At 40.8% G+C, this 71,294-nt stretch overlaps 5 protein-coding genes and 1 non-coding gene across 6 annotated transcripts; 4 read left to right on the top strand and 2 right to left on the bottom strand.

Annotated features, from left to right (window-relative positions):
• Positions 1-32,682: 32,682 nt before the first annotated feature.
• acp7 (acid phosphatase 7, tartrate resistant (putative)) lies at positions 32,683-48,949 on the bottom strand. The gene is made up of 14 exons (XM_030785428.1): positions 48,893-48,949; positions 47,444-47,583; positions 45,940-46,140; positions 45,154-45,336; positions 44,858-44,883; positions 43,147-43,244; positions 38,406-38,468; positions 37,221-37,335; positions 36,988-37,101; positions 35,863-35,929; positions 35,348-35,415; positions 35,179-35,250; positions 34,133-34,270; positions 32,683-33,344 (listed from the first exon to the last, which is right to left on the bottom strand). The coding sequence occupies exons 2-14, from the start codon at positions 47,544-47,546 to the stop codon at positions 33,279-33,281; spliced, it is 1,314 nt and encodes a 437-aa protein (XP_030641288.1). The 5' UTR covers positions 47,547-47,583; positions 48,893-48,949; the 3' UTR covers positions 32,683-33,278.
• Positions 33,527-33,608, top strand: trnal-aag (transfer RNA leucine (anticodon AAG)). The gene has a single exon. It is a non-coding gene; the product is annotated as a tRNA-Leu (tRNA).
• A 427-nt stretch (positions 48,950-49,376) lies between the features above and the next one.
• Positions 49,377-51,417, top strand: LOC115823173 (KATNB1-like protein 1). Its single transcript, XM_030787204.1, has 8 exons — positions 49,377-49,460; positions 49,736-49,773; positions 50,011-50,284; positions 50,564-50,679; positions 50,764-50,814; positions 50,893-50,982; positions 51,080-51,187; positions 51,297-51,417. Exons 1-8 carry the CDS (start codon positions 49,377-49,379, stop codon positions 51,415-51,417), a joined length of 882 nt encoding a protein of 293 aa, XP_030643064.1.
• A 1,442-nt stretch (positions 51,418-52,859) lies between these two features.
• Positions 52,860-56,049, top strand: emc7a (ER membrane protein complex subunit 7a). The gene is made up of 5 exons (XM_030781022.1): positions 52,860-53,171; positions 53,352-53,471; positions 53,890-54,028; positions 54,297-54,377; positions 55,414-56,049. Exons 1-5 carry the CDS (start codon positions 52,906-52,908, stop codon positions 55,561-55,563), a joined length of 756 nt encoding a protein of 251 aa, XP_030636882.1. The 5' UTR covers positions 52,860-52,905; the 3' UTR covers positions 55,564-56,049.
• A 1,227-nt stretch (positions 56,050-57,276) lies between these two features.
• On the top strand, positions 57,277-60,688 carry LOC115818030 (fibrinogen-like protein 1-like protein). The gene is made up of 3 exons (XM_030781256.1): positions 57,277-57,466; positions 57,952-58,110; positions 59,173-60,688. Exons 2-3 carry the CDS (start codon positions 57,969-57,971, stop codon positions 59,865-59,867), a joined length of 837 nt encoding a protein of 278 aa, XP_030637116.1. The 5' UTR covers positions 57,277-57,466; positions 57,952-57,968; the 3' UTR covers positions 59,868-60,688.
• Positions 60,689-61,846: 1,158 nt separating this feature from the next.
• chrm5a (cholinergic receptor, muscarinic 5a) lies at positions 61,847-63,445 on the bottom strand. Its single transcript, XM_030781244.1, has one exon. The coding sequence runs from the start codon at positions 63,443-63,445 to the stop codon at positions 61,847-61,849; it is 1,599 nt and encodes a 532-aa protein (XP_030637104.1).
• Between the last annotated feature and the right edge of the window lie 7,849 nt (positions 63,446-71,294).

The following is a 71,294-nucleotide window of genomic DNA, read 5'->3' as shown; positions in this document are numbered from 1 at the left end:
GCTCTGTAGAGTATTAAGTCTTCATCAGAGGTTCTCTTTGTATTTACTTAAACAGTGCATTGGTTTTAAGATAAGATAAGATAAGATAACACTTTAATTAATGCCCAGTTGGGGAAATTTGGGTTTTAACAGCAGCGGAAAGGAGGAAAGACAGGTGAAGAAGTATAGATAAAAAATACAAGATAAAAATACAATACAATAAATATAATATACTATAGTGTAAAAAAAAAATCAATCAATCATCAATCATGGTGAATGGGGAATAAATGCATTTTATTTTGAAACAGCAATTATGGGATGACTCAGTTCCATTGTCTGCTTTGGCACTAAAGCACTGTTAACAATTTCAATATAGCATTGCATTAATATCATACATGTTTTGTATCTTCAGAGTGTTCCAGACCATGTTTGGTAAAGTTAGACTTGTTTTGGTATAGCTCTGTAGCCAGATCCAAACCTCCATTACAAGAGTTTGCAAAGAGTTCTGGAGGTTGAACAGGTCCAGAGAGCCAGTAAACACGTCTCTGTGCTCTCCTGCCAATCTTCACACAGGGCTTGGATGGATCAGGGACTTTATGCATCCACTGTGAGTCTCGAAAACAGATGACATACCTCGTTTCGTCAGTCTCCTGGCTGTTATCAGCATTTGGGTTCAGCACAAATGCTTTTCAAGACCACGAACGCAGACGTTTTCCAACGTTTACAAGATTATAAGTACAAGTTCGCTGTCCTCAGAGTTGAGTCGCTCTTCACCATATTCTAGGAATCCATATGTCGTCCTCAGTCACAGGACAGTGAAGCTATGTCTGCACTGCCAAATCTCTCTGGACCTACAGAATGACAATTGCATATGGCACTCCAGCAGAACATTTTCCACTGGCCTTTGGGGGTGGGGGGGTGGGGGGGGGGGTTGAGGAGGGGGTTGTTGGAGATGCAATTTGAAATGGATGGATAGGGAGGTATAGCTAGAGATGTTTTGTGGGACTTGACCCATGTGATTCTTGTGAAACATTACCCGCATAGCTCATCATCTGGGCAAGCTCCATAGACAACCGACTTCCTTCTGCAGGATCACTTATTGTTCTAGAAGCTTCTGAGCCTTGTTTTTTTCTTTTTATTTATTTATTTATTTATTTGATCCATCAACCACACTAGATCAGAACCGCAAGAGAACCAAAACACTCCAGAGCTTGCTTTTTGGGTGAATCTTTTTCGTCGTTGGAGTGCGTTTGGAGAAAATTCTCTCTCCGTTTATTAAGCATTTCAAAAAAGAAAACCATGCACATGAATCACAGACAGCACATCTCAAAACACGGCGTTGTCTGTGTCTGTGAAATATGACTTGTAACGCACAGCAGCATGTATGATTTACGCAAACCGCAAGTTTTAAAACAATATGACGGAATCGCGTCCCATCGTTTTCGGATAGTTGGCCGACCTTGAAAAACTGAGCCCTCAAAACTGCAAAAGCAGATGCTAATTTCTATGGTCCTGCTGTGTTTGATTTTCTTGCGTAAATAAACACACAGGGGTGTATTGGCTCCTGTTTCCAACTTAGAATACTTTTTTCAAGCATCAGCAAGAGAGAGACAGAGAGAGAGAGACAGAGAGAGAGAGAGAGAGAGAGAGAGGGGCAGACAAGAGGTCATTGCTAATCATAATTTAGGCATCCACATGAGTAATATTCAAAACAGTATCTATTATATGCAACAGTAAAAATATAAAAACAGGCTCCAGCAGTGAGAACCTATGGTCAATTGAGATGATTGGTGTGTTTCATTCAGAGACCTGAAATGCAGTTGGGATTTAATAACATTTGGGCAGAATTGAAGAAACCATAAGACACGCGATAGCTCCAGCAGTACACTGCCCTTATTGTGAAGGCCCGAAATGTGATCATCAGCTTTTATTTTGGTTGACGTAAACTTAAAAAAAATCCTCTCCAAACTGCTGTGGATACAACTGCAGGTAAACTGAAGTTCGTCTCATTACAAGGGCCCTTCACTATGCCAGTGTAAGTCTTTAGACCATTTTCAAATTGGTCTCAGTAGTTATGTTTCTCATTGTCCTGCCACAGTAGAAAGTCTCAACAGCTGTGTGTGTGTATGCGTGTGTGTGTGTGTGTGTGTGTGTGTGTGTGTGTGTGTGTGGCGAAGAAGAATGAGTACTTTATTGGTCACACACACACACTGTGTGCGTGTGTATTTGTGCGTGCATGTGCGTGTATGTGCGTGTGCGCGCGAGTCTGTCTGTGTGTGTGTGTGTGTGTGTGTGTGTGTGTGTGTGCGCTAAGTCCTCTCTCTGCAGACGTCTGGCTCTCATTCATTTTTCCATCCCTAGCTTCCCATAAAAAAACGGGGACTGGATAAAATGAAATTGTATTTGGAATGGATCATTGTTTAGTTGAGACATTCTCCAACAGACAGCAAAGGGTTTTTTTTTTTTTATTTAATGGAAATATTGAGCATAGAAATAATATTTCATTTCTGAGAAGTAAGGTTGTGTTTCATATTATAACAGTTGAAGCTCTGTTCGAAATGTACATTGCATAGTTCTGTCTGATCCTGTTAGCAATGTTCTTTAAAGGTAGGCTTGTATGGTGGCCTGTTGAGCCACAAATAAAACTGAGACAGAGAGAGGATATGAATGGATTCACTTGGTATCTGGTGTGATAACCTCAAAGAATGAAAGGCAAGAAATACATTACCACTATCCAACAAACACCCCCCCCCCCTCCCCACCCCCACCTCAAAATACACACGCATGCACACACACATGCAGGTATACAGTGTGCAAGGAACTGAGTGCACTGTTGGTACGCACTCAAAACAAATGTGCCCACCAGCAAATGATAGTATGTTCAACGTACTGTATGTATCCATTCAGAAAACAGATGTGAAATACCAAACAAACCCAGAAACATAGGAATGTGATCATATACACAAACATGCTTAATGATGTCCTGATTGTCATGTATTCAGATAGTGTCATGAACATCAGGTCAGTATGCCACAAGACAACCTTTACAACATTCAGCTGTCTCATATAGCGTGACACACAATCATTACCTTTAGTGTCAGGGGTCACAGGCTTCCTGAACAACGTTAGGGTTAGGTACCTTGCTCTAGGCACATCAGTAGTAACTGTTTTGAATCCACAACACTCAAGTTAGCAAGCTGCTTCCCTGACTACCAGACGGTTACCAATATAAAAACCTCACCAGCTGCTTATTAGGACCATTAAAAACTCTCTAAATAGATCCGACCACCTGATTCAAACAGCACCCCATAGCTATGAACAAGACTCAGGCTTCCATGGGGAAAGCCCATTAGACTTCAAGGTCAGTTTCTAATCCTCTCAACTATTCTAAGTCAGTACACGACTGCCAAAAAACAAAAAAAAAAAACACTAGCTGCATTATATAGATATATTAAAGAAAAATTTACACTTGTATCGGCATAAGACTTTAGACTGTAATCAGTGTATTGACAGAAATAAGAACCGACCGGTGGGAACATCGCGAATGTTTTCTCATTCTGCTTGTGTTCGTACTTTAGGCCAGTGTGCATCTCTTAGCTTCTGATTCCTGTATCTAGTGTTCTCCTTCAAGGTATTGTTTTCTTTGGCTTAAGAGGCTTTTAACTGTAATACTGCTCCACTTTTCGTTGCATAATGGTCTTTGATACGTTCCCATGCATCTTAAGGAGGAAGCCGCATAAAACCTGGCTCATGCGGATTTTGAATGAAAAAAAAAAGTCAGGTTAAATCTATTATGTAATAATCAGATTTCCTGCAAACATTTGAGTTCTGTCCCAAGATCCATCACCAAAAGATTGGAGATGGACGAGAACGCATCTTTAGCTCAGAGCTCTGGCGGGAACACTGTAATTCTTTAGGATTATTTGCTTTAATGTATTTTCAATGGACCGTTAAATGGCTGAGCGGTTACCTTTTGGACATCGAGAAAGAAGGCGATCAGTTTCTTTCACGCAGACAGACGACATTCTTTCCAAAAATACTCTGTCTTTATAAGGGCGTCAGGAAGTTTATATTTCGTCTTTCACGCAGCGATGAAGGAATAATCTAGCTTTTATCCATGGTCTTTGACCAAAAAAAAAAAAAAAATTGATTCTTGGAGAATGTGAGTAAGATGGAACCTTTTTCATGAACAGTTGGCAGATTTTGTTTAAGACTGCGTATGACTTTTATTTGACATTTGCTGAGGAGTTATACCTGTTTTCTGGTCTCCATATGTTAGGGGCTTGTACAGGTCTGTCAGAATTCTGAATACATAACTAAATATTCATATTTAAATTAAAATGACTGAAATTGTTGTAACACTTTTTTTTTCATGCAATCCAAAATGCTGGTACTTTGCCAGTTGTTGGAAAGGAACTGACTTTGTCAGTGCTAAACTACGGGTACTGATAATGTGTCCAAGTGTCCTTTTTGTTTATGTGTTTTTGTTTGTTGACATGGTAACGCTTGAGGCCTGTTTACCCCGGGAGGCGAAAGATTAGTCAGATATGGCTTCAAAATTTTTACCGGAGACACCACTGCATGACCTCTCAGGTAAGTTACGTCTAAGATTACATGGTAAAACTATTATGTCTTCACTACTTACTCCCTGTCCTGGTCTAGCCAGTATACCAGTCATAACTTCTTTTTATTTTTGTGTTTCATCAAAAAGACCACTGTCAATAACAATGTGAAACAAACACTCTCAGAGTTATATTGATTTACTGTGCCTTCATCAATGTCTCTCGACGGGGAATTTCGGAATAAATGATTTTCAAAATGTCAGTGGCATGGGTTGAATATAAGGCAAACAAATAAAGACAATGAATATATTTTGTGTATTGACAGAAATAAGAACCGACCGGTGGGAACATCGCTAATGTTTTCTCATTCTGCTTGTGTTCGTACTTTAGGCCAGTGTGCATCTCTTAGCTTCTGATTCCTGTATCTAGTGTTCTCCTTCAAGGTATTGTTTTCTTTGGCTTAAGAGGCAATGAATATATTTTGTCTATTGTCTTGTCACATATTGGAATCTGTTGCTGTTCTCATTGGTTCTCACAGGTTTTAGGTGTTCTGAGGCATTATCTTTTATAATTGGTCTTTAATTGGTCAGCCTGCCAAAATGACATACTCACCAACTTACTCGCTGGATTTCAAAATGTGAACAATGAAAAACACTGGGGGAATATGAGTGTACCAGAATAATATTTCAGAAAGACTGAACTTGACAGTTTCATGAGGAGGAAGTAAGCACTGCGGTCTTCCCAAATATGTAAAAGTTTTCAAATATGAAAAAGCCATTTACAACTTCTTTTTTTTTAAAATGAGAATATTTCTCTTCTGATGTTTAAAATATTACCATATTTACCTCGGGAGGTACAAGCAGCATGTGCCCTCTGGCTTATTAATGTAGTCACGCCAACACACCAACCTGTTTTTGACTGCCTCATAGAAACTGCTGGAAAAACACAGAGGCCAAACCATTCAAAGGCTCTGTGACTGAGCGTGTTTGTAAGCTTTGTGGTTTTTTGTTTTTTTCTGATTGTTTTTTTTTTTTCCTGAGTGACTCAGCACTGATACTGTTCGTTACAATGCCCTGCACATCAGATTTCTGGCCAATAAAAACATCAGCCAGCACCTAATAAAATAATACAGCGCTTTAGGCTACAGATTCTCACCATTCCACTTTCTGCTGAGAGCACTGATTGGAAAAAGATGAGATCATAATAAACACCCACACAGGAAAAATACTAATGGTATTTTTGTATTTTTTCCTACATCCTTAGAATTTACTTGCTACCTTGGTATAGAATTAATTTTATTTAGTGGTAATAATACCTAAATGGCATTTTATAAGCAATTATATCCCCTAACAGAAGGCACATAATGACTAGGAGTTTAAGCAGTCATTCTATTGAATCAATTTATACTATTTATTTATACTATTTATGCCAAATGCTGATAGTTTGATATTTTAACATTGTAGCAGGAAATGATGCGAACAGCAGTTAATAGCCACATGCTTTGTGTCAAGTGAGTAAAGGTTCTATTTTAGGTAAGTGTTTTATTTGTCCCAAATTAGTCATGTGTTTCTGTAGAGTTTCCTAGCTCCATTGCTGCAACCCCCCCCCCCCCCCCCCCCCCCCCCCCCCCACCCAAAAAAACATACAAAAACATACAAACAAACAAACAAACAAACAAAAATTAAAAAGGTGGGGTTTCCTCGGTATATCTGGTGCCGCAAGGTTTCTTACTTCAGGTGGCTCATGGGCACCTGCCTCATGCTTGCCAACAATCAGTATTACTCATGAACACAGACATCCAGGCTGGAGTCAAGGCAGGTTAGACGGACCACCTGAACTTCTGCCCCAGGACCATACCTCTCCAATCTAGGAACATGTGATATTGGAATCTGGTTCACGTACCTCTCAGTGACAGAAGGCCTCGTACCAGCTAGAACATTCCATTTTCTCTGAACATTTCATCAAAGAGCAAGTTTATGGCTCCGCAAGCAATGAGTATAGCCAGTCAAATTCAGATACATTCCAACTACAAAGACTCTCTCTCTCTTTGTCTAAATATCTATCGTTCGGTCCTTGCAGGTGGATTAGTTTGTCGAGAATGCCGTCACCTTGTTTAACTTCATCCAGAGCTAGGTTTGTTTGCTTGTTTGTTGCTGTCCCTGTCCCTCTGCTCTACATTGAGAGCTACTTTATTCTGAGTGGTGTGGCTCTCAAAGACAATGACATGAACCCACAAACATCCAGCCAGGCTTAAAATGAAAACTGTAAATCATTATATGGAAAGGGATTTGGCTTCTCTTGAATGTGGTCAGAGATGACCTACACAGAAGAAAAAGAAAAAAAGAAAAAGAAAAAGAAGAAGAGGAAGAAGAAGAGGAAGACGAAGAGGAGGAGGAGGATGAAGACAATAACAGCTGCAAGGCAGACCAAACATACCTCATACCTCTGAGAGAACGACTTAGAAAAAAAAAAGAATTAAAAATGGCAAAAACAGTTGTTGAAGGGCTAAGATACCAAAGGAAATCTGTTGGTGAGGTGACAGCGTAGAGGCCCGGTGATAAAGCAATAGGGCCTGTAACCAGAGGTTTGTGAGTCTGAATCGTGTGCTTTGGAACTCGCCACCTATCTGACCTTGAGCAAACTACATAACCCCGAGGTTGTTCCCGTGTGACCTTGAGCAAAAAGTCATACTTGTAAGGTTCTGTGGATAAGTGTGTGTGTGCAATCACGGAAACTTAAAGTACATCAGTTAAATAAATACATGCAATAATATAGCTGGACTGTTGACACCATTAAAAGTTATACATATTGTGTTATGAACAAAAGAAAGAAAGAAAGAAAGAAGGGAAGAAAAAAAGAAAGAAGTGAAGGAAGAAACAAACAAACAAACAAAGGAACAAAAAAAAACCATACACAGGAAATTCATAAATAATTTCCTAAGTGCAGCTAAACTCAAATATTAAAAAAAAACGACTAAGATAGAAAGGCTTTGAGTGACACATGATTTAAAAATTCTTTAGCATGAAGCTGAACCCTTTTTATTGCTTAGCAACAAAATCAACACCTCTGTCGCTGTCCGCTCAATCTTTTCCATACTCCTCCAGTATTAATATTAGAATATTAGTTATATACCACTTAGTTACCAGTTTCAAAATATTTTTCAGCATGTCAAACATTAGATAGAGAAATATACCTCTCCATTATTTGAAAGTCTTAAACTTGTCAAAACCTGCAGCCTAAGACAATATTTTGAATTCCACCTCTGGTCAATAATGGTGTCATATTCCAGTCATAAAAATACTTTAGCTGTCTCAGGAGTGTGCATATCACTCAGTACTCCTCATGAAATTCCTCTGCATTCTGAGGAAGCCTTTAGAAACATTATAAACCTATGCCCACTGCAAACTGCTAGAGTGCTGTTCAGAACGGTAACTGTGAAATATAATATTACTGAGTTTGTATTTATGTCTTTAAAATATGTTTACTATTGTTACGGTTCGCAGTGAAATTTATGAGTGTGAGATGCCGTGAGCAGGTTTATATAGAGTAGATTTAATTGTTTTAGTTGAGTGCACCGCTGGTGAAATCGTTAAAGGCATTGTTTGCACTGATGATAGGTTGAGTAAACATTATGGAATGCACTGACTAACTGAGGAGATGCAGGACACAGTCCGTTAGCCTTTGATACTTGAGTATACTGCCACCCAAAGGTATGTCGAGACAATAAACTTAACATACGCATACAGGTAATATGAGAAAAGCCCCCCAGCCCACACCATAGCTACCATAGCTGTAGAAGTCTCCCAATCAACAGATGGACAACAGATCCAGTTTAACAGATCCAGTTAAACATGTCCTGCTCCCTTAATCTGAGATTTAAATGTTCTTGTTCAAACAAGAACATCAAAAACACATAAGGTAAAATCTAAAACTCCCGGCATGTTAAATATTTGGATTACAAAAGGCGAGAATCGTTTTCATGGGTTATCATGGGTGACATTCAATCACTGACGAAGCCGCACTCCATTCATATTATGCTATTATGCATTTATCCACTGTTCCATTCATGTCTTTATGATCGCACGGGAAACATCTCTAAATCACGCTCAGATATCCCATACTGTTTGTGTCTGAAAACACTTCATGTCCATATGCTTTGGATGTACCGTGTGTGAGGATTCCTTTCCTTTATTTTTTTTTTTGGTCTCGCATGAGGATTTTGTGTACTATCAGGTATGACTGAGCAGACATTTCCAGTCAGAGGGAGCCTGCGGTTGCCCGCAGTTATGAGAGCAGCAGATGAGCCATCGAATGTAAACAAAGCCTTCAGTCTAAATTCAGACCTCTGTGGTTAAAGCAGAGACTGAGATTCAGGCTGTACACTTTATTAACCAACCCCACTGATGACACATCTCCCAAAAAACAGAGAAATGTCAGACGTTATTTATTTATTTATTTATTTATTTATTTATTTGGGGTTTTTTTTTTGAGAACTTCTGTTCTTTTTCGTCCCTCCTACCTCTCATTCTTGACAGATGAGTCTGACTCCGCTACCATGAGGGAAACTATAAGGAATGTTGGCAGAACGTTTAGAACACTCAGTCTCACTCACATTCATTCATGAAAAAGAAAAGACTGGAAAAACGTAGCATGACATTTACATACATGCAGTCGTGTCGTCTTACGGTGGTGGTTCTAACCTAGCTAAACATGAAGTTACGTTTAAACATGTTATAACATGAACTAAGTTAAGAAGCTATGGTACCTTTATATTAAAAAAAAAAACATTAATGAGGGCTTTATGAATGCATTACCACTTTATGTAACTTTTCCAACATTTGATGTTCTTCATCATCATCATCATCATCATCATCGTCATCATCATCATCGTAATCATCATCACGGGTACTTAGAGTCTGATTTTTTTTTTAAGAGTACGTTTCAGTATTGCCTTTGACGTAAAGGATCATTTTTTACATATACACTGCAGGTTTCTGATTCTCTGTTACCACTAGAAGTAGCGGATCTGTGATCAACGAGCTTCTGTGGGTGGATACTGTTTATATTGTTTCGGCTGTTTGTATATCATCCACTACATTGTTGCTCGGAGACAATACTGCAATAGTAGCGCGATTTCCTCTCACTGATGTCAGTACCATAAGATGTCAGAGATACCGTAGTCGTAAGCAGCCGCGTAAATTACTGTCCTCGGCAGTTAATTGCGCAATTTGAGATTGACGTTCAACAGCGTTCTAAGGGCTGTTACAGTTATTGTGCCCTCAGGAAGTATTCATACCTGTGCTCTCAGGAAGGATTCATACCCATTCATCTTTTCCTGATTAAGGAAAAATACTGAATTTGGATAAAGGGTCTGAATACTTATGTAAACGGTGTATGTCATTTATTAGGATTTTTAATAAATTTGCAACAAATAAATAAATAAATAAATAAATAAATATGTGGCCTTACTTTGTCGTTATGGGATATTTTGTGTTGATTGATGGCAAAAAAAAAAAATGCCATTTTGAATCCATGAATCTATTTCAAAGTAGGTTGATAACACAAAAGTGTGCAAAAAGCGATGTGGCCTGAATACTTTGACAAAGTGTCAACACGTTTGAAAATTGATTTAAAGCTACCCAATACATAGATGTTTTTCTGTTCTCGTGATATACCCGCTATGCTTTGAAAATATCACATGGTAAATGTCACGCTTATCTACAAGGTGCAATTCCTTGTACTCTTTTCTTACTCCTTACGAAGGAGACAGGAAATCAGATGAGCAGCAGCTGTAGAAGTTATCCATATGGTATGAATGCCGTGAATGAATCTAGAATTTCCCGAATCATACCTTTCGTGCTCCTCAACTGTCAGATCTGGAATGCTTAACATGTATTAGAGATACATGTTCAGAACTATATTTGACAAAATATTGGCCTTTAAATGCTTCCTGCAGCACAATAAATGTATCCAACATCATAATCTGAGCACACAAATTCAGTTTACCACCACTATGTTAAAATGCGGTCATCAGAGCCAGGAGCAGTGTTGTTCAGTAAAGTACAAGTTTGTAAAGTACAAGTCTAAGTACTTTAGTACAAGTCCGTGTACTATGAGATCACATCAGGGAAACATAAGGAAAAGTGCAATCTCGGAATCTTTTTGGATGTAACTGCTTGTGAGAGTTTGTAATTTTTTGTTTTCATGAAGGTGGTGTTGAGAGTAGTTAGTCTTTAGCTGGGAATCCTCTGAAAAAGAAAAAGAAAAGCTGAGAAAGAAAAAGTCTTTACTTTCAGAAAATATGTCCCTCCCTTAACAAATCCATTTGTTTATTAATTTTTCTTTCATTTTTGCTACATTGTATTACTTGAGGAATTTAAACATGAACCATCATAAAGCTATCGATACTTGATATATAACACATGAATGGTTTTATTGCGTGTAAGGGATAATGTATAGTCTGCTGGTCATTATCGAAAAATAAATCCTGACAGGACGAACAGGACAGGTGTTGTATCATCCTGAAGGGATTTATTTCACTCATTATATTTCATTTTAATGATTTTACCTCATTAAACGTCCCGCAATATTTCATTTTAATGATATTATCGACGTTTTGTGGCTTCCGCTGAGAAAAATAGTCCCTCTAGCAAATAAAGCTGTAAAGCTGCAGATCTTGTGCAGCGACATGTTAAGCTACCTGCACACTAGCCAGTTTGTTGCAGATTAATAAGCTAAGTATTCTGTTTACTGATATTAAATTGAATGTTTCCATTAATGGTGCAGTTTGAGAGAATCAATGGCACATTGGAAGAAGAAGTTGATGTCCCATTGATGTTGCCAAACCGTTACTGTAAGGGGCGCTATTGTCAGATACAAATGACCATGAATTTCCATTACGATGAACAGAGTGAACAGACTATTTGCGGATGTAAATAAGAAGCACAAAACCCGTTGCCAATGGTAGCAGTCATTAATTTTTTTCAGCGATCGTTATCAAGAAATATCGGACCTCCAGACGTTAGGATGGCTCATCAAATTCAGTGGAACTTTCTGCAGCATTCTGAGGAACCGTATAATAATGACATTTGTGTCACAGTTTTATCATGTATAGTATTGGTCAGATGGATGCAATATAAATTTACAGTAAATCACTACATCTCTATGTCTCTTTCTCTGTCTCTGTCTCTTTCTCTCTCTCTCTCTCTCTCTCTCTCTCTCTATCTCCACACGTTGCCTCTTCAATAGCATTGTTAGAGAATGATATAAGATTTGGGAGGATATTTCCATGGAACAAAATTTTTAGAAAATTTTTCACTCTGAAATTCACCCTTACCAGACATTTGTAAATCTCTAAGTGGATTCCTGCTGAACGACTTCTCTTTAACAAAAAAGAAAAAGAAAAAAAAAGTAAACGTTGACTGACCAAAGAGGTGTTGTGAAACACAGGCCAGTTTTGTACTCCATGATTCAGTTCCTATTGCCTAACATTTTCCAGAGGTTATCACCCAAGACGTTATCAACAAAGAGCAAAAATGATGCCTTAACACTTACTCATGCCTATAAACCTTAACAAAAGGTCTGGAAGTTTTCTCAGTCAGTGCAGCAAATCTGATCGAACATGTTCTTTTTTTTTTTAATGTAACCTTTAAATGACTTCTACAGCTCGTGAATAAGAACAATAATAATGTGTTCAAATGTAGCACTCCCTGTCTCAATAAGTCCTACCTGATGACGGATGGAAATTCTCTTTCATTTGCAGAGAAATCAAATCAATCACAGGATTAGGGGAGATTACAGTTTTTTGAAAAGTGTTCTGATGGAGTTTAAGTCAGGCGTTTAAGGGCAATTTCAGTGCCGTAATTCAAGCTGATATTTTGACCTTCCATAAAAGAAACGAGGCCAGTGAACAGATGTAGCGCATCTTTGGACCAAGAGTGACATGTACAAGCATTCATGCATGCTCTACTGTTTCACAAACTAGACCTAATTCGACCTATTCAAAGCTCTGATCAGATGTTCATGCCGATGATGAAGTAATGGATGAATGCTGTTACAGCTTCCTTATGCAGTACCAGCATGTCTGAGTTCACGTGTAATCTTGAGATTACAGTCACCTTTGTTGATAGATTGTCTTGCTCTAAGTGTCAATTTGTGGGCAGTTTATAGCGCTAGACCAGATATCTTATGTAAAAAATACGTTCCATGGGTAAGCAATTTGCACGAACATAAACTAGGAAGAGACACAAACTGCACATTAAAAGGTAAAACACAGTTCCCACGGAAACCATTTCCTGAAGCCACCACAACAGATTTTTGGCACTGAACGGACACAATCTGGTTCACCTCCCTGCAGGCGGAAAACAAAACCTTTAATTTGATAAGACACATGTGTTTTGATGGCATTCAAAAAATTTGACATGCTTCAAATCGCCTTTTGTGTAGACGAGTATTACATTTGATGAAGACCCAAAAAAAAAAAAAAGGATTTTCAATGGAGAATAACCATTAACAGACTTATTCAGTCCAGTACTTGCCGTCAACTGGTTTCCAATACGCTCTCAATAACTTTCCAATTACGTCTACAGAGGGACTTTGAGTCCTGAGACAAAAATCTAATCATTGCGACATTTTTCTTAAGTCATGTTGGCCTAAAATATAAAAGTATTTTTCTTTTTGTTCATTGACATGTCCTGTGTGTCAGCTCTTGGTTGCTGTTCAAACATGAAGTGTTTACAGAGAGCAGCTGGCTAACACCATTTTATTATACTCTAAAGGGATTTATATCCGGAAAATGCACTGAGCATTTCTGAGTGAGGTAACAACAGAAAGACAGCTTGCCATTAAACATTGCTGACATATTCAGAAAAACTCTGATTATTGTTGATTTTAAATTTATGCTCTCTGTTATTACCCCAATCAATCATCAGAATATTACTTTAATCACGTAATTAGTTTGAATCTTGTAATTACAGCATAAACTTTGTTATCATTGCACGTAATTACATGGTAATTACAAAAAAGCTAGTTCTATAGACATGTTAATCGTAAACTCTTGATAATAAAAGTGATGCAGCATGGAACATTCGTACATTCCGGCTCTTATGACATCACTCTGAATATTGGTTCAAGATTGTCACAACATGAGTAACAATCTTTAACACTGATACTAATCATTTATATGAACACATGAAGATATCAATTAGTTCATCAGATGTTCTATTTCTTCAGTCGTATGAAATGAAACCGCACCACTGATTTGTGCACCTGGCATTTCAAAAGAAACACAAGGTAACACGTGTCTGGAAAGCATAAGGAAATAATTGGGTTCCATTGTAATCAAATATGTATTTCAACTCACTGGCCGCATTGAACATTATTGGTGCTTTTTTTTTGCTAATTTGATGAATCAAATTCATTGTGTTTCATTTTAAATGTAGACAACTGGACAGAAGTTGAAAGTGTCGAGGCTTGCTTAAGCACAGCTGCTGAGAGGCATAGAATTCACCCAAGCAAACACAATATACAGGTCTGTGCTAAGAGAGGATTATCACTCGCCTCTGGGGAAAAAAACCCCACAATTTTGCTTTGTTGCTCAAAAACTAAAATAAATAATTTAACTGAAATTTATTAAAGTATTACTACCCACAGGGATGATTTTTAGGGACACTGGTATGGCCTGCAACTTAACCTCTGCAACTGTGCTGGAATTGGCTCGAGCTGCTTGGAAAAAGGATTTGTGGTATACATAATGCATTTGGTCTCCAGCATTAAACTGTCTATATAACCGAGAAACGACTGGGAATACTTGGGCACATAGCAATCACCATGGCAACCTCTGTCGATTTCATGCTATCAGGGGCAGCTGACCCTTCACAAAGTTGAGTAGCCTGCTACTGCTGTAGCTTATTTTGTCTAAGTTTAAGCAGATGACTGCTAGTGACGTGAGCACTTCTGAAAAAACACAGCTAACATTTTCCAAATGGAAAAACACATTTCTCACACTAATTTAAAACACTCGTTAAGTTCCCCAAATATAGCGGTCGACGTTTTGGTAATCAGCAAGATCTTAAGTCAGCTCTGCAGAATGATATCTTCTCTTATTCTTGCGTCATGACAAACAGCCTTTGGTTCCAGAAGGATTTCATCAGCCTCCTCTTTTCTAGTGAATCCTCTTACAAATGTCTGTTGTCAGGAGCCAAGTCATTAGTGTGCAATCAGTTTCGCAAAATAATATTTTAATTAAGACCATCCTCGCCTTTTCCCCCGAGAAGACAATGCGATGTCTTGGATCATGTTTATTTCCTTACCTTTGTGTTCATGCCACGGTTAATCAAAACCGTGAGCTGTGTCTAATGCGGCATTACGCTAAGGAGAGGAAGTTAGGAGTGATCTCTTTATTTCGGTATCTGGGGAGAAGACAGCTGTAAGAAAGCAACTGTCTGCTACTCTTGCTAAATGACACATTGTTGTAAACACTTCTCGCACACAAATGCCAGAAGCCCGCACGCAGAAAAGCAAAACACTTAATCCCCGTACCACTCCCAGAAATCTCAAACCCCGGGCTCATGACTCTGGATTAAACCCCTCTGTTAGGCAAACAACGTAAGATTGTTAATGAACCAAGGGACAGAATCCAGCTTGTCCCCCAATGGTAAAGGGACATGCAGTGAAGGAGGCTGGAGGTATTTGTGGCATTCTTAGTGGAATAGTGTTGACAAATCCCCAGCTCATGGTTCAAACCCAAATCTTTCCCAGTCTGGCCTGTTATGTAATTGATGACTTCCCCTTTGCTGAATGCTACTTCATCTGAGGGAAGCGGAGGACTACACCAGAAGTGAAGATGCCTATGACCATATAAGGAGAAGAGTCAGCGTCGAGTTCTTCCTGATTCCACAGACGGTATGTAATGCAGGACAATTCCACGGCTTTCCACAGATTATGATTTCAAAAAACAATTATGGAAATTTTGTGGCTTAAATTGCGTCTTTGTGGAGAATATGTCTGATATGTAAAGTATTCAGACAGACAGCATTTACTTTGTGCTCAATTTGATGAGAAATGACACTGTTATAGGTCTGATTTCTGTTTCGTGTTACGTTACTTCAAAATCCAGGATTTTTGTCAAAGTTGGTTGCAGGTATTTTTAATAGAACATTTCTATCATACATGATTCACAGCTCACATATTGTTGAGAGAATCATACCAGTTGGTATTTGCTTTCATATTATTTTATATTTATTATTTATAGTATCAGGTCCTAGTGTTGATCTTTTGACAGTAACGAATGGATTGATGAATATTTCTCACATATTTAGTTCTGCATATTTTCACTTTCTTTCTCGTTTTGGATATCGTTAATAAGATTCCGGACGGGAATTAAACCTCATTTTCCTAGAGGAAAATTTTCCAGTCAGTCTGACCTCACTGGCTTTGAAGGATGATCTACCATTAGGGTGTTGGGTGCATTAGATATAATTGTCTACTATGTCATCAACTGGCATGAGCTAATCTAAGTTTCAAGTGAATCACACAGAAGACAAAGGATTAAAATGAAAAGTAATGTCTGATTCTCTTTTATTTTTTTTTTAAATTAAAAACAGACAAAAACAGCATTATACTAGATTCAAATTTCTAGTTTCAAGTATCAACCTTATTGTCATTATACTTTACATTGTAACAAAAACCATATCCACTGATCCCAGTGCAACACAACACAAAAACAGCACAAATATTATACAATGATAATAATAATGCAGCACTGGAAACTATTCACAATACACGAGGCGTCTACGTGAGGTGTTTATAAATACGTGTAGACATGTATGTTTTATATAGTAGTGTTTATCATAAACACTAATGGCTATAGTTAGTCCCACTGAATGTCGAAATGTTTGCAGCATTGCTGCAGACTGCAGAGAGACAGTGGCCTGCGAGATGCCGTCGCTAATGTTTTGAAATACAGGCTTTCTCCCACGGCCTTGCACATACACAGACCCACTTTGAGACGATTCTGTGCTGGACACTGAAGACCACACAGCTGATAAACACAACTTTTGTTTATCAACTTTACCTCCCGTTACCAAGGAAACGTTGCAACACAGCATTTTTGAATCCTTAATCACACATAACTTTTCTTCAAAGAGACAGTTTGTCTAATATACAACTTCGTGATGAGCGCTGTTCTGGTCGGGGTGTGCGGCGGGGCGCGTCCAGTCTAAGAGAAATCCCCTAATTTTTCGGGGGGTTTCTGGTCATAAACTGATGTCTATTTCTAGAACAGTAGTGTGAAATATGACTGATGAAAATATAGCTGTTTGTCCATCAGACAAGGTATTGACGAGTTAAGTCAAAAAAGGAAATTATTATAAAAGAAGACAGTGTGTGATGCTAATGCTCTAATGAGGATGTGAAGCATCTTTTTTTGAGTTTAACTTTATTCTTCACTGCAAAGCACTAATATTCTGTTGCTGTATTTAAACATGCAGCGGGGGGGGGGGGGGGGGGGGGGGGCAACTTTTCGTGTCTCTGTTTTATTTTATTTTTGCTTATTTTTTTTCATGAACTTCATCATTCAAACAATGCGTTTTCAGCTCAGCCCACAGGGGACGAAGAAGATTATTGATTCAATAGGGAAGAATGTGTGTCCTGACTGGTCCTCTGATCCAGTTCAGTTGGCTCTGTGTTGGCTCTGTGTTGTCTGGTACATGTTGGAGTGGAAGTGGGAGTTTAAGATTCGCGTCTCCTCCTCTGAGGACGACATGACTCACTGACTCAGCAGCTGGGTTCTGTCAACCCCTATTTCTCCCACACCTCCTCTCACACACTCCTGATGACATCACAACATCCCCTTTTCCCTTTTATAGACAACTTCACCGAGACGGAAGGTGAGAGAGGAAAAAAAAAAACGTTCTTTCAGCGGTACATCGATATCGTTAGTGCTGCTGCCTGCTGTTTTTTTTTTTTTTTTTCCTTTTTTTCTTTAACATGCTTCACGTAAAAGGAGCTTGTTGGGTGGTGGGAGAAAAGCAATAAAATATAAGAATTGCTTGTTTTCCTCTGTCTGTGAGAGTTTTCAGAGAATCAGAAGAGTTCATCTTAGGTAAACAAACCACATCGTGCTTTTCAAGATAGGACAATGTAGCACATTCAGCTTGTCCAGAGATTTACAGTCTCCTCTGAGAAGACCAGGCATCGGTGTTTACCTTCGGTTAGCTTAGCCGTTGTATATCATGCTTTGGGTAGTTGGTGGCCACCATGGTTCCTTGGAAATGGACCTTAAAAGCAAACAGGCTATTGACAAAGAGTCAGACTGGTGTGAGGGAGATTCAGGAACATTTTCTGAGACACCGCCCTGATACAAAAGCAACTGTGGTATTTTCGTTTCTTTTTGTGAAATATTTTGAGAGACACACAGGAAACAAACAGGAGGAGATTAATAAGAAAATAACAGGATTATGTCAGAACACCACCCTCTCCCATATTGTCTCCAAATGAGAATCTTTGAGTGTAACCTCATTTTGTTTTTTCCTTCTGTCAGTAAATAATCTAAACACACTAGCCTAGACTTTGCGGACTTGGATATCCAAGCACATTTTTTTTCGAATCAGAACATTTTCAGAGCCCTACCCTTTCCTACGCTGCCTGTAAACGAGAAACCTCCCGGTCTGAATTCGCTTTTGTTTTTCTTTTTCTTCTCAGACAACAATCTAAACACACTCTGTGTACGTGATCATCCAAGCACTTTTTTTTTTTTTTTTTTAGTGGGCGAAAATTACACAGTCAGTTGAATTTACTCTTGCACAGGATTCAGGCTTACTCATCTGATGCATTGTCAAAGATTCCTAAAACCTGGATACATAAACTTTGAAATGTGACCCAACGCTTTGCTTTCAGAGCAGTTAACATAGACAGCCTACCACTGGGTCATTGTAAGAGTTAACAGTGAGGTTACGACCTCTGTGCACTTTGCCATTGCTGGCAGTTAATGGACTATCTTCTGACATCACAGGCTGAAAAGCAAAACCAGATGCCTAAACAGAAACCATTATTGCACTGGTCTTATTTCACCATTTTCTGTCTAATAAACTATTATAACAAATAGCATAGGTATTTGCACCAGTAAGTTATGATAGTATGTAAGTTATGTAAATATAAAACTATCTGTCTGTCTGTCTATAGATAGATACATACACACATATGTACACACAAAAATAAAAATCTATCTAGATACATCTATCTCTCTATCTAGAAATCCATACAGACATATAATAGATTATATAGAATAGATAGATGGACAGGTATAGATATCAATGTATAGTTAAGATTAACATATTCACTTATGGGCGCACGGTGGCGCAGTGGGTACCATCGCCACCTTACAGTAAGAAGGTCCTGGGTTTGATTCCCTGCGTGGGTCCCCTCTGGGAGCTCCGGTTTCCTCCCAAAGACAAGCAGGTCAGGCAATAGCAGATTACTAAATTGCCCCATGAGTGTGTTTGTCTGTGTGTCTGCCCTGCGATGGGCTGTCCACCTGTCTCCCTGCCTTTCACCCAAATGAATCTTTGCATGTAGTGAATTTTTCTTTTTTTTTTTTTTTCCATTACCAAGGAAGTGAATACCAAGTACGTTCTTATATCTGGTCCAAATGCAATTTGTCTCCATAAACTCTTTTGTATAACCTTTGGTTCCATGCCCCGTCTCTTACGTAACACTTCAACTACCTAATTAGTGCTAAAGGCTATTCACCCACTTAAGCCAATCCGTTGCTAACATTATCCTGTCCTTGTATGCCAGCATTATTACCACACTATTTTTTATTCTTTTATCTCAAAACAAAGACGGCCAAAAATATGTTAAGGAGTGTGTTTGCTAACATGTGGTCTCAAACACGGCCGAGAACTGCATGGCAACGACCCGCTGCAGCCTGCTTTATCCCCGCTAAGAACTTTGGCTGAAACCACCGTCGCTCAGGCAAACCGCAAACCACAGTAAAACATAAAATAAAATAAAATAAAATTGTCAAAGAAGGGGCGTGCTCTGGCAAATGCCAAATATTTAACCGTTGCCATCGAAGATTTAATCCAATTTGGTTCAATTGGACTTTTAACGAATACACGTCACACTCTCCTAGCAAATCTGCTAGTTCAGTTCTTCATAGGTCAAGACAACAGTAATATCACTTCATCTGGCGAACGCATCTCTGTGGTTGATTGTTTCAAGAGACATTTTTTTTTTTTTACTGCAAAGCCTATTATGTGTAACATCTGCTGAACATAAAGTCAGGGGTAGGGAATACTCTGTTGTTCAGCAGCGCAGAGAGACTTGGTGTAATTTTTATTAAGATTCGAGGGACCAGCAGCTTCTCCTGTGGATTTAATAAGATTCGGCCCCTCCCTGAATCACTGCTTGTCTTGTTTTGGCACCATTCCAGCATGACACCATAAAACTGAACGTAGGCCAAACATGCTTCATCATGCTGTAGCTGAAGATGCAGGGTTGGATGAGAAAAGCGAGGACAGATGTATTACCGGTAAAAACAGAACCCATGGGGGAAGGATTTTGGTATAGACTAGACTCACTGGGAGGGCGTTGTCTCACGTTTGACTGTGACCACAAAGCTCTATACAGCTTTACATAGGAGCGCACCCCTTTCAGGCCATGTGTTTCGCGACTAGTGTGTGTGTGTGTGTATGTGTGTGTTTATGTGTTTGCATGTGTTTGTGTGTGTTTGTATGTGTGTGTGTGTGTGTGTGTCTTAGGGCAATTTTTTTTTGCTTTGTCAATCAGATAAGGAGATCATTTCCAATTTAAGTGGTTTAGGTCCAAGATAAAGGCAGTGAATCTACTAAGAGTGCAGAGTGAGAATGTGCTTATTGCTAAGGGCAGAACACAATAAACCGCAGCCCTTCAAAAGGCAAGTGCAGGGCTTGGAGGAAGAGCATCGTGTTTGCATATCGTTGCGCATTTCTGCATGTATTTAGCCAGAAGAAATGATCTATTTGCCCTTCTGAATCGCTATTTTAATCTGTAGTTTATAATACACTCTCACTCTGCGATGAAGTGTTTCCATTCCATTCACATTTGTGTGATCATCCTGGCCATTCTGAAGGCGCTTCTCTCACCGTTTTTTTGAAAACGGATCATTTTCACCACAGAACACAAAATTATTTTGTTTGGATTGTACGCACATGTCAGAAGCGACGCTTCTGTGAAAGATGATTTCTCCTAAAAAAAAAAAAAAAAAGAACAGCAAATACCTTATTGAAGGAACACATATCTCCAAGTTAAGACTCGGGTTACTGACCTTAACCTCTAAGACACATTCCAGACTATGCTACGAGTATTTGTTCCTCACCATTCCTCACCATGATGGCAATTTTAGTCCATTTGTTTAATTACTTCATACCTTCAAATTGACTTGGAGCGCACTCCCTTGACCTAAAAAATGGAGAGAAACCAGTATACTCTCCAGCACTGACTTTATTTCTTTCAACTCTTCTGGTGCGAGAGTGAGAGAAAATTCTCGATTTCACGTCCACCCTTTTGACCGAGACATGTGCTTCTCTCTCCCACGGCTGACCCTCATGGACGGGGTCCAACCTGGCAGTTCTTCAGATGGCCGCCAGAAGTCCATAGGGGAAGGGCGGAATGGGACCTCCAAAAACATATTAACTCATCTCACTCTTTTGGACTGCGTGACTTTTGCTTGGCCTGTGTACAGCCATTCAAACGGGCACAGAGTTCAGTGTGTCTGTCTCCGCTCAAAGCGAGGTTTTTCTCAAACGCCAATAGATGAAATACAGTGTGAGGGAGGACGAAAAGAAAACACACAGATGAACATTACCAATGACTAGACTTCCAAAATCCAAGTGAGAAGGGGTCTTAGAAGCTTTTTGAGTTCTAACATGCTTCTTTCATGTGACATTGGGGTACTTGATATGTTCCAGCATTGTCTCTGTTAAAAGTCTCTGATCTGTTCCTCTGAATTAGGTCGGTCACGTGGTTTGCGTGCAGTTTTGTTATGCTAAAGACGTGCATGTGTTAGTTTCGAGATCAATTCGGGCTTGACTTTGTAGAGAATAAACGTGTATGGATTCTGATCGGTCTTCTGCGTAAACCGCATTCCGCAATCAGCGATAGGAACGCGTATTAATCACCAAATGCACAGCTGTTGCTCAAACGTGCATGTTACCGCTCTGAGGACAGTTCTGGCCAAAGGGTGGAAAGACTTATTTTTTTTTGGCAGGAAGGTTGAAATCAGGGACAAATTAAGAAATAGCTTAAGGTTACGCTCATGTTTCGGTCTGTGCTACCTCAGAAGAACTTTCATCCCATAATATTTTAATGCTTAAAAGATCTTAAGAATCTTAAGACCCGTTTGACTTTAAACGCGGTCATCAATAAACTCCCAATCATTTCAATGTGAAAAGCGATGCAAATAAGCAAGCAGGCAAGCAAGCAAGGACCCCTAACTTGGAAACATACTGTGTGAGCTGATTAAGTACTGAGAATACATCTAACACTAGAAGGGGAAAAGGTCAATCCAAACAAGGGCCTTCACTGTTCTCATATGTGGCTAACGTCCCTCACTGAAAGGGCCAGCTAAGCAAAGTATATTCCCTGGAATACAAAATCTGCTGTATCAGTCATTTGAGTTGCTTCAAATATTTGTTCCCTTAAGAATACAGCGGAAAGTTGTAAATTTCTAACAGAAGGGATGCTGTTTTGCCAAGACATTTTTATCACTCTTTCCCATTTTCATCCTCTCTCTCTCTCACTCTCTCTCTCTCTCTCTCTCGGTAGTCTTATTGTTGTTGGCTAAACTTCTGTTTATTCCCAAAGTCACAGAAAAGATTATTAGTGCATACTGAAGATTAGTCTCGCTTTTGTTATATTCACTGCTGTCTTTTGCTGTTTTGCCAACCTGAAAAAAGACAAGCTGTCTCTGCAGAGGCTAACGGTCACCATCAGCACTTCCTGGAGGTCGCGGCTATTTGTATGTACCGTGTGTATCGCTGTTTGAAAGGACTTCTTTGAGTGTATCTGGCATCCGCTTAAACAGCCTACTTAACTCTGCACTTGTCCTACTCTTCACGTCCACATTCGCTCATAGATGAAGAGTAATTTGCTGTGTCTGCTTTGTTTTGCAATGTTGGGAGGCGTGAGACTGTGAGAAAAGTCAGGGCTTTACATCCGCTCTGTCTCTCCTCGTAAAGCTACAACGGTATCCTTGAGAATCTCAGCTCGACAAACTCTTATCACAACACCCCATGTTTCAGTCCGGACTGACACCGATGATTCGCATTTGACTCTAAATGAATGTCATTTAGCCCAGAAAATTACGTCCAGTAGGTCAGTCGTAAATAAGATGTCAAGCTAAGTAAGATGTCAAGCCAATCCTGCTGGCCCGAGAAACCTTCAGAAGTTTTGTTATTTTTAATCAGCGATGGGCAATGTTTCTACTCAGTTCATACTCAATAAAATTCACTTAAGATTTACTGCGGTGAGATTCCTCAACTGTTTTAGGTGGCATTGTCCAAGTTATTATGCAATATCAGGCCCTCTGCATCTTTTGCTTTATGATATAGATAAATATTACTGTCATAGGTCGTCTTGTTGTTGTTGCTAGAAAACCAAAGCTCACCTTCAGCACAGGGACAATTTTTTACATGTTGGGTCATTTTGGAGTAAAAGCATGGCAAGACAATTTTTAAAACATTTTTAGGATTTCTTTCTGACAGTTTCCTCAAAGCTTTTATATATCTTTTGTCTGCACACAGCATAAATCTAATACTTTGGTCATGCGGTCCGGTGATAAGTGACAAAATAACATGTCTTTATAAGAATGCCCTAAATATTATTCTCAAAGGGATCACTGTCAGACATTAATGAGTCTACCAGAGACAAAAAAGAGCCCTCTTATTCACATTTGTGGCGTATTTATATATTAAACCCAGGGTCGTACCTGTTTCCTGGAATGTTCTTTGGTTTTCATAGAAAGCATTAAATGAGTTGTGTAAGAAAATGTGGGCCGGATTGACTAGGAACAACTCAGAGGACCTAGCCCCATTAGAGGCAATAAAAGGCACAGCTATTATTTGTTGTCAGCCAAAGCCATTTGTTTCTGTATCAGTCTCTGAGGACGTGCAATGAAATCTAAAGAAGCGCAGACAAACAGAGTGATTTAAGGCTGTGGGTACTGGACAAATAAACGGTTCCCTTTGAGGATCAGGTCTCGGCTGCAGAGCAAAAAAAATAAATGAAAAAAAAAAAAAAAGAAGTCTGAGAGAAGTTATTTCAATAACAACAACAAAAATGAAAGAACAAAACTAAACACAAAACAAAACATTTTTAGAGCTATACTACGTTTTTGTTTTGTTTTTTTCATAGATTTAACTTTTTGTTTAACTTTTTCAGGTAGCCTATACACTGTTGCCAGTATTTAGTCTGCCAACTCAAATTCCTGCAAATTCTGTCCACTGTCTTAAGTTATTTAAAAATCTTTATAATTATTTAATGTTTTTAATAGTAAAACTATTTCTCTTTTTGTTGTAGTAGACATACTTTTAATGTATGTAATACTGGGTAATAAACACAATTTGACCCTTAAACAAAAATACTGCAGTTTAAACAACAGGTAATTCGTTACGGTGAGCACGTGAACTCATTTGACCAAATGCACTGTTGTAAATAATAAGATACAACATCAACAGTTTAGGCAGTAACATTCTGCTATACCCACCTCAAACCCCAAAATGGATGTTTTTGTGCTGGGCCAGAGTCCTTAGCAAAAAAAAAAAAAAAAAAAAGAAAGAACGAAAAAAAAGAAAAGAAAAAAAATAGAAACATGTCTGAGACAGTTTTTCCCCTGAGCTTACGTAAGCGGAGACTAGTCACAACAACTCTAGCCTCTCCAGCACGTTGGCATGTGAGGATACAGCCACTCAGATGACAGCTGTCAGCATAAAGAGGCATCAGGTACCCTAACTCCAAGAAGAAGCGTTTAAATCATTAGCTGCTATTCTGGTGAGGACACGGACTGACACTTTTCCTTAGGAGCTTTTTGGTCTCCATCTGCTTATTTTTGTTTAGCGGTGTGCTACAACACCGAGGGTCGCTCAGGCAGACGGTTCGTTGTTTAATTTCCCTTGGAAAAGAAACAAACCACAAATGTCAAACATGTGCTTCTTTTATCGCAGGAAAGACGAAGATTGTTTTGAAGGACCCCTGAATGCGGTTACGTAACTAGCATTTATCAGTGCAGAAGCAGGATTAGGGCTTAATAAATGGGTACTTGTTTTGTCTCATGCAAGCATATAATTGCCGGATCATAACGCCAGGTCTTGTTTTTGGTCGTGACTTCTCGCGAGTGCTCCGAACTGATGTATTTATTTTCAGTGATAGTTTGTTCATTTTGGCAAATAAAAGAGAAAAGGAAAATCTGGTTATGGCGGCCATATGACAGTTATGAAGGCAGATATTTTATTTAGAGGATTGGATTTGCGTTGTGTCTGACATTCTTATAATATTCTCGATGCAAAAAAAAAAAAAAAAGTGAGGCGCAGGTGTTCAGCTGTCTCTGTTCGCGTGCACACCATGAAGAAAATATTTTAGCCAGGCCAAAAAAAAAAAAAAAAACCCAACGACCCCAGGACTAGCGACTAGTCATTCGTGTCATCGTCTCTTGGCATACGCTGATGAATTAACCATATGAGTTATTAGACATTTTTGAAATTCATTTCTGATTGGCGCGAGTGATTTTAGCGGACTGAAAAACAGAAGGGATCCAGGTACACTTGAAACCCATACTTCGCATTCTTCTACTGCAGCTTCAGACGTCTCTTCATAAAGAGACCTTTGTGTAAACAATCTGTTAAAACTGCAGACGGACAAAGCTACCATTGGCTAGGCTTCTAAAAAAAAAAAATCATCTCCCACGAGGAGTGGTAGCAAAGACAGACTGATAATGTTCTGCATATTCTATACCATTCTCTGCCCTGTAATGTATTATGGTTTATAAGAGCCTTTGTGACTCAACGGTGTTACGCATATCAGTTGTACAATGATAATAATGGCATGCAAATTAAATCACACCCCTCTTTTGTCTTGAACGGAAGAACAAAAAGGTGACATACTTCTGTAGTATGACATCACAGTCCTGGTTGCTATGTGAACGACTTCACTGGAACTCGTCACCGTTCCGTTATCACGATGAACTGTGGAGCAGACTGACACGTTTCAAAGTAGGCTTATCTACAAAGCGTGTCGAGGCCTCAGACGGTGCACAGGAACACCTGTGTTAAGTAGTCGGCTCACGTCTCATTCGCCACAGTCATTTGAGGTCTTAGGGAAATACCTCTGTTAACATCTATATATATATATTCAGTGGGTTTTAGAGTGACAGGCTAATATACTAGATTAATTACCACTGGGGAGTAGAGGGGAGGGTGTTTGGTGATCTGTTTGACATTCAGCGAAAACTGAGGCTTTAGGGACTTATCTTTGGGGTTAACACTGTGAGATGAATATTATACCCCGGGAGCGCAGAGGATCAACTTGTCTATGGCCCATACGAGGTGTTGAAAGGCAAAGTGTCCAAGGCTGGTTAGGTGCTTCTGTGATTGTATGTAATAGTCATTAGAGCTAAGATTCAGTCATAACAAGTCTCATGATGAAGAGGTAAAGTCCTTAATGCACTGAGACCTGGGATATACCAGAGGGCTGCTGGATTTACCTTCTACATTCCCATACTACCTGTGAGGACTGAGGACTTAATCCAGGTTCAATGCCTTTGCAGATGCTATCCCTAACTGGACCCCCCCCCCCACCCCCTCCAAAAGCTCCTGCTTTGCCCCTGTTAGTCACAGAAGAAAAGTCATGGAGCTACAAACCCACAATTATCAGTAAGCCTCCCTTATATTGTGGTTCTAATCACCCCTTGAATCTCATTTCAAGACTTAGATGAATAAGGTGCATTGGTACTGAGCTTATTGCAGAATGTGTCTCAGTCAGCATTGGTAAAAAAAAAAAAAAGCAGGCAGTAAGGAAAACACACAGGTTTAAACCCCACTATACTGTTACTGTATACTCTGTTAAGAGCACCTCACCTGTCCCAAAACCCAAGTAAATGGGGAATGTATACCCACGTTCAATGCAGGTAGGCATCTCCCCTATCACAGTTTGGTGCACTAAGCAGGAAATCAGTTCTGCGACTGTAACATTTGGTTTCACGTATCAACGGCCTCTTTGTTTTCGGTGCGCGCTGGCTTCGGATTCCAAAAGTCAGTCCCGATACCTTGGGTATCCAGAGCATGGGAGCACGTTGTTTCCAACGGACTGTGACGGGAATGCCGCAAGGATGCCAGGCACTGAAGAATCAGGTCATATTGAAACACGGGACAAGTCGGGCATTGTTCGGCATTTTTCTTGTCCCGAGTTCTGTGAAGGCATTTGTCAGCGGTGCCAAAACGAAGAGAGGGCCAAGCATCTTACAAAGAACTGGTTGCGCAGACTTTGAAATGGAACAGGAACCTGTGACCTTCTGTTTGGATTAGCAAATGAGTCCCTGGCGTTACTTAACGAACGCACATTGTTGGCACTCTGCTGGAGAACATCACATACTATATCACAAAGAACCTTGGATGAAGATCAGGCCCAGAGGTCTGACCTGTTGAATAATTTGATTCATTCCCTGGCAAACTACCCTTGTGGTGTACAGACTGAGAGAGAATAACAGCGATTTGATAACGGAACATTTTTCTCTCACCCCACGCGATCCAATCACGGAATCATGCACTGAATCTGAGCTCACGGAGTAATCCGAGGACACAGTTTCTCTTAAAAAAAAAAAAAGATTAAATGCAGGTGTGTGTTTTTACCCTTGAAAAAAGTTTCATTGATTCAGCAAATCTTTCCTGAAATTTGGTGTGTGAGTCATTACCGAAGCTCACTGATTGGGTTAACTGTGGGGGGAGCTGGGATGCAGACTGAAGATCTACCCTTAGCTCAATTACCTGTGGCTAATGATAATGGGGCATTACTAATAGTTCATGTGCAGAAGCTGGTTTGTCCATTGATTGTCTTACTGGTCCATGACTGACCTCAGGATAGAATTACATGACTACTGCACCTCACAGACCCGTCCCTCTTTCCTCCTGAGATGTTACCTAATTATCTGAGCTATGTCATTCTAGCACGAACGTGCGGTATCAACGAGAAATTCCATTCCTCGGTCAATTTTATAGGTGTATGGAATGATCTATAGTATTGTATGACCACTCACAGGCAAGGGTACTAATGTCTCCATACAGAGATATTTGACCTGAAGCGTTTAGTGTAGATGAGGAGCTGGGAGGCTGAACGTACAATACGTTTTGAAGGTTAATATCTTGCAATTGAAACAGAAAAAGAAACCGTGAACAACAGATCTGTATAGTATTTGATGTATAGTCAAACAAATGAACACGAAACATAAAACAGCACAACAAATAAAAGAACAAATAAACAAACAAATCCAGAAAAATACATCAATAATGTTAATGTTACATGTAACCGAGAGACAAATGATAAAAAAAAAAAAAAGTAGACAGTGAAGAATTATAAAGATGAAGGATGTTCAAACTTGTTTTGTAAAGGCTGAAATAAGAGAAACAGTCAAATAACAGTTTTTTGACAGTAGCTCTGTGTTAGAATTTGTGCTGTAATCTAATCTAAAAGCGAGTCAGAGAGTGAGGACCACACAGTCCTACGAAGCACCAGGATCTCCTCAGCACCACAGTTTTGTTATTTCGACCCTGACAGCATATGTACCACCGAAACATGCCCCCCCCCTCCCCCCCAAAATAATACATGCTTTCCATTAAAATCCCCCAAACCCTTGTGAGAGCAAAATGTGTTTTTACTTTTTTTTTTCTTTTTTCTTTCTTTCTGGTTTTTTTTTTTTAATTTCCATACATCTTGTGAAAGTTTCAAAAGCGTAGCACTATCACGGGGCTTTGTTTTTTTCATGAGGCGAACGATTCACCAACGGCGTCGAGCAGTTTGAAAGCCTGCGTGCTGCGGGTCCTCCCGTTGACACCACATTCCTGGGTACCGTATGGCAGAGAGATGGTTATGAAGCACAAACCCTTGACAGGAATGCAGAGATACTCACAGCACAGCAGCGAGGGTTCTTTGTAGTGGGATGGAGGAAATTTTACTGCAGAACAGTGGCGGTGTGGTGAGGAGAAACACGCTGGCTTTTTGGACCAGATCAAACTGCCACAAATCGTGTGAGCCATGCAGTGCTTTGTTTTGAGCATGACTTTGAGCAGGGTCTTCTCAGAAGCAAGCACTCCCTTTCATCGCACAAAGGGGGGAAAAAAATACCACCCAGTGTTTTCTCTCTCCCATGAGAGTGTTTTGGCAGGAGGAACACTTGAGATTAAGAATTACAAAAACAGCTTGGAGGTCCACCACAACTCTTCTCAGCAAGACAGCTCCTTAATGTTCTCTTCAGTGCTTTGCTTTCTGATTGGCTGAGACATCTGCTTGTGGTTTTGATTGGTTGGGATATGTTCTCCACGTGTGCGAGTTTGACTTGGACCAGGCCAAAACCTGTGAGCTCCTCTCTCCATCACAACCTCTACACTTATGATGCTCACCCTAAAATTTACTGATAGATTGGAGTGAAACATGAAACGTGAGAAATTAAAAGTGACTGAACATGACATAAGGTTGACATATTGATCAGTTGGTTTACTAAACCCCTCTGAATCATGTCTCTAATCCGTAAATATGCCCTTTTAGATTGGTATCCTCAGTCTTTCCTCTGAGAGACAGTAGGCAACAGAAGCATTTCTGGCTCTGTTTTCCCATCCATCTCAAGGCCTTTGCAGGCTGTACCTTAGGCAGAGCAGCTCCATTATCATTAGAAGTCTTTGCATTTTAACCAAAATCAGCCACTGGGAGTGTTAGAAATACGTTACAAAGGGGAGTGGAATGTACACTGTAAATGCATGCCAGTGCTAAATGAACTCTGAGTTAGTTTATGTATTATGTGTCCTCACCACAGGAAGACCCTATAGCATATGGTCTGACATTTGATTTAAGTTTCTCTGAGTGAATGTAACACTACTGAATTTACTGTGCTCACTGAGGACACTACCCCCAGCCCCCCCCCCCCGGTATTTCTTGAGCTTTTAAATGATATACAACTCACGCACTGAGGATTTTAGACATCCCCATAGAGGATAAGCTAGTATTTGTCTTTGTGAGGGTAATACGTTTGTAAGTGTCACTGTAACTCAAAGAACATGAGGGGGAATGAGATGAAGCATCCCAGGATAATCTTGTGTTACTAAAGAGTCTGAAAATCAAAGCATATCAAACATTCCCTTCGTAAGTTGCTATTAGAGTCAACAACATTTTTCACAAAAGGATTTGGTCAGCCTACGTAGGTTTGTATTAGCTGTTTGGCAATAGAAAGACATTTTCCATATTTCAAGACTTAGGGTAAATATTCCTACATTAACGGAGTATGGTTTCTGTCCGAGTAAGTGTTGAGAAGAAAAACATGTCGAAAAGGAACAGGACTTTTCTTCGGAATGAGAGCAGTATATCCTAACCCATTCCAAAACATTTCATATGTTTGTTCTCATGAGGGTCTGGTAGACCTTATGCATGATGTCAAGTAATAAGTTAAACCTGAAAAGCTTGTTTTGAAGACCTAAGAAACAGAACCTAAGGAATGCTTTGGGAAACACTTAAATGGACGCTCAGTAGGACCAACAGAGTGATTGATTCTCAGAAGCACGTCACAGATCAAATAACACTACGGCAGTTAACTTTCAGTTCAGTGCTTTTTTTTTTATGTTTGGAATGTGTCAGATGAATTCCACCCTGAGAAGATGAGACTAATCAAACAACAGAGTGACCTCTCTTCACTTCCTGAGCAAAAAAAAAAAAAAAAAAAAAGAAAGAAAAAAGACCAGTCTGCCAGTGCTGAGACCAGTGTAGTTTTGCTTAACCTTTGAGGGCACTGGTCTTAGCAAACACAGGCACAGACTATCAAAACAGCCCATCCCAACCTCCACCACTATACCAGGGTGAGTCTTAACTTTTGTTTAAAAAAAATAATAAAAAGGGTACACCTCACCCCAATTCACCCTTCTCGGAATGTAGGCGAAGACAACTATTTTTGAAAACAGTCTGTTTTGCTTTTGTCTGAAGGCTGAAGTTTGTTTTCAGATCCTTGATGTTAGTCACCTCTTGGTTAGAGCAGAAAGTGAGGAAGATGATCTCTAAGAAATGTCAGGAAAAGGACAGCCCAGTATGTCTGAGCCTGAGAAGATCTTACCAGATGGGTTTTGACGGTGATTTGATATCACTAACTTTTTCACAGTTGAAGGAGGGTATTGAAATTGTACATTTTTCATAGGTTATTAGTTCATATCTGCTGAACATAAATGACGAATTCACATATTCTTGTGAAGGGAATCATAAGTAATTGAGTTAGTCCACCCAGCCTTTGCAACAGCACTTTTAAATTACAAGCTGAAATAGGTTCCAGTTCTGTCAATGTAACAGGAAAGTCAGCCACCTTTAACTGTAGTCATTTGTCATTGTTAAGGAGACTGATTACTGATCGCTCTGTGAAATACTCCGTTCATGCGCACCACTGGATAAATCCAGCCGTGACATGGCTGTGACTCGTTGTTTCCAGTTGAATGAAAAATAGCTTCATATCACTGTTCTCTCGCTACTGTCCCCAATCATATCTCCTTTTTCGTACCGTAGGTGCAACAACTGTTCTTGATTTAGAGTTAAATACGTTAGACAAGCTATGAACAAATTGTTAATTATATATATATATATATGTATAGAAGTTCTGAACTTTCTGCTGCATGTTCAAAGGCAGTGGTTTAAGTTACCACTTTGCCTCAACATTTAAGAAAAACTGTTAAGCCAAAAGATATTATGTTCATTTCTGTATTGCTCAATAGGCTGAGATCTGAATTTTCAAAACAGAGTCAAATGTTTGGAACAGTATTTCATATTCAGTTTTGTAAGGAATCCATTTTCCTTTTGAAAACCATTCTTCTAAACAGGAAAACCCCAAGACTACTGTGTACCCACAGTGGGAACACTCTACATTTCAGGCCATTCCATTAAAGCATGTTAAAACATGTTATTTTGTTTCCAGTCATTCATTTCCCGGATTAGTCCCAAAACGTTTCATCAAACAGTTTCACAAGAAGTGAAAAACAAAGTGAGAGAGAGAGAGAGAGAAAAACCTGTAAGATATTAATCATTATATGGCATTTTTCAGTGCATGACTTCTTTGAATTTTATTTCTGTACTTGGCTTCATTACTTTGGTGTTTACTGTGTGTGAACTTTATGTTTTGACTTCAGGAGTGCACCCGATACATTCCACACCACCCAAAATTGACATTTAAGTATTCCACTAGTGGGTTTAGGTCTGAAATGCTATATGCTATAACCCCAACGTCCAAATACGTTGATATATTTAATGAATGTTACTAAAGCACCAGAAATTTCCAAACCCATGCTGCAAACTCCTGTCAGCTGGTATTTTCTTGCAGTATATTAACTGGGAAATGAAAACAGCCCTACAGCCGGATTCATGCCCCTGGTTTTTGTCTGTGTTGTCCTCTCTGACAGCATGCGGTCATTAGGCGGTAGTACCACATCAACGTGACTTCAGGTCGACATCCGAACCTTCTGTGAGCTGCCTCTTCTGACTGCATTCTCTGCTGCATATCTGCTTCAACCACAACTATGGTCCTTGTTACATAACGCTCATCTGGGATAACCTGAACTCATGCCCGTCTCTGTGACTAGTTTTGTTTTTTGGGGTTTTTTCCCCCCCCAAATACCAGATATGTCCAAGGCCTATTCATCATATTGGCAGAATTATGCAGATCTGATTGGTGATCATCACAGAGAAAAATGAGAAAAGCAGACTCAGACAAAGAAAACTTTCTTTTTTAACAGACTACAACTATGTACAACTCCACAAAATGAAGAGATCTTTTATTTTTTCTGATAAAAATCTCGCAGTGTACCTGTAGTGTTTGTTAGAAATGAGCTGATTCTGATCAAACAAACATTTATTGACGCTCACAGTCAAACACGAAGTCAAATCTGTTTAACAAGGAATGTTCCAGAACAGCATATTTAGAAATAATTTGATTTCAAATTTTGTTTTCCAGTTGGCACTTGTGGAGTTTATCCTAGCTCAGACATATTTTTAAAAAGAGACAAAAAAAAATGGAAACAAAGAGTTCTTTTCTCTATGTTTTCAAAACGAATATTTACATTCAGTGTATTCTCCTCATTAAAAAAAAAAAAACCCAAAAAACCAACATTTTCATCAGATATAATTGAGGGTTTGATCTCATTGCGATCCATGAAAGATTTAATCTTACAGCAAACTCCTCTCTGTTGAACTGATGGGACAGAATATCAGGCTGGCCTAATTTCCTACAGGGAAATAAACACACTAAATCTGTCTAGCCAGGATTCGGAAATCTGAATACCCATCTCCACTCCCAATACGAAACACATGTATTCTTGTAAGGCTTTCAAAGAAAAAGAGAAAGACCGTTCAACTTCTGCATATTTTGGATTGGACTCTGTCGAGAGAAGGCTAAAGTGCAGATCAGCGTTGGTTAAGGTTTCAAAGTGCAGTTCCTGAGAAAACGTGTTTGACTATGACGTGACACGCACCCGTTCAATTCCAGGCCTCAGGGCCGTGTCGTTCCTTTACCAGCATGATGCTGTCAATCACCTTACCATACTGCAAGGATAAAGACAGCGATTTTCGTTAGACGGTGACCTATATTACTATTACAATGGTGATGTGAATTGGACTTGGTATTGCAAGGGGGAATTACTATTAGGCTTATAATTAGAATGGTGACTTCATATTAGACTTGGAATGGTGTCTTCATATGAGACTTAACAGTCACACGCTAGCACGGTAGCGTGGCCGAGCGGTCTAAGGCGCTGGATTAAGGCTCCAGTCTCTTCGGGGGCGTGGGTTCGAATCCCACCGCTGCCAATATGAGTTTTTGGGGCAGCCCGTGGCCTAAGGGTTAGAGAAGCGTGCCTGTGGTCGGTCTGTTCCCCAGGACCAGCAGGAAAAACATCCCTGGCTGAAGTGCCCTGGGGCAAGGCACAGGTGTGCGCCCAGTGATTGTGTGTCTGCTCACTACTGTGTAAGGATGGGTCGAATTCACTGCTCACAGTTTGTGTGTGCGATCACGGAGATTTAATCTTTTTGAGCTTTGATTTATTAATTAGAATGGTGACTTTCGTAACAGACTTAATATTAGTATGGTGACTTAGTAACAGATTCAGTGGAACCTGCAGGAGTCAGTAAGACACAGATGTATCTACAAAACAATGATTTGATTGCAGCCAGTGGTCACAGGATACTTCAATTAATACTAATCATCTATCAAGTCCAATGGTCATCCAAAGCATTAATAAAAATCTGATACCATTGACTAATGGCCTTTAAATGCAAAAGACGCAACTATTACTTTGTTGATGTGAATATTTCAAGGTGAGAAGGGGTCTTACCTGGTCATCAGACACCTGTTCCAGGTACAGGTGTGTGGAGTTTATCACCTGCATGCGTGTGTAACCGTAGTCGGTGCTCCTGAAGGCGCTCCACTCCCGCGGCTTTGGGATGAATCCGTCGTGCTTCTCCCGACACCCCTGCCAAGACATAAAAAAAAAAAAAGAAGAGAAAAGAGACCAAAAAAAAAAAAAAAAAGATAAATCCATGACCAACTTGACTTGGATCCAGGGGAAAATTTCAGTAATTATATCTGTTCCCTGATCTCTCATTTAAAACTGAGCGTTCGGGTCTCAATGGAGTCACAGCTCATTAAGGACCTCCGCTTTGTCATTCAGAGATTATGTTTCCGGCCTCTCCTACATAATCCCAGCGTGAATTACTCAGGTTTTGCTGAGTCTTTTGTCTTCGACGGCGCTGGGCATATTCTGTAGCCAACTGTGACATCCACAACAACATCTGTCCACACATGAATCACTTCTCACAGCTGCCTGACAGCGATGTTATGAAACCTTGTTAAAAAAATCAAAACTTGCGTCAAGCCGCCACATTGCCGCGCGTAAGACCTGCCGCTTTTCACTACGCCATTTTTTTTTTTTTGCGTTTGTTTACGTGTTTATAACGAGAAACGACAGCTGTGCGCGCGGTAACACGGGCACCCGTTGCCGCAAACGTGTTATGGGCTAACCATTCTGAGCATGCTCAGAAAATTAGAATTACGGGAAGTGACTGGATAAATTTTGATAATGCTGACAGTCATCAAGTCCTTCCACAATGTGGTAAACCTGTAAGGCCTTTGTATAGCAGTAAGGAGCAAGATGTAAGTGCCAGTATAAATATAGTACTAGGACAGCACGGACGCCTGAAAAGCTCATTAAAAAGAGCATACATGATTGTATTGGCAGGTAGCGATGGTCTGGCTGGCTGAGAATGTCGATTGAAAAAAAAAAAGAGCTAAAACATGATTGTATTGGCAGTTAAGGACAGTCAGACAGCTTGGCTGCTAACGTCAGGAACGTCAGTGAGACGGGTTCTACGTGATACGTACAGCGGATCCTGTGATGATGTGGACCGGAGCTTTCGGGTTCACGTACGGTTCCTCTGTGCTCCCATTAAAGACCTGTACAAAACAACAGTGCCTGTTACTATCTCCCGCTGGCCATCTAGCTTAGGTTATGATACCAGTTGTACTGGGTTTGGTTATGACCACAGCTGACCTTAAAACCGTACACAGGCCACAGTCTCTCATAAGTATGCTCGTGAGCCCAGAGCTCCAGGTCCACACCTACAAAAGAACAATACACACTGAAATATGATCATTCAAATGCATGTGTGTGGGTGTGTGTGTGTGTCTGTGTCTGTGTGTGGGTGCGCGTGTGTCTGTAATGACATTATATATTCACATATATTATAAATAATCATATTTAAATCATATGGCATTTGCAGCTAGTTTATACTCGCCATGGCAACACCAACATCCTATTGTTCTGTATGTTGTTCCACCATGAAGCATGACTGTTGAATGTGGGAGTTATGTATGTCTCAACCTGTGTCTTAAGTGGGTATAAAAATGTCAGAAGAAATCCTAGCCCTTTACGGTTTTGGGTTTGCTTGTTTTTTTTTTTGGTATTTGCAACCGCGTTCATGGAGAGTTCCTCTGTTTTGTGATAATCTCTCTCTGTGTGTCTGTCAGTAGGCAGTGTAGGGTTTTGTGGTCAAAATGAGTCCGTACCGTAACGGTAGAACAGATCCTCCAGACCAGGGGCTACTGGTGTGGTGTCATTGCGTCCAAGTCTGACCTGAAGCACAAGACACAAACACAACAACCATTAGTCCTCCAAAACAAAGCCATGACTCAGATTACCACATTCTTACCGCTGTGTGTAACCGCCTTCAACAGAGAGCGGCATGTAATATGCACGTGAAGTGCAATTTACTGCGGCCGGAGCAAGTTCCAGACGATACAAGATGTGTTTTAGCTTCAGGAGGAGCAGGTCACATACTAAAGCTATTAACGCGTCCACCGATACAACCCAGTGCAAATCTTCCTAATGGGCTGCTTTTATGTAATACAGGAAGGCCTCCTGAGAAAGCCAGCCACGAACGTTTCCTCCTTACTGAGTTACATCAGGATACTGAAGAGTTTTAAGATGCAAACAGGATGACAGAGTACTCGCTCCCACACCCCGTAGAAGTCCAAACAGCTAGTCGGGTTTCAAATAAATTAAAATTACGGTAGTGTATTACCCAAGCTTTTCAGCTTTTATAAATCTCATGGAGTGCAGTGTGACATTTCGTCCAATAAACCTGGGACAGATGCAAACACACGTCACAGGCCCTGAGCGGTAAACTGAATGCCCCCGGTTTTGGTCTGTCTCCATCTCCGAGGCCGTTACTCTGTCGCGGCTTGACAGATGTACACACAAAGGCCTGAACTTCAGCCCAGAGCTTATCTAAGTAACCTGAATGTGCTCGACGCAGTGAGTCTCCAGGCCTCCGACAGGACTGGGTGAAGCTTTAAAGAGGGCACAAACCCAAGGACATACCAGACGACATATAAAATAAACCATATCTGTTGCAGGCCTTCGTACGTCACCTCATTTGTATATAGTCACATTCCTCGAACGCAGTCACTGAACTTGCTTTGCATTTTCACACCTTTTTCCACTGCTGTTTGTTTCTGGTGCTCTGTTTGGATCTCAGCTATGTTGTGTCACTTCCCTTAGCCCTGGTCTACACCCTTGGCCATGTGACAAGATACACATCCATCCATCCATCCATTCATCCATCCATCCACCCATCCCTCACTCCACCCATTCACCCACATAAAATACCCCAGACTGGGACAGTGACGTACGTAGCTCTCGAATTTCGTACAGTCGTCTTTGTCGTCGTTGGAGCAGTACATGGGTCTGTGCGCCATGGTGATAATCCAGGGTCTGACGGCTCTGTTTTCTGGTCTGTTAGCTTCCTGAGAGCATAAGAGGGACAACAAATAAACAAACAAACAAACAACAAACGCTTCACGGTGAAATAACATATACGGGTAAATACTGCGGTGTGAAACGGTGAGGCGAGTAACCGTTGTACCTCCAGGTCGTTCTTAAGCCAGCTGTACTGTTTAAAGAGCAGCTCCAGACCATACCCGAGGTAGAAGTAGACTTCAGTGGAGAAAGAAATAATGTGAGCAGGTCCCACATTCCAGCTATGGGCAGAACACATAAAAACAGACTTAAACGGCCTTAAGACATGAAAAAGGAAGCAAGCTTGAACCAACTTGCACAAACAAAAACGAATGTTCTGATGGAGACTGGCAGTCTTTGGTTTTATTTCTTTTTTTTTTTTTTCCACCTTTAAACTCTTCCAAAGCAGAGCTGAACAAGTCAGCGTGTGACGGCTCAGCCATTTAATAAAAAAAATCCAAATATCTTCCCAGTCCCCGCAGACACAAACTACTAATCAGTGTTATGACTCATGGTTTTTCTAAGTTCGTGCACAAGATGTTCTTTACCTACCTAGCAGCACAACACTCAAGCACACAGGACCATACTGGACCGTGCAAGAGAGAGGCCTACCTAAACTGATTTACTGTTTACCACTACATCTTCAGCTTCACAATGGACATAATCACCGTAGGTTTTAGAAGAGAGGAGGAAGTGTTCCTGAGGCAGGTTGGGACTGATGGAAGTGTCAGTTGAAGGGATGGGAAAGAGTGAAGATTCTCTCCATTTAAGATCTCTCTGTAGCGTTTTCATGAGGATCTCACGCCAGGAGTTCTTCCAAAAATATTTTATGAATGAATGTTTTAATCTTTAATCTTTAAGTAAAGATGCCAAATGGGGTGGGGTGGTGGGAGGGGGGGGGGCTGTTAAATCAACAACGCAGGACAATTTCTCGTCTTTGTTTCTCTCTCTCTTTTTTTTATGCTCCCTTAGAACAAAGCCTTCACACACCAGCTGGTCCCAGGCCATGCCTCTGTTATGAGTATATGGGTTTGTTATGTTTGATTCTTGTAGATTATAATACCACAGTGATGTTCCACGGCGATGAGCAGAGCAGAGGAAGTTACAGATTAACCCTCCCCTGATACTCCCTTTAACACGACCATTTGTTTCTGAAGTCTGCTTAATTTCACTTGGAGAGGCAGGTCCACTCTTGCGTAACTATACCGGTTGGCGGTTTTTGTGTCGCCACGGCAACTGCATTTGGCCAGACGACGGACCGACAGAGCGAAGGGCGAAACAAAAAATGAAAGGCGACGGGGTGGTTTCCTACCTGTACCACAGGCTCTCCGTGTCTCCTGGCATGCTAAATCGGTTCCTGTAGTGGGAGAAGTTGCTGAAACGACAGACAGACAGAGAGGAAAAGATCAATCTGGAGATAAGGGTAGGCCGGATTTACAAGACACGATAACAGTACCTTGGTTTATATAATACAATCTGTGCGTGCGTCAGACCTGAATCAATTGGATAAATATTTAAACCGTTTAAAATGACTGGGCCCAATCCCAGCTGTGCACCCACGCGGTTCCTTTACCTTGTGTCATCTTCAACTGCAAAATACCAATAGGATTGAGTGTATTGGAGCGATACTCTACAAACACCATCTGAGGGTATTTATCATCAGAATCTTTATTCAAACCAAAAATTCATCCTGTTAATTAGGAGAGCGAGTCCACAAGGAAATGGGAGCACCGATGCGCGTTGGGACAGAACCCAACACGCTTTCATAAACTTGTTTGACCCCAGCGCAACGCTTTCAGCGAGTACTCATTCATTCTTGTGTTCTAGCCTGCACCGCTGCACAAAACTCTTCAGAACGCAAGACAAAATTTATTAGTCTATATCTGATAAACTGCTATTTTTTTAAAAAAAAAAATATTACAACAGCCAACGCGTTCACAATTCAGCGGCCACCGTTCCAGTGTTTTTATGGAACTTTTTTAAACCAGGTGTCTCGGTAAAAAAAAAAAAAAAAAAAAAAGGGATGTTTCTCGCTGTTCCCGGAGTCAGTCAGAGGCGAGTTCCTGGCCTGTTCAAACGGAGGTCACAAAGTTCCTCCATAATATTTTAATTGGACAAAATGCAACGAAGGAAAAACTCTTTCAAGGAACCCCGTTGCTTGCGACCGCTAAATATGCCGCACGCTGTTGTTTTTTTTTGTTCTAAAGTTTGTTATTTTTATTATTTCATTCAGTCATAAAACTAGGAACCCAGAGTTCCTTTAGGTAGAGTAATAATTCGTTCATTCATTAAACTGACAAATACCACTTTTCTATATTGACTTCTCTTGTCTCCCAGCTGTCACGTTGTCTGTGTAGCGTGAGCGGAGTGTTCCAGCCGGTCGGCGACAACACCGGGTTTGATTGACGTCACTATTAACAAATAGCTATTAGAGTAATTTATTGCTGCTTCCACAAGTGGCTATGGTCTGGCTAACCCAATGGCATGTCACCGTGATCTTCAAAAAATATTGAAACTGGACGAAACGCAAGGTAAAAAATAATAAAAAAGAAAAAAGGTCTTTCTAAGAAATCTTTTACCAGAACCTGATATCAAATTCCCAATTTAATTTATTTGCTTTATTTTTTATTTCTCCTGCTTCGTTAGGCCATAAAAAAGGAGCCAATTCCCCCTGCAAAGCACAGCGTAGCATAGCCATGCATAATTTTCAAACTGGTTTTGCAGTCTTATAGGAGAGCGAGTTCAGGAGAGGTGAACTGCCCTGGAAACACTGACAGAATTTGGTCATTTTGAGTGATGTGATAAGAGGTCAAATACGGGGTCAGGGTTAAAGTGAAGGCTGTTGTGTCAAAGATCAAAGGGGACAGAGAAGTGTCAGGATAATTTTCCCTGGGTGACAGGGGTGTCGTCTGTTGGAAATATTGAAGGGGCAGACATGACACCCGTGACAGGGACTCACCATCAAGGCTACGGTTCGTAAAGCAGGGCACACTTACCAGTGTTAAATTTTACTCTGAGAGAGTTCAGGCAAGTGTAAGGCAATCAACACAGTCCCACTCTGGCGAGACTAAAACCATATAAACTCTCTCAAGGGTTAACTGAACACTGAGAGATTTCCGATTGCCTTGTGGGTGAGTTTCCAAACAATCCCAGACCTTCTCCATCTTTACTCCTCTGATCTCACCTAAGAAACAATCAGAATGACATTTTTCTCTGCTTTCAAAACTTTCCAAAACAGCAAGCCCTCCAGGGACACTTCATGTGTAGGATTTTTTAAAAAGTAAATATTTTTTTGCAGACAAATAACACAAACTAGTGTAGTCTGACTGACAGATTGCCAAAGACTGCTTTGAACTTCTGCAGTCTTTGGATATGGAAGCTATTGTTCTGAAAACAACACAGAAATGACTTTGCAGATGAAAGGCACATGTGGTGCGTAATGTGCGATCCCCACAGACAGCGAATGCGACCGACACCAAGTTCTATAGACTCAAAGACTTATAGCGCCATCTTGTGGTTAAGCCCGGAACAGCGTACACAGACTACAGACCAGCCAGGCAAAGCAAGTCAGTCAAAGGTCGGTATTTATGTTCCTTGATGATGGTCTTACACAAAAAAAAACCATAAGCAATTACAGCACGTTTGCGTCATTGTTTCTTTTAACGTGGATCAGAGGAGCCCTAGCCATGAATAAAGTAAAGAAAAAGCATTTTAAGATCAACTGACATTGACTTGCCAGCGAAATCTGAGACTCACTAATGTTTAATGCCAGTCCTGCAGGGCAAAAGCTACATGGACAGAAAGCTGTCCTAAATTCCACACAATGCTCTTGTTCTTTTTCCTGCATCAGAACAGTTCTCATTTTACAAACCATGTTTGAAACCAACGAAGGATTAAAGTGATAAAAAGTTCTCGCAATACATTTTTCTTCCAATGACATCAAGAGACAGCGAGATCAAGGAGAGTAACAAGGGGGGGGGGGGGGGGGTGTTTCCACTTTACCACTGTCAAAACCAGTGCGAATGAGAACAATCCTAAAACACATTAAACAATATAACCTAAACCAGTTGTCACTGACCAGAATAAGAACAAGCTCCGGTCAAGTTAAACCGGCTCTGCCTCCACACCGTTAACGCTTCTAAACAATTTTTTTTTGTTTGTTTATTCAGAACATTACATGACCGCACTGGCTTCACGTTGGCTGGAAAATACAAGTCATCGTCGATGACCTCAGCGCTGACAGCGAGAACGTCTCTGATCCAAAATGCAATTCTATTGTTTCGAGTGGAAACTGCCAATGCCCGACCGGCCTGAAAAAGAGCCGGCGTATGTATGTGTTTTGACAGGGCATGAAAACATAATCGATCGACGGATGGAACGCAACAGCTAACGATGCACTGCGGTCAACTCCCTCTGTTTTTCTCCCCCGTTATGATGGTGGGTTTGTGGTTGGAAACCGTGGTGGGGGTGAAAAAAAAAAGCCCTAACTACCATGATGTACAGTTTAAATGCTACTGTTTAGATCTGCTCGTCTGTTGTGAGGCCGCTCTGTGCTCTCTCGGGTTATGTAACGCAGAACTGGCTGGATTTAACGTGAATGAGCCGAGCCCAGAGAAGTTCCACACGAGTCCTTTTCTTCAGCCCTGACGACAGAAATGCAAGAGACAGAAGAGAGTGAGAGGACACCTCTCTGTCTCTCACGCACACTCTAGTGTGGGTATACACACACACACACACACACACACACACACACACACATGCACAAAGCATAGACGTATGGACACAGACATGGCACACAGAAAGAAACAGAGAGCTCCTATCACTATTGAAACCTCTAGTCCATTAGAGTGTTGGTGGCACATGCAAAAAACAAATATATATAAAGTTGAGGCTTATATGTTGGCCTGCTAAAAACTGAACTAAGAGAATTACTAAAAAGTTCTCTTCATCACATATGATGGCTAACACAGCAGAAATATGGCCCTGTTTACTGAAGGACGCTTGATCATTCACAGAACTTTTTAAATATTGGAGTTGTCCTAAACAGGAAATTAATTAATGCAACTAAGTAATGAGGAACTGTGTCAGGACACTTCTAAATCATCTGTGTTTTAATTTAACTTGATTAAATTTTAATTTAATATCTCAAAATGTTTTTGTTGGTGTTTGTAAACTTGTTACGATACAATTAAAACACTTTTATGTTGACACTTGTAATTCAGTTATAATGTGCAACACTCTATTGTACAAGAACAACAAAGTTGCACCAATGTGTCACCATCGATATTAGAATGACATAACCAACAATTACGCAAACACACCAGTCACAACAAACTCCACAGTCTAAACCTAACCCCTAACCATCCACACAAAAACATTGAACTCTGCAAGCCTGACCTTATAGAGAGAGAGAGAGAGACAGAGAGAGAGAGAGAGAGAGAGAGAGAGAAAGAGAAAGAGATAAGTCCCCTGCTTTCTCAGTTTATTTTGGAAACACTCGACCTGTTTAGATGTTGGTGATTCTTGAGTCCACTCCAAGTCCTGACTTTAAACTGCTGTTTAGCCTCCGTGTGTTCCAAGAGGACAGCAAAGTTCACAAAAATGTTTTGAATCTCTGGAGCAGAAAAAAAAACACACCGACAAAAAAAAAAAAAAGAAAACCCAAAAACCTGGCAGCTGCTTTCTATTCCTCACCAGACGGTAGCAGTCCACAGGGACTAAGTAACAGGGTGTTGCAAACCAACTTTTCGTGCTTTTATGGAATCTGTGATAAACAGCTGCTGGTGAGATGACAGCTCTACTGAGAGATGATTGGAATGAAGTGGACGAGCATTAAACAGACAGTACAGAGGTATAGAAAGCATCTCTGGTATTGTTTCTGTGTGAACAGTTTATCCAAAACGCAAACACTCAGACGACTGAGACCTGACATCATCGCCGAAGACGTCAGGAGTTGGACGGTGGGGCCCGACGGACGCGTTTTTTGGTAAACAAGGCTTTGACAAAAAACAGAAGGGAGAGAGAACTTTTGATGGGAACTTTAGGACACTTACTACGCCTCTTCGTGATTTCCGGGACAGGTCATGTATGGCACGTAGGCGGCTATGGACTCGACCTGTCTCATAAACTCATCACCAATCTTTCCATCGTCCTGGAAAAAAAAAGAGAGAAAGAAAAAAAACACACACACACACACACAGAGAGAAAGGGAGAGATACCACAGACATCAGAGCCAATACCTGGGACTGTCAGCCAATCCAGTGCAAAGACTGAGCTTTGATGAAAGAAAAACACCTGGACAGTGACCTTGAGAGCAGAATAACTGAATGAGTGCAAGGTTGTATCGACAGCCTAAACACACTTTTATTCGTTAATGAGGACAAGCCAAACCATAAATTCTTTTGATTGTTCTTTTTATGAAAGACACTAAAAAGACTTTGATTTGGTGCTGCTATGAAAGTCTCTGTAACGGTAGAGAGCGGACAGTCTATAATGATCTTCTACATGCCCAGACATGTCTTTAGAGGAAAAATTCATTTTCCAGACATCTTCCATCAATGTCTCAATCTCCACCAAATCCCCCCCCCCCCCCCCCCCCCCAAAAAAAACCAAGCACAATGAAACCAGAACCTGTTATTTTATAGTTACTTCATTAAGAGCGTATTGGGAGGCATTTGGAACCCGAGGAGTACAATGTTCTTTGGAGAGCTGCTGTTTGTTCCAGTCGAAATCAATTTTGAAACAGCGTCTTTTCTATTTATAAAATCATGGAAGGACTGAAATGCAAGTCGATATTCCACCTCTCCAAGTACGGGCAGTTCTGGGTGTTGAAATGTTGCGGTTGGCAGTTTTTTTGGTTCGTACCTTGAAGGGTTTTTCTTTTTTTCCTCCCTTTAAGGGGAAATATTAGCAAGTGATTTACCACAAACATATCTGCACCATTGCGTCATATGATTTCTAAAAATGCACAGAATGAAACTGGTCTGTTTCGGCGGGCGAAACTGCATACTCTGCACCACTAATGGACAAAAATTGTTAAGACGAAGAAAAAAATTCGAGGGATGAAAATTCAATTAATTTCAGTGTATTAAGGAAGACCTATTTCTTGATCCTGGAAGAGGGTTAGGAAACTGTGGTTAGTGAGAGATTTCTAGCCGCTAAGTCAACGTGACGCCACAGGAATGCTTGGCGACCAACGGGAACGCCGGTCAAAGCCTGAGTCCAAAAGATCTGTCAGTCACCATATCCGAGCCGTTTAGTGTCGAACGGACGGATTATTTCACTGTTGCGAAAGCTTTAGTGACTTTAAAAGTGGTTTAAAAAAAAAACACGGATATAAGAAGCTGTAGAGCCTGTTGAAAACTGTTGCTGGAGATGAAACAAACTCCTCATTCATCCGTCGTCATCTCTCAGTCGTACTGTCTTTACTTGGTTCTGTGGGTCTAAAGGTTTAGCTTAGCGATGAAAGTGGGCGCTTCATACCACTCCTCAGTGTCGGCACGTGGTCGGTCCTCGGAGTTTTATACTGGGGGCCAGTTTGGCTCAGCTGAGGTTCTCGATCGGCAGTCAACATGCAGGGAGTTCTCTTGTCTATGTTCTCGACGAAGTCTGAGCCGAAAAGTCATTAACACCTCTCCAAAATGCTCCGCTGACTGCTACTACCAGAGAATATTTGCACATTGGATGTTGGCGGTCATTTTTAGGCCACAGTTACTGGACAGTTGATATTCAATGACTTCAAATTGAAAAAAAAAAAAAGTTTACCTCATGCATGTCGTAGGCAAAGTCTCCTGTAAAACAGGAAAGCACATGATGAGTTCATTTCAGAGCGTTCTCAAATAAACATATCAGCAGTAATGTGTTCAGTCACATCTATATGTAAAACCACCACCCACCTTCAGTGCTGCTTTGCTTCAGCAAAGAAAAATATCCAGTCACTAAAACATCTTTAGTGTGATCCTGTCACACAGTCTACAGACATTAGTATTTAAGAGTGGTGTGTAGAGCAGAGGTTCTGTCAGTTGTGAATAAGGCTGTGTGTGGAGAATTTCGAGCCTTACCGATGTGCAAGATGATGTCATAGATCCCTGCCTGAGTCTCCTTCTGCAGTCTGGCCAGAGACTGAGGGTTCTCGTTTCCCATGTCCCCAAACAGGGCAAATCTGGGGCCGTCCGTCCAGGTCTCCCTGAGGGCGGTGAAGTAGAAGAGGTCACTCCACCCAGAATCACTTCCGCAGTGATACACTGAAACAGAAAAGCACCTAAGTTTTTTTTTTTTTGTCATATGTCTATGCTAACTGTGCTAGGACACAAACGTACACAGTCTCACATAGTGTGCAATGCATAGTTTGAATAGTGTTTATGCTTTGCATAGCAATGTCCCTTTGTCATATGGCAAACTGACAGCACCACTGTACGGGTGTCACAAATAGTTAATAAGGAACATGACACACAGTCAAACCAGTTCTGTTACACTAAATCACTGTTAATACTCGTGTGAGCACTGTGTTAAACTGGTAGAATGAGTAGGATGGGCATAAGTTTTAATTGATTGATTGGCTGATTGATTGATTGATTGACTGATTGATTGGTTGATTGATTGGTTGATTGATTGGTTGATTGATTGGTTGACTGATTGATTGATTGATTGATTGATTGGTAAAAAGAAAGACTACATAGAAGATCTGAATAAAACCCCTAGCCAAAAGTGAGATTACACAAACGTACATAAGCACAGAGGTACATAGTGTTACATAGTGACACATGGACAAATGGATCATCACTGGCCAGTTAGCTGAGAATTAAACTCTGTGGTCTCTGCCTTGCCAGGCTTAACAGGACACTTACAGTAAGCAGTCCCTGGTACCAGCTGTGTTAGAATGACCCTGTGAATGTACATCTTCCTCTTCTCTCTGCCGCCATCCACAAACAAAGTGGAGTTTCCCTTGGCCGTGAACTGAAACATCTTTCTTCCCCACTGGCCGTACTCCACTATACTTTCTGTCACGCTGAGAGTCGTCCAGGTTATCACCATGGAGCCTTCCACCCCTGGGGGAAAAAAAAGAATTCACTGTCCTCAATGTACATCTAATTGACTGGTGTACTATCAGATCCATAAACCAAGACACACTGTGAAGTTTGGAGAAATCATAAAACTCCTTTTAGCAGTTCAGTTCTGTTGACCAACTGCTGACCAAACATGTAACTGTGTAATATGCTTGTTAAACCTCAGTTATATAGCTGTATCTTGTATTCTGAAAAACAACTATTTGGCACCGTTCGGCTAGTATTACTCATTAACTCATATCTGTTACATCTGTTACTAAAACAACTTATAAAAAGCTCTCAGACCCTTTAAAAGGGTATCTAAAACTATGAGAACCCTCCCAAATACCAAATAACATTCAAGATGTCATAAGGTCCTCCAATCTTATAAAAGCCAGACCATATGGATTCACTTGTACAACTAGAAATGCATGAACACCTAGGTCTCAGTTCTTACTTCATAAAATTAAATAAACTTAACTATTTTAATTTTAAGATTGTTTACATGAATTAATTTAACTATAAAATGAACTATTCTAACCCTATACGTTTATAACCCTGGTTGAGCTAGAGGAGGATGGGTTCCCCCTTCTGTGTCCTGGTTCCCCATGGTATGTCTTCTTTCTAGAGCTAAAGGGAACTCTTCCTGGCCACTGTGACACTGCCGCTTTGTGACAATGGGCCTCATGTGAGAACCACTCGCACAGACAGATTCGTTCTTCATTGGTTTCCACAAGCAATTTAAAAGAATATGCGATCAACTATTTCACATATTTCAATTTTTTTTTTCTTTCGTACGACTGAAATTTACGCATGGTCCAGACCTGTCGAACAAGTCATGTACTCCAAAGCTAAAAAATGTTGTTTTTGACTAGTGCGTTGTATCTATTCCATCACTTGTAGGGAATTTTGAGTTCATAGAGAACTTTTAAAGTTCTGCTTATTTCTTTCTACTCTTGGGTGCCAGTTTTTGAAATGACACTTCTGAGAAAAAAAGGAGGAGGGGGGGGTTGCTTAGCCTTATGTGGCATTTTGGGGCATCCACTGTACAAATTCACAGTTCTCATGGACATGCATTCATTAACAAAAAGGGTGGCATTCATCTTGTTCACACAGACCATTTACGACAGTCTTACAAAGTCACCAGCGTTTGCCGAATTTGATGCGGCAAACTTGTACAAGCTCACCTCACACAGAAAGTACAAAGAACGTTACGAATATGCACATGTCCTTAAATTAGGTCTATTGCCTATGGAAAAACACACTAAAAAAAATATCAGAACTGTATTGCATGCAGGTAACTTACCTGGATAAGATATGTGCACCTGTTCAGGTTGGGTATGTATGGGTGGTACGCTAAGTGCCAAGGACACAGAACCAAAGAGGACAAGGAGCAGAGTAGTAGCCATCGTTTTGCTTTGCCCCACCGAATCAACCTACTGTGCACTGGAGAAATGAGAAAGGAAGTTCACTCAGACTTGCAAAATACCAACAATGGTCCTATGACCAGTCACATCATCAGATAACAGAACCTTGACAAAATCAATGGACTTTGTTCCAGGAGCAATAAGGCCTTTGATGCAACAAAAAAAAATATTCTGTAAATGCTTCACCACTGTATTGGAGTAAACAAATCAGTCTCCACTGAAGTACAAATTAAAGAGTAATATATGCACCTCTCTTGAGATAAATCAAGTCTGCCAACTAGAATAATGATAGGAAACTGCTGATCCATAAAGTCAGCAATAACTTGGAGAAAACAGTTATCGAGACGCTGACAGACAAATTTACCCAAGCAAGAACGCGCGTGACCTAGAAATGACTTTATCAGCATATCTGAGAAGCCTAAAATGAACTGGTCTGGATTTGGTGGAACGATGGTGGACTCTTGATTAAAGCGAAACATATACATGTTATCTTACATACTACGGGCCCCTGCAAGTATTTTCAGATACTAGAAAGAGAAATCATCACAATACACTTGTCACAAGACATGCTGACAGAGACATGCGATTGAAGCGAAATCAAATCAACCTGAATTCACTGAAACTAAACTCAAGTACGAAATAACACACACTACATTAACCGAACTGATAAAAATGTCCCAAGTGGTGATTCTGCAAAACAACAATTTTAATGACATGAGAATTCGAATAATCAAAGCAGGACTGTTGTCATTATAACATAAAACACTGATATTTACAATTTCCAGACAACAACAATTATCACTATTGGGCTCTTACAAGTTACGTGACACGTTTAAGTTTGGTTTAATACACGGTATCTTAAATCTAATATGCGTACAGTCAACAAGTTAATCACAACAAAATAAATTAACTTAATGTCTTTAAAAAAATAGCTATCGTTACGAAGTTAGCAAGCTAGCTTAGCGAATACTGTGGTTATGCATGTTGCTGCAACAACAATGGAGTGTCATTTCGTTAACTAAAATCCTATGCTATCTAGCTAACTAGCCGAAGAGGTAACAAACAAACAAACAAAACAATAAAAATAACCAGAAATGACTACGTTCATACTGAGTAACAGTTAAGCATGGGACAGCTCATACGCATCATAAAACTATTTAATTACAATCTGCAGTAGTCGGACAAAGCAGCTAATTCCGGTCGAAACGGCCTGGAGTACTTAAAGCTAAATGTAATCCACTTGTCAGCGTAGATGCTGCTTTCTTCCTTGTATTGTTTGTCGTTCAACGCAACACACTGAGGACAGACATTTAGCAGGAAAAACAAACCTTCACTTAGTTCTAAATTCTCTTTCCATTCTCGATTAACATGTCAGGGTACCACGCACACCGTCATTTGTTTTGAAACAATGTAGGCTGGACTAAACTGAGGGATTATGGGTACGGTATCATACTGTAACTCAAGTTTGGTCAGGTAATATTTTAATTGATAGAGTATGTCAACATCTAACATAGAAGTATGCTTTGAACTCCCCCTTAGCGAACTCAAGACAGCGCTAAAGCATTAGCATGGCTTGATGTTAGACAGCTTTGTATATAAAACACCTACAGTACAGATCCTGACAGCAGCATAGTTATGAACACGCCCCTTTTACTTTCACGTAGGTACTTCAATATGAGGTCGTTCACTTGTTAAAATAGGCTGTATCATAATGCCAAAGGTGGAATGCTACTTTTAATGTGTAAATATTGAATATTGCAGGAGTGTCAATAGCAGTCACATGAATTCTGGTTTCCAGTTTCACCTCCCAGCATGTTTTCTGAAGATCTTCACTGTGAGGAGAGTGAATACCAAAGCTCCGAGGACGCCTTGTCTAATGAATCTCTCACGTACAAGGTTAGATTTTCAGCTGCGAAAAACAAGGTAGGCTACAAACTGGAAACGACCAATGTTACTTTACAGGAATTAAGTTAAAACAGATTAAAGATATATTAAGATATATTATTATTACATAATCATTATGTGTGTTAAATTTGATCTCTGTTTTAAATAAGCACAGAGTGTTGGGTTTTACTGAATGTATTTGATGACCAATTATGTGTTTAATTTTCTTATGTACGATTAAATAAAACAGGAAATGGTTTTGTTATGTCCTTGCATATCTTTAATAGGAGGATACTGGAAAAAAGGAGGACAGCAACAAGAAGAGGTAATTATCACCCATCCCATTACCCATCAAGGAACAAACAATCAATCTATCAGTCTTATCAGCAATAAGAACAGAGAGCATTTTCCACAGAAAACATCAATTGCTCCAACAACAAAAAGCTTTGTTCCCATTTCACCCTGCCTGCCCCCTCCCCCCCACCCCCACACCCGCCCCCCTCCGCAGTCTGGAGTCTGGGACTGATAAATCAGGTTTCTTAATCATATCTCTCGGTGACAGGCACTTAGGTGGTCGCTGTGGAAACAACCCGGGTAGAGTGAAGCGTGTCGTATCCTGCAAGAGGAAGACTCGACACTCGACGTTGAGCTCCGGAGGACGCAGGAGACCCTCTGTGACGGGGAGGACTTTTGACACAGTCAGCACGGAGAGTGAACGGAAGGAAGAGGAGGACATGATCTTTGGAGATTCCTGGCAATTTCCGCTGACACAATCTCACACTCAGAACTGCCAGATGGAAACATCAGACATCAGATACCATGACTACTTCTCCAAGGTAGGCGCTGAGAGGGAATGTCTCTCCCCGTAAGATATTGTACAAATACAAACTGTTCCAAAAAAAACAAAAAAAAAGTTTGGTTTGGTTTGGTTTGGTTTGGTCCTCTCTATTGTGCACCCTGAACATGTCTGGGGAAGAAAAATATCTTCGAGTGTCTACTCCTGAGTTACCATTTCTACTAAAAACTTTCCAAGATTTTCCTTTTAACAGTTATCCAAATCTTATCCAAAGTTTGACATCTTTGCTGCATCTTTTATCTACTCTCTGTCCTGGCAGATATCAAAGGATCACAGTATAATGACCCAAGTTTTGTTTGGGAGGAATTTAAAGCTCAGTATAGCGCTAACACTGTGGCAAAGAAACGTTGGGGAATTGCTAACGTATCTTGCAAGGTAAGGGCATTTAAGTTCAGTCCGTAATTGATACAGAATTTGACACGGCTCTTCTTTTAATTGCCCTCTTCTTTATCTGTGTAGACTCCAGGACACCAGCATTACTGTTCATTGTTTACCTTTTATAACGGAGAGGTAATTATGTAATATTATACACATAAACATTTAATGATTTGGACTGTAACCTAATTTTGACCTCTTACTTCTTTACAGTCTTCAGAATAAGAGCAGGCGTGTTTCAGTGGGCTTTTGTGTTGACCTTTTCCCTTTAGTGAAAAGCGTTCTTCAAAGTCAGTATGAAGAGTGAGTGCACTTTTTCAATGAAACACGACTTGTTCTATTAGCGTGAATATAATTTGATCCACATTTAATCTGATCCTGTTTTCTCTTTTTCTTTCAGTTATATAATTACAGGATTAAATTGGATACAGTCTGTTCTGAGACTATGGTGGCCACAGCTCACAGGAAATGGAGAGAGTGTGTCTGACATAACTTCATCTGATAAGAGGTAAGTTAAAGTTTCAGACACTCACTTAGGAGTCTGACAGGTAATTGTGGTCTATGTACATATGTTTTTTCCCCCCAAAGTGAACATTTAATGATTTGTGTTTTTTTAGAAATATTCATGTGATTAAGCAGCAGCTACAAGAACTCTGGGAAGAAGAATCTCGTCTGTGTTCATCGTCTGGGCGTATTGGTGAAATGTGGAAGGTAAAAGAGGGACCAAAGACATTATAAGAGCATTTATAGACACTTAAGACATCTAATTTTGCGGCAACAAGGAAAGTAGGGTAGACAGGTAATCTTTCTTGTGCAAATGTCACAGAACCAATGCTCTATGACTAGGTCTCAATGGGCATTGATGTGACTGAATAGTTGCTTTAGAGAGCATATAAAATATATAATTATGACAAAATATGGGTTCGTTAACACAGTCATTTTACTTTGCAGGTAATAGAACCCTACCTATTTCAGCTGTGCATAAGTCAAAGAATGTAACAAGCTGAGCGGAGCCGTGACACTTTGACACAAGAGGCTGGAATTTCCAGTTCAGGAGGAAGTCTCCTGCTGCTTTGAAGAGGATTGTTCAGGGATTTTGAGGGAACTACCTCATATAGACTTGAAGGTTACACTTTGCAATAGGTTGTAACTCTGTTATTACACTGGAACTGAATTAGCCACTCTTTACTTTATAACTCCACAACAGGTATCCTTGTTTTTCTTTGATTTGTTGTTATACATTGTTAAATGATAAACAGCACTTTACCATTTCCTAAACTCCCAGCTTCAAACATCTGATAACTGAGGTACAAAAGGAAAAACCCCCCAAAAAACAAAACCTTAACATCTCTTTTGAATTAGATACTTCAGAGATGCTGAATGAATTAGATGCTGAAAAGGAAAAGTGCGTTTCTGATAGCTTCATACTGATACCATGTGATGAAAGAAACAGTTACAGCACTGATTTTTTTTTACCTGTACCAGTTTCCTCTAAATATTGACCTAATTTAGTCATAAGCTGAAAATGCTGTCTAATACTCTTATAGATTTTTTTTTTTTTTGATCAGATCTACCCTCAGCTTAGTGGTATATCCATCTGTATTTAAGCTTGAACTGACAGTGTTTTTCTGTTACTATAATGCTTTGGAAAATAATTACAAATTTTTTTAAATTTCACTAGAGGTGAACTGACTTCAAAGACACACTTCCTGCTTTGTTTCAGATTTCTGAAAACTTGCAAAAGTGATATGTTGCCTACATGCTTTGATGGATTGTAAAGTACGTCAAAGGCTGTGAATTTATATACACGCAAATAAACATCTATGAAACCACTTTCTCTTAAACGTGTGTGGGTGCTGTTACATTTTCAAGAGAGAACAGTATTTGCGCCAGCTCTTCGCGCATTGGTGTGGAGGTAGAGGAAATCAATACAACTACGAGGGATCATGTGAAGGCAAACAATAATGATATTATGTGTATTATGCGGTGATATTATGTGTGTGAGAAAACTTGACTGAGGCCAATATATTTCTGAGTTGTAGTTAATTAAATACAATGTCAATAAAGTTTTGGGGGGGGGGGGGGGGGGGGGCGGTAGGGGGTTTAATATGACGTCATTACTCGGCGCCTTAACTCTGTTTTCAGATCCACTACGGCATGGAATTAGGACAGGTGTTTATTTGAAGTAAAATGCAGTTCCTACAAAGTGAACACATATCAAGATAAATGATTATGACATCTAACGGTCCTGCCCGCGCAAACATTCGAAAAGGAAATACTGTCATGCTTCAATGGTTAATTTATATACTTTTATTTGGAGTTTCCACATGTTTCTCTGATGTGGAACCTGGGCCCGGTGGGACGCCAGTTCAGATTAATAGTGATAAGTTCAAGATCGAAGGCCGTGCAATTGTTCCAGGAGTTAAACCACAGGATTGGATTTCTGCAGCTCGTGTGCTAGTTGACGGCGAGGAACACGTTGGCTTTTTCAGGTGCCCCTTGATTGAACAAACTTGAAATCAAGCTGCGAGCTAGCTCACGAACGGTATTGAGAATCCTAACAGAACTCACAGTCTGAAATGTGTTAGCCAAATAACTTTACATTGCCAATAAGATTTTATCTGCTTTTAGAGGTATGACATTTTCCGTCTCATGTTATTTAAACCCTCCAGACAGGATGGAAGTTTTGCAGTCAGTGACGTTCCATCCGGATCATATGTGGTGGAAATTGTATCCCCATCCTACAGATTTGAACCTGTCCGTGTAGACATTACATCCATAGGAAAAATGAGGTACTTCACTGAATTGGCAGATATGGTTGCCTGATAAGTCACTCACACATACAACTGTAATGCTTTTTCCAAACCCAAACTGTTTCTGTAGCCTGCCACCTAATGACTGCGTCACGTTATGTGTGTGCCGGCGTTATTTTCTAATGAGTGTTTTTCAAAGGCGTTTAGATGTTCTACATGCTACACAGAAACTAGCGCTTTGCTGATACATTTTATGATAACTTTATGACCATCAGATATTTTAACATGTAATAACAATATTGCTGTAAAGTGTCCAGTAATGAATTCGGGTCATGCATTATGGCTGCCCACTCCATGAATCAAGAAAAACGACGTCAGGTTCTTTCTCTTTCTCTTTCTCTCTTTCTTTTTTTCTTTTCTTTTCTTTTTTTTCTGGCGTCTTGTTTTGGTCTTGTAGGGCCCGCATTGTTAATTATATCAAGACGTTTGAGGTGGTGCGGTTGCCATATCCTCTCCAAATGAGGAGCACCGGCAAACACGCTTACTTTGTGAGGCGTGAGAGTTGGGGCTGGACAGATTTCCTCATGAACCCAGTGGTGGGTGACTCCCGTTTATGTCTTTTTTAGGTCAGAAGTGCACTGTCACACTCCTGAGTGGCATAGATGCCTCTCAGTTCTTCCCATGGTAGTTTTACACCAAGTTATTGCTTAAGACGTTGAAATGTAAGAGATTGCCCGATCTTATTTGAGCCACTCAGGGAATGAGTTTACCCATTTGTGGATTTGCCTGAAGTATGAGTCAAGGTTTTGTGAGGTGTGTTAAGTAAATAATTCAAGACACATACACGCTGACTTTTTTTCTTAGGTGATAATGATGGTTCTTCCTCTGGTGATAATTCTGCTTCTTCCTAAAGTCGTCAACACAAATGACCCGGAAATGAGAAGGGTACGTTTTTTTTTTTTTTTACTTTAGTCTTTCATGAAGATTTTGTGTTATGACACAATAGCTGAAATGTAATGAAGGAATATCTGAAGCACACCTTCATGTCACTGCACAGCATGTTTTTATTTTTCATCAAAGACTCATGTGGTCGTGTGGTCAGAACCCTCCGTGACTTAAGCTCTAGGTTTTGTATGCCTCATGCTACAGTTGAATTACACTCTATATAACTATGTTATTGGCTCTCATCCGGTCAAGGGTTTGTTTTTAACATCATAGTTAGCACTCGCGCTTTTGTCAAACAAGTGATCATGTGAGGAAAAACTGTGGATTTAATTAAATCTCCTTGACTGCACACACACACTGTGAACACTGTGTCTGCATTTAACCCATCCATACACACCAGTCGTGATCACACACAAGCACGAGGTGCAGGAGCAGTGGGCAGCACACCTACGCCCTGGGGGGGGGTAGTTGGGAATTAAGTGCCTTGCCCAAGTTGGGAGTTAAGTTTCCTGCCAGTCCTGGGAATCGAACCAGTGGTCACAAGCCCGCTTCTCTAACCATAAGGCCACGGATAGGGTCTTTAATGTTGAGGGTAATACAAGGGTTTTTCAATATTGAATTTCCAAATAAATGTTCATCAAATGTCAGAGGGATTAAAAAAAACCCAAAAGATGTATTTCTAGAGAGGGAAAGTTGTTTTATAAAGCATATAATCTACTGACTGCTGTTCTCATTCATTCTCAGAGGAGGTCAGCTATAGCGGTGAATTTTACTATTGATCCTTAAGACAGACTGTAAAGCCATTTATGCTCTGTCAGGCTGTGAGTCGTGTCTTGATACACTAGACTTCAAAAATGCACTCAACAACAAAAAAACGAACAATGATAAATATTGGTCTATTGAACCGTTGTGTCACAAGAATTGCGTTCGGCGTTTACCTACTCAGCGGTTATTGTAAAAACAGGCCTGAATGTGTACGGAGGGCAAATTTTCCCCCTCGGGTGTTGATGATGTGTCTTTGTTCTTTGTTTGAAAGGAAATGGAGCAGTCTATGAACATGCTTAACCCCAACCACGAGCTTCCGGACGTTTCCGAGTTCATGACTAAGCTCTTTTCATCCAAGACTCCCGGAAAGCCAGGAGGTGGGGGACGAGGTCCCAGGGGTGGTCCCCAGAGGAGGAAATAGCGTTTACGTGTCATGCGCCTGACAGATATTGTTACCACAAACATTGTTTCTTCAATGTAGCAATTAGGCACTTTAGTATGTCAAAGAGTCAATAACTGAACAAAACTGAAATCTGCAAATCTGTGCAGTAACCTCTCTCTGTGCCTTTGAATCGTTGCTTTTGTAAAGTTGTTTTGCTGATTAATTTGTCATTTGTCAAGCTAAGGATTTTCAACCGGACCTCTTGTTATGGTTCTGTCTGACAGCGGTTCATTGTGTGTTGAAGAAAATCTGCCTTTGTGTGCATTAAGTTATTTTGTGCCTTCTGTAATTTCTCAGCAAGCTTTTCCTACCATGCTGGTAGATTTGTCATGATGATGGCCTCCGTGTCTCCTTAAGCGAGAGCTTACGTTTGTGAATGAGTGGGTTTTTGCTTGCCTGCAATAAAATATCTGTCATTTATTGGTGAATTATTAAACAAAGTTTATCAACACAAGCAGATCTAACTTATTGAAAGCAGAGACTAATAAAAGTCTAAAGATATTACACTCTCTTGTTTGTGTGTGTTTATTTCACTTGTGTTTATAGCTAAAAAAAAACAACTTTAATGTCCACAGAGCCTCTCTGTTGGGTCTAAGGTCGTCCACTCATTCATTCGTTCAACTGGAGCTGCTCTGCTATGTACAGTGATACTGATCCATGGCGTGAGAGAGAGCGTGTGTTTACAGAGGTAGTTGTGAGGACAGTCGGTGAGAGGAGGGGTTTAAATTTAGTAGGAGTGTGCAGAGTAGAGGTGGGATGGTGGACCCACTGGGATGGTCAGAGACAGTGTCAGCAGTTCTAACAGGAGGGCGAGTCAGTCAAGCGCATATTGGCCCACGACCAAGCGCCATCTGCCACAGTGAACACGGGAAGACTCTTAACTAACACGGAATCACAATATGACAGACAAATCAGACTTAACACGGTCAGACAGACAGCTGTGGTCTTACGTACTCCATGGTTTTACCTTGACTCATAACTACCATGGACCAAATATGAACAGTGCTTATTAGTAGCATTTGTACATGTGATTTCATTCAGACTTCTTTGATAATATTCAACTAGCTGCTTATGATTGAAAAAAAAAAATCTGTCATCATCAATAATCCCTCCAGACTTTCCTCAAGACAGACTTTCTCCGAACAAATTTGGAAAAGAACTTTCACGCAAACACGATTCTGTCCAAAGCCAATCATCAGATCATTTGGATGCCGGCTTCCCATCCAGATGCTGCTTCTCATTTTCGCACGCTTGACATCGGACAGTGCCTCTGTTGTTTTAGCTGTTCAAATAAAAGCCATGAGGTAATTCCAACACGGAGCCAAAGGTTGTTATCCCCATTTAGCTTGAGTAAGGGGGGGGGGTGAAAACATGACCGACACAGGAAAGGCGCTCTATGAGGTAATGGGCCTACCTGACACAGATAAAACGAAGTTTCAACCTATGGCCTGTCCTTCCTTTCTCGTGTGACGTTTAACACAGAGACAACGAGCAAGAGGACAGTACTGTCATTGAACCGATCACTGAACCTTAAGTCAGGGCCAAAAGAAAAACAAAACAACTACCTTTCTTTAGATCAATGTAAACATTATCTTTCAATGCTAGGGTTACTTCCTTTACGCTTTTAGATGTCTTATCCTTAGATGATAAAACCCTGGGTGGGACATGACACTGAGGCTGAAGTCCACACACGGTAACAGGGTTGACGGAGCTCACTCATGAGCATGTGGCTGCTATAGTGTGGACTCTGAAATGCAGGTTGGCAGCCTTGTTTGCACTCCAACCCTGATTCAACCGCAGCTCACTGTCATTGTGGCTTCACTTAACAGAGACACGGCACGCGTACGCAGGTACAAAGGAAATACAGGTGGTCGCAGAAAAGGTAAGCTGATCAGTAGATTCCCATTCATTACCATCCGTGTACCTGTCAAAAGTTGTTCCTGAACATTTACAGTGCTCAGATAAAGTCTGTTGTGTAGTTTTCTTTCTTTCTTTCTTTCTTTCTTTCTTTCTTTCTTTCTTTCTTTCTTTCTTTCTTTCTTTCATCCATTCTAAATAGGCTGTACCAAAGTGGACATTAGTTTTGATTAGGATCTCCCACTTCCTTACACTTACACACTTACATTGGACTAATAGCAGCAGTCATGACTATGGTTCATTGAATTATTGTGTGTTTGGGTAATTTAGTGCCTTATCGTCAATCAGGAGATGGCTCTACAGAACAGGCTGGGAACTCCCTCTTCTTCTTCTTCTTCTTCTTCTTCTTCTTCTTCTTCCTCTTCTTCTTCTTCTTCTTCTTCTTCTTCTTCTTCTTCCTCTCTTTTCTTTCTTGTTCTCTGTTAGTTAATTTCTCTCGTTCCTCTGTAGGGAGATTGAGGTGAAAGATGAAGCACTTAGGGACCTGTATCATGGCTCTCATGTGTGGGCTCAGTGTGATGGATGTGCAAGCTGAGGGTCCCCCTGCTAAAAACATTCATCTGCTTTCCAGTGATGAGCACAAGTTCATCCTGAACCTGGGACAGAAAGGTACAAGACCACAACCTGTGGATTCTTACTGTTCTTGACAGTGTTTCCCTTGTGTATAAATAAAACAACATCTTAAACATCTTAAATATTAAAATGGATTCACAGTTCTCTTCACTATTCACTTTACCTCTACAGTACATCCATAAAAAAAAAAAAAAAAGAAATCTATGCCGATACAAACATAGTTACGTCTGTCAGTGTTACCAGGCAACATACTGCCTTGATTTATAAGAAGACAAGTGGACCAACTGAATTTTGGTTCCTTAGAAAATTTCATTTCTTAATACAGATCTGATCTCTCAGGATCTTGACTCGTTTTAGCAGTTTCTGAAAGAGTTTCAAGACAGTGCTTGTAAACATAATTGAGAGGACTGCTACTTTGTCTTGACTGAATTAATGACATTGCACTGTCATAGGTCAAACTCCATCAAAGGGACCCACTGACTGACAAAGCGTTTAACACGTCGTGTCTGGAGGTCACAGTTCCTGCACGGTTTGGGATGTCAGTCATACACAAGACCTTTGTCTCTGTGACACACTTTCGCCCGACAGAGATACGCCAACTCTAAGAATGATTTAGTGAGATCTAGTAGACAAGGAAGGTTTTTTTTTTCTCTCTGTTAGGACACGGTACATGACATTGAGGAATCTTTATCATCAGACACCAAATGCAGATTTGGGAACTGCTTTGTATTTACCGCATGTGTCAAATTCAGTCAAACAGACATTGAACTGTTCTGTCTGAAAATAAAGTATTTGGCACACTCAAAAAAAATCGGTCAACACCAATTTGACATCACACAGATGTCAAAACCAAATTCCCATAGTATGACAGAGAAATAAACAAAGATTACTTTTATTATGCGCTGTAGTGGTCTGGTATTGACAGTTTCGACAATGAGAACTTGAAGTAAGAAAAGTATGATGATGTTATGATGAGCTGTCTGAACCTGGACTTGTTTCTGAGACAGGAAAATTACATTACATGGCGTTCGCAACACTTTTCTGAAGCGCTGTTTACGTAGTCCTAACTGAATTACTTTCTATCTCTCTGTTTCTCAGTCTTGCCCAGGGACTGTTATGAACTGTGGCACGGTTCTGGGGGCCAAGCACAGGACGGGGTTTATTTGATCCAGCCTGCGGACTCCCCCATCGCAGTTTTCTGTGCCATGCAAGATGGCGGCTGGACCGTGGTGCAGCACATCACTGTCAACAGCTCTGTGGATTTTGACCGCTCGTGGGAGGAGTACAAAACAGGTTTTGGGACTCTAATGGGGAACCACTGGCTTGGAAACGAATATCTCCATCAGCTAACGAGCGGACCCGGACGCTACAAACTAGGCATCAAGTTGGTGGACAAAGATGCCGTCACCAAGACGGGCGAATACGACCCCGTTCTGGTGGAAGGCGAGGAGGCCCAGTATCGTTTACGTTTGGGTCTGTTCCAAGGCACCGCTGTGGATGCCCTTACCCTGGACACTGAAAACTATCTCCACGACAACCAGAGGTTCACCACCAAGGACCGCGACAATGACAACTACTTCCAGAACTGCGCCAAGTTGGAGTTCCAGGGCGTGGCCGGTGGAGGTTGGTGGTACGACGCTTGCGCCGGAGCCAACCTCAATCGCAGGAACGTGATCTACTGGCAGAAGGACTGCAACAAGGAGCACCTGTGCAAATACGCCTGGATGATGGTGAAACCATCTGACTTGGTTAAGGTGATCCACAGCAGGGACTGTAAGAAGGATGAACTGTGATTACATCACCTAGAACATAGGGAATTACATCAAAGTGGTCCTGAGAGCTTTGGAGTTAATCTACAGGAGGGGGAAAGAGCTAATCACGAAGGTATCTCTTGATTGTAGAATGGGACAACACACAGACTGTGGAGGGGAGGTTAATCTAATCTAATATAATCAAATTTCACCCTGTCACAGAACTTGACTCATTTACATCTTTATTCAGTGTGATTAAGTACCTAATTTTAAGTGTTGGAGTGTAAAATGAGATGGTGGCCAATCGTGCTCCTGGAGGACAGTACTCCATTGTGATTTTTGTGCCAGCCTCTAATCGAATACACCTCCTTCTGCTATTCAGATGGCTCCTAAGGGCCTTGGTTGGATTTTCTGGTTGTTTTTATGGGAATTGGGGAAGAGATCTTGCAGGCACTACGGCCCTCCAGGAGGAGAACTGGCCACCTGCTATGTAATGCAATAATTACTGGTGTTGGAAAGTCACACTAACATTATATTGGTTTTTGCTTGAACAGGTGTATATTTCAGAAATCCGACATGCACAGGAACACAGTCACAAATTTCAGTAAAGTAAACCTACCATGTACAATATCAAATGCAAAATGCCACTTGACATGAAAAAATCAATAAAAAAAAGCAATATCAATAGTTTTCTTCGGTTTTGTATTTCGACTTTCACTATCGTCTTAGATTTAATATTCTGGTAACGTTTATTACCTAACAAGATTTTGAATGTACCGGAGAGAAATTAATTTGTAATTGCATCCAGAGCAGCCTTTTTGTGATGGTTACAGGACAACATTCTCACAGAATAAAATGTTCCCATGAGAAAGCTGCTAAATGACTGTAGGTTTTTTTTCCCCCCCAAATGTTTTTTTCTTGGTTTTTTTTTGTTTTTGTTTTGCTCATTTTTGTAAATGATAACAATGCTGAACGCTAAAATGTGTTTCTTACATTTAGAAGGGAGGAAAATGACATTTAAATTGGATACAGCACTAAAAGAAAAGTAAGAAAGAAAAACCTATTATGCGGTTACACAACATGAATGTGAGTCACGACTAAGCTGATTGGAGAACATCTAGTTTATTTTTTCATTGTCCGTGAGCATGGAGTTAAAAACAAAACAAAACGCTCCATCTTACCTGATAAAGCCAACACTCACAGCGACACATCTGCCACATTTCATTAATTGAGATTATATGGAATTTACAACAGGAACAATGGTTTCACCAACAGCGAGGATAAAATGAAGAATTATAATGCCGAGAGCAAAATTGTGCTTTTTTTGTCTTTGAAAAATGAAAATACTTATTCAACTCTCTCTCTGTCTCTGTCTCTGTCTGTCTGTCTGTCTGTCTCTCTCTCTCTCTCTCTCTCTCTCACTCTCGATCTTCTGTCTGCGTAATGAACCTGGGACCAGTGCTCTTGTCCTTGGTGGAATGCAGGATTTGTTTTCATTTGTTCTTTGTCTAGAGGATGGCACATGTGCAAAAAAAAGGCCTTTGATGAACTTGTACAATCTTGGATAGGCTGCTCTATATCCACTTCACATTGCTATGGCAAAACAAATAAACAGACAAACAAAACAGTAATATAGCCCTTGAACACTAGAGTTGTATCAAGCAAAATATCTGCATTAATAATAACACATTTATGGACGACTGACCAAGAAATATTAATACTTGTTTGTGCCTTTTGATAACAGTAAACGTATAAATCTGGAACAATAGACAAAACAAAATTGTATTTAAAACTTGATTCAACTTTCGATTGGTCCTCAGAAAAGCTGAACTCATATTGATGTGTATTTGCAATTTGTGCATTGTAATAGTCCTGGAACAAGACTATATAAAGAATAATCTGTTATTCGTGATAATATCAGTCATGACCAAACATATTCCTGATGGCCACATGACCGTGTTCCAGAATATTACGGTATTGTAATACCAGCCATGCCTCTCTCTCCTCTCATCTGGGTGAATTCAGGTCAACTTGCCGCTCACAGCTGGATTCTGACCGTACCAGTAAAGCTTCTCTTCCACTCTCTTCTTCTTCCACTGGCACAGAAGAAGCATCCGGAAGGTCTTCTGAAAAGTCTTGTTGCAGAGGGCGTAACACATGGGATTTACGGTGCTGTTGACGTAACAGAGCCAGTACCCGAGGTGCCACAGGGAGAGGGGGATGCAGTTGGAACAGAAGGTGGAGATAAGCACCATGATATTGTAAGGTGTCCAGGTGAGGATGAAGGCCAGCAGGATGGCGCTGAGAGTCTGGGCTGCCTTCCTCTCTTTAATCAACACCATCCTCTTCCTCTTGGTCATCTGGTTCTTCAGGGTGGCGTCTGTCGGTTTGGAGGAGGACGAGGTGGACGGAACGCTCACGGACTCTGCCGAAGAGAAGGACGAAGGGCCGGCTTTTGTGTCGCCGTTCTTGGCCTGCTGGGGGCTCTCTTCCTTGGTGGTTTGTTTGAACTTGTAGGAAACGCACTTCTTGCTTTTCTGAGAGCTGTTCTTCACCGGCGACGGGTAGAAGTTCTCGTCCACGTAGCCGCTAAGCTGCTCGCTCTCGCTGGCTGTCTCTGCCGCTGCTTTGCTGTTGTCGCCAGCGCATCCCTGGTTCCTGTAGGCTGGCTGGAACGCACCTGGAGACACCGAATGCTCGTCCTCTTCAGAGGAAGCGTAGCTGTTGAAGGTGGTCAGCTGATCGGTTTTGGACCACTCGTCATTGGAAACAACAGCAGATTTGGTCGTGTTGCTGCGATTGGAGGAGGACCAAGAGGCTTGGTTCCTGTCCCTGGTGGTGGTGCTGAGTTGCTTGCAGTTGAAACAAGATCTGATGATGGTTTTCTGCGGTTGGACATTACTGCTGCCAGACTCCGTTGAATAGTTGATGCCTTGGAGCTCAGCCAGGTCCTTGGTGCGACGTTCCGTCTCTTTGTAGATCCGGCAGTAGAGGATCGTCATGACAGAGACAGGGAAGTAGAAAGCAGCAATTGCTGTCCCAAAGGTTATCACAGGTTCGGAGAAGAATTGAATCTGACACTGTCTTTCTGGGACGGTTCTCTTCCCGACAAAATACTGCCAACATAAGATGGGAGGGGCCCACAAGACAAAAGACACGAGCCATGCCAGGCCGATCATGATGCCCGCACGTTTGGGTGTCCGCTTGGCTCTGTACGTCAGGGGCCTTGTGATAGAGAAGTACCTGTCAAAACTGATGACCAGCAAGTTCATCACTGACGCGTTGCTAGCCACATAGTCTAGGGCCAACCACAGGTCACAAGCAAGGCTCCCTAGTGACCAGTAGCCCATTAGTATGTACGAGGTATATAAGTTCATTGAGAAAACGCCAATGATAAGGTCCGCGAAAGCCAAACTTAGCAGGTAATAGTTGTTTACCGTCTTCAGTTGGCTGTTGACCTTAAAGGACAACATTACGAGAACGTTTCCGATGATTGTTATCAGGCTAACAATGGCCGACACTGTCGCTATGGTGACGACCTCCCACATGCTGTGCGTGACCAGATGGATGTCTGACGCATTGCCACTGATGGAGGTGTTCTCAATTTGCCTGCCCTCCATGTTCCTTCAATCACTCTACCCCTATAGGGAGCTCATTCTGTGAGCACAACATGTGCCTTACACTCCATGTTGACCTTGATCTTCTGGAAAAAAAAAAACAAACACAAAAAATACAACAATTATGAATGGGCAGTGACATTTTTTGTTCTGGTTTTATCATGGAGAATTACAAAAATCATTTCAGACAGTCTGACTGACATTTAAGAGAAACATTGAGCTGATTTCTCCATTTGGCCACTAGATGGCAGAAAAGATTATAAATTCTCGTGCATAGTATTGTTATTGTATATTAAGACACGTATTTAGATTGTTTAGACAATTTGGATTGGGCAGAGACCTGACGCCCATCCGTCATATCTGAGTCATATCTTAAAGTTCATAACTCCAACAGACTTCCCAGATTGCTTGTACTTTCCCAATCTTCTTGTACTATACCAATCTTGACAATTGCCTTCTCACAGCAAGGCCACAGATGAAAACAGTTTCTCCTCAAAGAAATTTGAATAAATATGGTGGGTTTTTTTTAACTATACAGCAACAAACATGCTTTCAGTGTCTTCAGCGCCTCAGTTAACCTGACATCATGAAATTTATAACGGAGTATCAAAACACATTGTGTAACTTTTGAGTTTTTCTGCTCTTATATTTTGAACCAGACACGGCACATGTGACGCAATGGCATCATGGCAAAGACGGAGATGGGACTGTGTTGTCTCTGTCCCTTGTGGTTTCCATGGAGACAGAAAAAGCTATTGTGTCTGGATGACAAGGGCCAGCGCTGACTTTGATGAAACGAAGGTCTGTTGGTTTCAGGGTGGGAAGAAAGAAGGGGGGGGGGGGACAAAAGCGGCAATGGCATTTTGTCCGATACATTTGTCCAGATAAAACTGTTGTAAGGGATATTTGTTTCTCTGTCCAGTATCCATTTGTAAGCACAAATCATTCACTCTCACACTCTTTCTCTCATTCACTTTCTCACACTCTCTCTCTTTCTCTGTCTCTCTTTAAGTCACCCCTCTGTCTGTGTCCGTCTCTCTGTTTTTTTTTTTTTTTTAATGTGGGTGCATGCATGCGTGTGTGTGTGTGTGTGTGTGTGTGTGTACGTACGTGCGCGCTTGTGTGCCTGTGTATTTGCGCGAGCGACGGTGTATACCGTTTGGAGGTAAAAAAAACAATTTGAGGTCTCATTCATGTGACACGTTCAATTGGTTTATGCGCAGTTTTGTTTAAACACAAAACTTACCTGTATGAGGAATGGCATCTGTTTTGTACGAATAGCTGCTCAATTAAAAAATGAAGACCATTATTACTCATATACTGGCTCCCTGTACAGCAATGTTCCTTTAATAAAAACATCTGGATAGCCAGGTCCGCTGAGAGCTCTTTGCTATAAAACGTATGACAGACAGTCTGGCTCCTACCCCTTCATTATCTGAATTGGGTGAGTATCATGCAAGCTGCATCTTTTTATGTTGATCGTGAGGGAATATCTTTTATTTTTCCATAAGAAATAAAGGAATCATCCCTGTGAAATAACATTAGCTATAAAAATGGAAATGGCGTAATCCTTTGGAGAGAGTCACAAGCGCAATAACGGAAGGAGGGCAACAGGTTACTAAAATCACAACTTGATCTTACCTCACAGTGGGTCTCATCTTCACTTCAATCAAAGATACAAAGTCAATGTGAAAGACTGACAGCGTCATAATATCTTTTCAGATTGCACATCTGTCAGAATGAGATAAAATGGCTTGATAAAGAGACTGTGTAGCATTCAAGCATCCCCCCGTTTCTTTAACTCATTCATTCCTCTTGGAACTATTTGACAAGGGAATTAGTAAAGGCAGAGTGACTGCCTAACATGATCGTGACCTGAGCAGTAATCTAACCGTTTGACCCACTCTTCGACCGTGATCTGGTCTCATTTTCTATCAGTTCAGCCCCACTCTGGACATTCACTTAAATATGTTCTACTGGCCTTTGATCGAGGTCGAGTCTCTTACAACTTCACGTTTTAAGTGACCTCTCCTCTCAGTTTTAATTCCGATTGCACGCAGTTGCTAGCAGGAACCTTTCCCCGGCAGTCAACGGCCTAACACAAAATAGGATTGCGCTCGCGGCGTGAAGGTGGGAGAAATCCTTGCCTTGCCCTTCAGCTTACCACCATGACATTTTACATCCCTCGTGTAATCAACATCACAGCACCGGTTAGCTCAGGTAGCCCTTGATGTCGGTTATTTTTTTATTTTTTTTGCCCGTGTTGCTGTCATTTCTGATGTTTCTCTTATCTCTCTCTCCGCCATGGCAGAGTTCTGCTTTTCTCTTTGAGGTAACATGTCTGAATCAAAATAAAAATGTGTTCATTTCACTCTGTACAAACATGGAAAGACTACGGGGCAGTTTTCAGCGACTTTTGTTTATTTTGTTACGGCTGTGTTTGGCCGCGCTGAGATTGAGTTCCCATGATATAAACGACAGACTGAAGCAGACAATGACACAGAGTGAAATTCAGTTTACTCTGTAAAGCAGACAAACAGTCCCGGTCTCAAACCTGCCTGCCCTGACTGTTTCAGATGCTATTATCTTAACTACTGTTTCTGTCATTACGGTAATTAAAATGACTTGGCGACAGAATTGATCTTGAGAGGGTTAGATGGGCACAGTTTAAAAATAATGCAGTGTTGGTTAATGCTAACGTTAATGGTCTTTCACAAATGACCAGTGTTTATACATGGAGAGAGAGGGGCTATTTTTAGTCGGAGAGCAGAACGATTGACGCACAAACAGTTTCCACTCGGGAAATTTAATTTAATCCAGTATGTCTCACACTTCCCGATCTTATTCACACCTGTGACTTGAAGCTCTCGCGTAATCCGTTTCCACTTTGTATATAATCAAGCTAACCAATTGATTTTGTGTGTGTGTGTGTGTGTGTGTGTGCGTGCGTGCGTGTGTGCGGGCGCGCATTAATTTCAGCGGACATCAAGGTATTGTTCATAGACTGGGAAGTGTTCTGTGATGGAGGACTTTCTTTGTCCTGAAGCTAGAGGTTCTCTAGAGGCTCTCGGACTGAAATGGTTTGTAAGGCGTGGGCTTTGCTCGCAGGAAGCGCATGAATTAATTATGACTGGTACGCACTGACACACGGGTGACGGTGCGTTCTCTCACTCACTCAGTGACTCACCGCAAACTGCTCCTCACACTAGCACGCACAAAAACACCAAGAACGCCCTGCTCCCCAATGCACTAAGCGATTTCGCTCTCTCCTTCTCTCTCCCTTATATAACAGAGGTTTAGATTAAGTATTGAGATGTAGCCTATTGCTGAATTCACAGTTTTTTTTTTAAACATCATGGAACGTTGAATGACTGAACCTTCCATGAACTCTTAAACCTTTTAACACAAACGTTTTTACCCCCTATATATTGAGTCTCCGTTCCCCTTATGTATGCACACCATGTACCTATGTTTTTGTAAGACTTCTTTCTGTTTCTCTTTTTTGTTGTTATTTGTTTGTTTTTGTTTTTAATGAAACGAGAACGAAAGGACAAACCTCTTCACGTATTAAACAAGATTGTCCACTGGCATGGTGAAATCTACTAATCAAGTTTCCATAGCTGTCATGCAAAGTAGTCACCTGTCTTGTCAGCCCGCTCTGTCCTCTTATAACATAAATCTGATGACATGTACTTTATCTTAAGCTCATTAAGATGCAATGCACATTTTAGTTTGTAAAACTGACCAGTTGCAGGTATGAGGAGCCTGAATATGTTTCCATGTGTTAGATTACTGAAGCTGTTTAGAAACGCTTTCATGGCATCAACACAAAATACCCCAACAGTTCTTAAGTCTTCTCCCGAGGACTTAGAAGACAGCAAGGTTTTTTTTTCACTAGCCTAGCACTTTCACGCACGAGTCAACTTATCTGTTGATTACCTTGACCTTGGCCTGTTGAATAAGGAAAGCCAGTGCTTGGCGTTAGCCAAAATGTGCCGTCTGGTTGGTCCACAGGAGTTGAGAAACTGCTCTAAACTCTCACCTGTGTACAGCGAAAGCTTGGCTCTCTTTGCCAAAATGAATGAATTTGTCCTTCTGATTGCTGCCTTTTAAAATGAGTTTACTCATTTATAATTTATTAACAGCACATGCTCTTAAATCATTGACTTAACAGTGAACACCATCCTTGATTCTATATATTTCCAAAGAAATCTTCCGGTCATCGTGTAGCACTGGCATCTAGGAATCTAAATGCATGCAGTGGTATGCACCATGGTGTGTTTGGATGGTCAGTCTTCTGAAAGCATTTGCATTTATGAATAGCAAATGAGATTTGTGTGTGTGTGTGTGTGTGTGTGTGTATTTCTGATGACAGAAGTGGTGGTATTTATGGCATGGCACAGACAGTGATGTGTACTAAAGAAGTGACCCTGACTGATGACCTTGTCTGGTTTTGCGAGTAAAAGCTTCACTACTTTTAGCTCTTTCAGAGAGAAGAGCTGCTCTCAGCTGTACTGCAACTCACAGCCTAAGTATGAGCCTTACGTGTGCCGACTCGATTACTCATTCTTTGAACGACCAAAGCCGGGCTTTTCAGGAATCTTGTTGTGCAGTGAGGGGGGGTGGGTGGGTGGAAGGATGGAGGGGGGTGTGTTGTGTGTCCTCAGGCTTGCTGGGCAAGCTTCCAATCAGCTTCAAATCAATAATTTTAAAAGGGCTCTCGAACCAATTCTCTCCTTCATTTCCTCACTCGATTAAGTTCCGAGATGAACCGAAGAGACGAAAAAGCACAACTTCCCCCGCAGGAAGGAGACCTGACACCCCTGCACTGAAGATTTGAAGCTAGAGAGACGTTGGACGTTTTTTTTCTCCCCAGTCTTGGCCAGAGGTTAGGTTTAGGTTGACCGGATCACAGTTGTTTGTCCTCGGTCTGCAGTAACGGAACACCTTGAGTAGCCCGCCGGTCCCTCTTACACAACCACTCTGCACGGGGCAGCCTCAGCAAAGAGCAATGTGAGCATGTCTAAAGCTCAGTCTAAGTGAGATAGAGAGAGAGAGAGAGAGAGAGAGAGAGAGAGAGAGGGATAGATAGATAGATAGATGGATAGATAGATAGATAGATAGATAGATAGATGGATAGATAGATAGATAGATAGATAGATAGATAGATAGATAGATAGATAGATAGATAGATAGATAGATAGATAGATAGATAGATAGAGTGAGTGAGTGAGTGAGTGAGTGAGAGAGAAATGTGTGCCTGTATGTGTGTGGTGAGTGTGTGTGTGTGTGTGTGTGTGTGTGCTTGGAGACAGGCCAGTAAATCTTTGGCACTGTGCTTCCAACATGCCCGGGGTTAGAGCATTGACCCATGGAAGATCTCTGCATAGCTGGCATTCTGCATGGAGCCCTATGACAAAGCTTCCCGAGGGGACTTTCGGCATGGTACAGTTGGAGAATTACATTAGTCATAACTGTAATACAAAACTCAGGTAAGAGCAAAGGCCCAAAATATCCCCCAAACATTTCAGCTCTAAACTAGCCAATCATGTCAACACTAAACAATGTTCCAGCGCCCCCCGCCCCCCCCCCCCCTCCCCCCCCCCAACCTTTGTTTACATCTGCGGCAGTGCAACTGTCCTTTTTTGAAATTGCTTTTATTATTTGTGCCAGTGATGAAAACATCTTCCGCACAGTAACGAGCAAACATTTCACGCCAGGTCATGTTTAGTTAGACTACAATTACAAATGTGATCGTGAACTGTAAGTTTACGATCATTTCAATGACTTTGATAATGGATTTTTTTTTTCCTTCAGCTAATTTCACCGATGACAGAAGTGTGTGTATCTTCGGAGCTGTTCGTGCACGGAGAGCGCAGTCGTAATTATAACCTCATTTGTGACATTTTTGTAGAGAGGGAAAAAAAAAGGGGGGGGGGGGAAAAAAACATCTCACGCCCTCACCGCCCGAGAACGATTCCAAACTCTGTCTGTCTAAGCATGCTATGTCCTTGGGTTTGTAAATAAACACACGCACAAAAACATTAGAATCATAAATATGGTCCAGATCTGTCTATTTTTGTGTGTTTATTGTTAGCAGTATTTTATCATGATCTATCTTCAATTTTTTCCTCTCTGTTTGTTTGTGCGTGTTTGATTGAGAGCATGATCTCACACACACACACACACACACACACACACACACACTTGCTAAAGGCTGCGGTTCTCTGTAATTTCTGGTTGACATCTCACTTTCTCTGTTTGCTGCGCCTCACTGATCTGGTTTCTACAGATATATGAATCTTAGATAAGGAGGTTATGGATAAAACAGCAGACCAAAAACAGCCAGGGACCGTCGCAGATAAAGAGGTCTAGAGGGGTGATTTTGGACTGGATCACTAATGGTAAAGTCAGGCTGTTTGTTAAACTGCCCTGCTTCTCTTAGATACAGACAGTCAACTGCTGCATTGTCAGTTCCTGTCAGACGTATTGGTAGATGCTCAGATAGGTAGTCCTGTTTTCACAGCTGTGTCTCCTCACCATTTCTGCCTCTTCAATGATCATTCTGTCAAAGCATCTGATGCCATAGGGTTGTTTTTTCTTTCTTTTTTTCTTTTTCTTTCTTTCTTTTTTTTTTTTTAAAGCCCTGTCTTGCTGAAATGCCTCAGCACCTTTACAGAGCCCGACAATAGGTCGTTAAAATCATGCCTCAGTGGCTGAACGCTTGTTTTTGTTTTTTTTTTATCCGCGAGTTTTAATTAAATGAAGTGGCCAGTCGGAAGGGTGTAAAGTAATCATTAAATATTTGTTGTTCCTCTGCTGAGTGTAGACAGTGGATGTTGCTCAGTTTCAGCCCTAAGGAGACTGCCTTTAAGTTGTAACTGTCCTTTTGCCGTTAAGAATTGCATAATAATCAAAATTACATTTAAAAATGGAAGCACCTTATCCAAAAGAACATTACAAAATGCTTAATATCTCAAAATAGACTGCGTGTGCATTGTGATATACAGTATTGGAAAGGAGAATGTTTCAATTTCGACCGATTTAAATTCGGGACCAACGCCTTATCGTCTTGCAATCAGAGCGATCTGAGGACAAAGCAGAGCATCTAATACAGAGGGCTATTGACCTCCTCCGCTGACGTCCTTCCCGTATATTGCTTACAGAAGGTCACGACTCTCTAATACGCGTAATAGAAATGACCATTTCTGCGGGTCTGACCACATCGGGCTGCCGTACAGTCTACCTGTGTGTGCTCCTAAAGCCCCAAAGGTCATCTCAGCTCAGAGGGCACTGCCCTGAAGAACAGGAAGAGGAGGAGAAATAAGAGAGGAGAGAAGAGGGGGTACGAAAAGATGAAATTAAAAAAAAAAGTGGTGAAATGAAAAGGCAAAGGGATAGAGAGAGAGAGAGAGAGAGAGTAGAAAAATAAAACTCTAGGAAGGAGAGAGGAGAATGAAAGAACAGACACAGATAGAGGAGAGTGGGAGGCTAACACACCAAGGCTTTTTTTGAAGAAGAAGAAGAAGAAGAAGAAGAAAGAAAGAAAAGGAATGCAGGTTCATTCAGAACATAAAAAAAAAAGAAATGAGAAAGAAAAAGAGAGGATCAGTGGAGACACCAGAGGTATGCTGCGCTCTGATAAGAAAAGCGACCGCTCAGAAACAAATGCTGTCTGGAAACATTTGGTCTCAGCTCTCTCTCTTTCTCACTCTCTCTCTCCCCCTCCCTCTCTCTCTCTCTGTCTCTGTCTCTCTCTCTCTCTCTCTCTCTGTATTTGAGCAGTTTTAAAACACGTCTCTTCATTAACTTTAAAGACAACATTAAATATACATGCTCAGCCCTTTTCGGT

Source organism: Chanos chanos, chromosome 1, assembly GCF_902362185.1.
Source record: "Chanos chanos chromosome 1, fChaCha1.1, whole genome shotgun sequence".
NCBI classification, from domain to species: domain Eukaryota; kingdom Metazoa; phylum Chordata; class Actinopteri; order Gonorynchiformes; family Chanidae; genus Chanos; species Chanos chanos.
Note: the sequence above shows the minus strand (reverse complement) of the source record. Positions and strands in the feature narration are given on the sequence as shown.

Excerpts from the sequence above, each read along its gene's own strand:
- acp7 (XM_030785428.1), bottom strand. The coding sequence starts at position 47,546 with ATGGCTACTACTCTGCTCCTTGTCCTCTTTGGTTCTGTGTCCTTGGCA. Across the intron at positions 46,141-47,443 it reads GGTGCACATATCTTATCCAG|GGGTGGAAGGCTCCATGGTG; the intron begins GTAAGTTACCTG and ends TTTTTCCCCCAG. Across the intron at positions 35,416-35,862 it reads GGATCTGTTCTACCGTTACG|GTGTGGACCTGGAGCTCTGG; the intron begins GTACGGACTCAT and ends GTTCTTTTGTAG.
- LOC115823173 (XM_030787204.1), top strand. The coding sequence starts at position 49,377 with ATGTTTTCTGAAGATCTTCACTGTGAGGAGAGTGAATACCAAAGCTCC. Across the intron at positions 49,774-50,010 it reads GAGGACAGCAACAAGAAGAG|GCACTTAGGTGGTCGCTGTG; the intron begins GTAATTATCACC and ends TCTCGGTGACAG. Across the intron at positions 50,983-51,079 it reads CTTCAAAGTCAGTATGAAGA|TTATATAATTACAGGATTAA; the intron begins GTGAGTGCACTT and ends TTTTTCTTTCAG.
- emc7a (XM_030781022.1), top strand. The coding sequence starts at position 52,906 with ATGATTATGACATCTAACGGTCCTGCCCGCGCAAACATTCGAAAAGGA. Across the intron at positions 53,172-53,351 it reads GAACACGTTGGCTTTTTCAG|ACAGGATGGAAGTTTTGCAG; the intron begins GTGCCCCTTGAT and ends TAAACCCTCCAG. Across the intron at positions 54,029-54,296 it reads ATTTCCTCATGAACCCAGTG|GTGATAATGATGGTTCTTCC; the intron begins GTGGGTGACTCC and ends TTTTTTTCTTAG.
- LOC115818030 (XM_030781256.1), top strand. The coding sequence starts at position 57,969 with ATGAAGCACTTAGGGACCTGTATCATGGCTCTCATGTGTGGGCTCAGT. Across the intron at positions 58,111-59,172 it reads CCTGAACCTGGGACAGAAAG|TCTTGCCCAGGGACTGTTAT; the intron begins GTACAAGACCAC and ends TCTGTTTCTCAG.
- chrm5a (XM_030781244.1), bottom strand. The coding sequence starts at position 63,445 with ATGGAGGGCAGGCAAATTGAGAACACCTCCATCAGTGGCAATGCGTCA.